General features: G+C 34.1%; 1 protein-coding gene across 2 annotated transcripts; it reads left to right on the plus strand.

Moving 5' to 3' along the window:
- The first annotated feature begins 23,189 nt into the window (after positions 1–23,189).
- On the plus strand, positions 23,190–51,613 carry LOH2 (LAG1 homolog 2). 2 transcript variants are annotated; one of them, XM_086440979.1, is made up of 6 exons: positions 23,203–23,624; positions 31,385–31,593; positions 47,744–47,899; positions 50,042–50,227; positions 50,320–50,498; positions 51,128–51,613. In XM_086440979.1, the coding sequence occupies exons 1-6, from the start codon at positions 23,508–23,510 to the stop codon at positions 51,148–51,150; spliced, it is 870 nt and encodes a 289-aa protein (XP_086297105.1). In that variant the 5' UTR covers positions 23,203–23,507; the 3' UTR covers positions 51,151–51,613. The 2 variants fall into 2 exon arrangements, with proteins under 2 accessions (XP_086297106.1, XP_086297105.1); XM_086440980.1 differs by lacking the exon at positions 31,385–31,593 and having other exon boundaries at positions 23,190–23,624.
- Positions 51,614–72,089: the final 20,476 nt, after the last annotated feature.

Genomic DNA, 72,089 nt, shown 5'->3' on the forward strand with positions numbered 1-72,089 from the left:
TTGATTTCAGGTCATGGAGCTAATTAGGGCTTTTTCAAACCTTTCCATATTTTGTGGAATTCAAAGAAGGACCATGTGACAGTTGGGACAATTTTTAGCCATGGGATTTGATTAGAAAATCCAACATAAATTGATGATGATGATTGGACTGTGACCTTGACTGTAATTTTTGTATGTTGACCATAAGATGATCTTGGATTGTAATAGAGACCGATCATCTTGATTGGGTGGGTTCGGTGCCTAACACCTTCCGAAACCCGTAATCTGACCCCTTACCCAATTCTCTAATCCGTGGACCGACCCATATCCATTTGGATTCATTTATGGTTCCTAGACCTAAACTAGGTGGCGACTCCCTTTTTTCAAAAGTCTCCCATTTAATAAATAAGACCTCTATCCACTATTTAGTGAAAAAGGGTCGAGGCGATTTCACTAAAAAGACCTAAATAATAATAAAAAAATTATACCTTTATGAACGTAACGGTTTTGTTCCCTCAGATCTGATAGAACAGCTCTTCATGCAGCACTCCTCGCTTCTTTCTGTTACCGGATTCACTTCAGATCCCGAAGACGAAGTACCTACTTCTTAGATCTAAATTTTTCTGATTTGTTTATAGATTTCTAGGTGTTTTTGAAGGGTTTCTAAATGTTTTTTGAGCTAAAGTTGGGGTATAGATGTTAGGTAAGGAGTTAGGACTTCAAAATTAGGGTTTTGGAAAGGTTGGGGAGGCTCATTGACGTACTTTTTCTAGGATTTTCTCTTAGATACGAAAATAGATTATAGAGACCTTTATTTATAGATTTTTTTAAGTGTTTTTTAGATAGAGTTAGTGTTTAATTAGAATCATTTTTAAATAGAGTTAGTATTTAATTATAATTACATTAGATAATTTTAAATTTAATTAGAATTCTATTAGATAGTTTTAGAGTTTAATTAGGTTTCTTTTAGATAGTTTTAGAGTTTAATTAGAATTCTTTTACATGATTTTAGAGTTTAATTAGAATTCTATTACGATTTTTACTTTGGTCTTACCAGATTGATTAGGATTTTGACTTAAGTCTCACTTGATTGACTAGAATTTATGATTTTAACTTAAGTCTTACTTCGTTGACTAAATTTTAGGATTTTGACTTAAGTCTTACTTGATTGACTTGACTTTAGAATTTTGATTTAAGTCTTACTTGATTGACTTGATTTTAGGATTTTGACTTGAGTCTTACTTGATTGACTTGATTTAAAATTTTAATTTTAATTAGGATTTCACTTTACATTAATGTTTTAATTAAAATTTTTAGAATTTTTAATTATTAAAATTGTAAAATTATCGTTTTATCCTCATAGAGGACTTTTTGTGTTTTAAGTCATTTTTTAATGTTTCAAGATGTTTTGGAATCAATTTTTCGTAAAGAATTCAATGGGAATATTGGTTTTTATGAAATTTTTTGTGTGAAATGGTCATGAACTTTATGAAGGGTATTTTTTTAGTTTTATCAAATTTTATGAAAATTGACGAAATGGTTTATTTGATTTCGATTTATTGTGTTATGTGTTTGAAAGAGTTTTCTTAAGCATAATGTAGGCTCTAGGAATGTTTTGAGATTAGGGGTATTTTGGTAATTTGATCATTTTTTAGTGATTTTTATCGTAAAATTTCTTTTTGTCTGCAAGATAATGATTTCTATGTTTTTAGAGTTATATTTTCCAAGCGTAGCGCGGTTTCTATAGTTTTGTAAATTTGAGATACTTCATCCGAATTTCTAAAACATATCTAGCAACAAAATATAGCATTGGAATAATCATCTATCATTGGGAATCGTCGCAATCGAATTGACGAGTTGATTAATCAGGCGAATGCAAAAATGGGGTGTCTACATAGAATTTCCTAAATAGATCACTTCGTCTCCCACAGGATTGTACGAGGTAAACATCTCCATATTTCCATATACATGCCTCGTAGCATCAGTGTCAACAACCCACTTTTTAGATTTTTCGACAAGGCTGATGATTTCTAAGAGAATTACAACTATTGTGTCTTCATTTATTTTTGTCAGATTCACATGGTTCCCTTTTAATTTTTCCTTGATCTTCATGAATTTGCATCTAACTGCATGATGACCAGGTTTACTACACACGAAACCACTACATTTTGACTTCTTAAAGCTAGCAGTGTTCTATTTATCCCTGGTCCCTCTTTTTTGAACACCTTCTTGGGTTTGAACCATGATAGTTGAGAGTTTCATTCTACGAGATTGGCTTTAATGACAAATTGTTTCACCTTACCTAATGTCTTCTATGTTGATGTGGACAATAAGGTCTTCAAAGGATTTATCTTTCTTCTTCTGCCTCAAATTAGTTTTATATTCATTCCAACTTTCGGGAAGTTTCTCAATTAAAGATGACATTAAAAATTATTTTGACGATTTAACGCCTTCATAAGTCAACTCATGAATAATGTTCTGAAACTCATTCACTTGGTCCATAATCGACTTCCCATCGACAAGTAAAAACTCTATAAATGTTTTAACTACACATTTTTTGACACCTGCATTTTCTATTACATACTTCTTCTTTAATGCCCCTCCACAATTATATAGAAGTCTCATACACAGTAAATATCATACAAAGTATTTACAAGACAAGATAAAATGTAATTCTTAAAAATCCCATCTATTTTGATCCAATTTTGTAAATTAAGAAATGTTTCTACAAGTTTTTCTACATTGATTAGGAACATTGCATTAAGGGCTTCAAGGAAGAAGAGCATCTTTTGGCTCCATCTTTGATAAAATTTCCTATTAAAGGGTTCTAGTTTCAACAAATCAGGTTTCACATGTTTGGGTTTGAAATCTATGTTTCAAAATGTAAAAACAAAAATAAAATACAAAAAAATTGGTTTTAAGGTTGTTGTAAATTCTGGTTCTGGTTTTGTGTTGTTGAAACAATAGATTATAACCAACAAAATAATATAAAGATCATGAAGAAATTGGAAGAACTTATCAGTGACTGAGGCACAGAGAAACCACTATCCTTAAAACCAATTTTGCCCCCTTAAAAATGAATCCTCAATGTAGTCAGTCTCAAGTGTCTGGTTTTCAAGATTCAATAGTCACTATCTGCTAACCGTGCACTCGAAAATAATAGATCTACAACGAACTTGATCAGATCTAACATTGTATAAGCAACCATAGAACAAGAGAGTGCATTCAAGATGTTATCTCTAAGAGAACAGTAGAGTGGAAAAGAAGAAAAAGATTAGAAAGATTTTTTCTATATCTCAAAGATTAGGACATGAAATAATTTTATAGGCATTAAGCCCAATGGTCTAAAAGCCCAACGGTCCACAATAGTAATTGTAGATACGTTAGGAGCTTAATTAGCTCATTTCTGAACGTTAGATAAATCAAACAGACAACATATTAACTCTAACGGATTAGGCAAATCAACAGTTGAGTTGAAATAAATGTGCACACCCATGTACGACTTAAAATTTTGAGATTTGCACCCCCATGCATGCACACACGCACTCTCCTGCATGCACACACACACACACACACTCACACACACACACAAGTTTTCCTACAGATTGGCCCAAATATAATAGGTTATAGTCCCACGGTGCCTTGGGCTCCCATGTGCCCGCGCGACCTACTCTTTTTCTCACTTACATTCAAGCAAGATAGAGAGAGAGAGAGAGAGAGAGATCATTTATAAGTTGAAAACTATTCTTGTATTTATCCAATGTGGAACTAAAGATTTGAAGAGTTGTTTCTATAACTCTCATAACTAAGAAAGCAAAGAGAATCTTTGACTTTCAACTTATACAAAAAGGGGAAAAAATTTTTAATTTATATTCCACTAATTAAGGAAATCTTTACACTTTACAAACAACACTCAAGAGGTCTTGAGTTCAAATATTGTCCTCAACAAAATAGATGAATAAAATTATGAATTTTACAATATTATTTGTTGCTGACAAGGTCCCTTTGATCTAGAACCCACTTAGCATTTGAAGTTTCCATTGAAGTCAAAATCTGAAGTTTTTGAAAAAAAAAATTCTATTTAAGAATATAGTTTCCAGTGTTTTCTCTTCTAAAATTGTGCATTTCAAATTCTAACAACCCAACTCCAACCATTTCTATTTTCTCTTTTTGTTCTCAATCATATCCAATCTCTTTTCACATACTCACATCCTTAACCAATTTCTTTATGTGTTCCTTTTAACTAGTTTTTACCTTTTTGATATGCCCGCATCTTTAACTAAATGGTTTCAACTCCCAACTCCATCTTCCAACGAACCAACCCACGGGATTCCTACTTATCTCCTTCCACACAACAATCTCCTATTTTGCACATAAGTAATTCTTAGACCACTTCTAATCTTGTACCTACTTCTCATCCATTGATCACTCACATCCCAACTCCCCCCGAACCTCTACACGTCATATGACTGTGACATAATCTATGGTTGTTGTAGACAACCCAAAATTTCACAACCTTAGAGTTTGGGGACCCAAATTTGGATCGAAGAAATCCAATCCCCATTCTTTTCTCAATTCCATCTCTCTTAAACCCCCAACACAGTCATATGCTTCTTTCAATCTATCTCATTTCTCACTTTCAATCCATCAAACCTCTCTTACCCATCAAATTCCTTTCAATTTCTTTCATCACATCTGATCATTATAACAAACGAGGAATCATCAAAGAAAAAAAAAACTCTAGGCATCATAACTTTACATAACAATCAACAACAAAAAAAGAATAAAAAAGAAAATGAGGGGAGTGTTAAGGTTGTGAGGTGCAGTAGTTGTGGAGGCTGTATATGGGTTATTGTTGCCGAGATAAATCTCTCTCTCTTTAGTGTGTGGTTGCTTCTATTTGAATCTGTATAAGAAGAAAAAAAATATTTTTATAACCCTTTTCGTCTCTCCCTCTTCTAGATTTTAAGAAGGATAGAAAGCTGGCAAGTTCCTATTGATCTCTGTATCAAGAAAGGGAAGAAGATTTCAAAGTTTTTATTTTAGAAGCCACCACTAGGTAAGATTTTATTATTGATTTGAATCACTTTTTTTTACCTACAAAACATGTTTTATTTGGATTGAAATGAAGAAGATGATGCCATATATGTTAGTGTGTGGCCAATGCACTCAGGTTGGGTGCGGTAACATTAAATGACAAAAAATAAATGCTTAGGATGGGTTAGTGTGTGTCTAATACATATAGGTTAGGTGTGATAACATTAAAAGATAAAAATACATGCCTAAGATGTGTTAGTGTGTGAACAATAGACACAAGTCTTAGTGCGGTAGCATAAAGCGATAACAAAATCTATAGAAACATTTTGTTGAGATGAATGCATAGGATTTGACTCGGTACATGAATCAAGTCGTTATAGTTGGCAACTCCACTGGGGATCTAGTGGGTTCGAACAGAAGATAACGTCACTCAGTTTTTTACCTCAAAAAATAAATTCAACAATTACAAAAAAAATCATCTTTGTACATTTTTTTTAAAAGTTTGTTTGTATATGTAAATGTTTTTTTTTAGAAAACTGTAATTTGATTGATCACCAAATATTTTGAGCATGGAACTCTGTCTGTCTGAAAATGAGTTTAGAATTAATCATTACGCACTGATGCTTGCATCATTACACATAACACTGGTTCATCCCAGAACCTATTAAGAGGGGCCCCTACCAAAGTCACCAATCAAATACCCAGACCAATAATGGTTAGGTGAAGTTTTAAGAGAGGGAAAACCTAAGTATGTAAAAATAAAGGCCAAGTCATTCATTTTTTAGCTCAATGATAGGACACATATCCATGGATATTTTGTATGACAGTAAAATATAAATTGATTAAGCCCTAATGAGAATCCATTCTCGAGGAAAATCTCAAGTGTGGACCTAGCAAAATTAGGGGTCAAAAATCATCAAATCCATCAAAATTAATCAAATCTCAAGTTTGTACTTGGCAAGGTGAAGGTCCAAAACTTTCAAATCCATCAAAATTAATCAAGTCCAATGGAAATCCATTCCTGGGACAAATCACAAGTATGGACCTAGCACAGTAAGAGTCCAAAATCATCAAATCTCAAGTATGGACCTAGCAAGGTAAAGGGTCCAAGACTATCAAATCCATCAATTCAAGTTCAAACTAGAGGAATCCATCTTTGGGCAAGTCCTGATGTGGACCCAATAAGGGTTCAAACATTCTAATTCATAATCTTGATCATGAATTGGAACACCATCAACCTTTGATTGACTTTAACAAAAAGAGGTCGATTATCAAATCTTTGGTAACCTTACCAAAAGGAGGCACACCCTAAATCTTTGATGTCTTACTGAAAGAAGGTCAATTATCAAATCATGGATAGCTTTATTGAAAGGAAGCACACCCTCAATATTTATTGACCTTACCAAAAGGAGGTCGATCATCCAACCTTAAGTGAATTTACTGAAAAGAGGCACACCCCCAATCTCTATTGGCCTTACCAAAAATAGATCATCAAAATATTGGTAACCTTACTAAAGAAGGTAGACCCTCAATCTCTATTGGCCTTACTAAAAGGAGGTCGATCATCTAATTCTTTGGTGAATTATCGAAATGAGGCACACCATCAATCTCTATTCGCCTTATTGAATGGAAGTGGATCATTAAAATCTTGGGTAACCTTACCGAAATGAGGCACATCCTCAATCCTTGGATAACCTTACTAAAATGAGATATGGCCTCAATCCTTTTTGGCCTTACCAAAATGAGATTAATCAGCAAAATGTTTGTTAACATTACTAAAATGATGCACATCATCAATCATTGATTGATTTTATCAAAGTGACGTTAACCGTCAACTTGTCAACCTATTTGAAAGATAGTATACTTCTAACTCTCTTTTTCAATGATTCAACCTTATCAAAAGGAGGTTACCTTATTAAATTTCGAGTAACCTGTCCGAACAAAGTTTTTTTGTACTTGCGTTAGTTCATTATATTTGTTACTAAAAACTCTTAAGATCCTGTTGCAAGTACTAATGGTAAATCAAGTTTATTCACCATAACTTCCTTCAGAAGTTTGTACCTTTTAGGCTCAAACGCATAAATGAGTTCTTCATATGATTAGAGTCAGCAAGCCCAAGACGTTGATGAAATTGTCATCCACTTGAAAAAATGAGTTCATACTATGTTAGAGCAAATGAAGGATATAATGAAAGTTAGAAATAATGTTAAGTGCGTAAAAGTGTTTATTTTCTCCTTATTTTATAGAATACATAATCGTATTTTTTAACCTAAGAGGTACAATTTCTTAATAAAATTATACATAATAATTAATTCATCATAAGTTATATTTTACTGACTAAATTGCATGTATTTTCTCGAATTTTGAAAGTTTAATTATATGTCCATTTCTTATAGGCAAAATAAATGGGAATTGAAGAATCAAAGAGTGGAAAATTACAAAAATCAAAAGTCAAAGCATGGTTTAAGAGATTCGATGGTTCCAGATTAACATGATCAAGATCTAAATCTACCATGTCATACTATTTTTTCCATAACTTTTGACTCACTTATCAAAATAAGGCGAGATTTTAGGGTTAGAAAATTAATTCAGATGAGAAAAAAATTTGTATTTCATGTAATAAAGCTAATTCAAACTATGAATTAGTCAAAAACATGTAACAAGTCAGAGACTCTAAGTCTATCATGTTTCACTATTTTGGACATAATTTTGTATTCAGTTATCAAAATTTAACAAGGTCAGTGGGGGTTAGAAAGAAGTTCAGAGGGAATGATAATTTTATTTCATATAGAAGATTAAATTCAGACAAAAAATAACAAAAAGCAACCTTAATTTTATCAATAAAAAGACATTATCTCTCTAGATTTTAAGGTTCTCTCCTGGCTTACTCTCTTTCTTCTCCTAATTTCTTCTTCTCTTTTAGATTTTGGTTTTAGTTATTATTTCCTATAAAATTTAAAGGCAAGTATTCGTTCAAGAATTATTTCAAAGATCAATAAATGATAAATTATTTTTCATATGTTTATTTGTTGATTTTATAAAATGAGTCTTAACTAATCTCACAATTTAAAGAGATTGATGAAGCCAAGATGTTTAATTAATGTCAATTGTTATTTTAAAAATTCTTACGTGTTTTTCAAAATATTTAATAAATTTCTCTTCAACAAATTTTGTTTCTAAAATTCTGTTATTTATTTCTCCTTATCCCTTATCTTGAACATGATATGTTATCATTTGGGAGAACTCATTACATAGGATACTCACTACGATATAAGATCATTGAACGATTAAAAATTTTAAGGGAAAATTTTTTTAGCCAATTCTTAGATTAATAAAAAAAAGGTTTTTAATGTTAAAATTTCTTAATAAAAAACCTTTGTTAGTTTCTTGATTTAAATAATTTAAAAATAAATTAAAAATAAATTGATTTAATTTAATTATCTAATGTGGATTCAGTCACCTTAGATGTTTTTTAATTTAGAGTTTTAGTTAATTTAATTAATTTTTAGTTTTTCTCCAAAAAGCATATCCTTTTTTCCTTTGGATTTCTAAAATCTAGAATTTTAGTCCCCTAACCCTCAGTGGAATGATCCTACTTGTCAATCTAAAGTAGGTTTTTAATTTTATATTTTATATTTTTTTCTTTTTAAAGACATCTTTACACGACAAACAAATAACATAATTGTACACCAGAATCAATGACCTACAACTCAACCAACCCCACCAATTGCACCAGATCCAATAATGAAACGACAAGCACCTCCAGTCATGGTAGCCCTAACAACCCAACCTCAAGCTACCTCGATGCAATGAATCTATATTTCGATTCACACCCTCCAACAAAAAATTACTTAAGAAAAAAAAAGAAATCAAGAAACAATCAAGGGGAGATAGTTAACGATGAAGTTGTAAACAACAAATTGGAAGGTCTTTAAGAGGAGATTAAACAAGTGAAGGGCCTTGACACTTATCGAGGTGTCAGTTTTGAAGATCTATATTTGTACCTAGATGTTGAGCTACCAACCAAGTTTAAGTAGCCAGAATTCAAAAAATACAATGGAATCGATTGCCCAATAGCCCATCTGAGGTTATATTGTGGGACCCTAAAGGTTATCGACAAATAAAAAAAAATATTGGCTTACTTGTTTCAAAGAAACTTAATTGGTCCAATGATGAAGTGGTTTTCAACACTGGAGAAAACCACTGGATCACTTCTGTATCAAGAGTTGGAAGGATTTGGCGAAGAAATCCTTTTTAACTATTGATTCTACACAGACATCATACACAACAAATATGATCTTATGGGAGTTAAAAAGGAGTTGGGTGAGTTTGTCCTAGAATTTGTTCAACGAAGGAGAAAGACAACATTTTTAGTAAAGCCACCTATATTAAAAAAATGAAATGACAAAAACTTTCATTACCACCTTAGGATCTCCATTATATACTCATTTAGTCGGCAAACCACCACTAGTTTTGTTGCCCTTGTGCAAGTTACCGATAGGATTGAGGATGACATAAAGAAAGGGCTGATTATGGACATTTCTGTTGTGTAGCCAATTAGCCAACAAGACTCATCAAGGTATGATTAGAAAAAATAAAGAATGTCTTATACAAAGGTATGAGGGAAAAAAAAGATCTCCAAGTTCACTACATACAACCAACCCAATCTTTTATCTTTCAAAGTGTAAGGTCCAACTATTAGGCACAACTCACTCCTCCAAATTATCATAACAATGGATTAGATTGAACAATGGAAGCAAGGAACATAGTTTTCACAACACTCCAATGAGATTAACAGAGTTGCTCCCCCATCTCCTAGAAATGGGTCATGTTATACTGTTGAAGCCAAACGTTGATATTCCCAAATGGTCTAACTATGATCCAAGTATGACTTGTGATTCCACATGGACACTCCACCCCGGAACACTCTTTAGAGCGATATTTGACCTTAAAGTATCAAGTTCAGAATCTTATTGATAGTAGGGAAGCTCATCTTCAATATTGCACCACCCCCACTAGCACAAAAAAATATCAACAAGAACCCCTTGTCAGCACAAAATGTTGCATAGGCAAGCTAACAAAATGTTATCAATATTTCTTATGAGGGTGACCTTAACTTCAACTCTATTCAGCTTGCAACTCCACTTCAGATTAAAGTTAGGGTTTTTTTTATATTCAGAAATCCACACCTTCAATTCTTGTAAATGTCAATGGAAGATGAAGCTAGGAAACTTGTGTCAACAAGAATAGTGATCATTTCAAAACCCTCTACCCCATTTCATGAAATTAGGGCATTTTAAGGAAAACATTAAGGAGAACAGCATACCCCTATTGAAGATATTTGCAGAACCTTCATCTCCAAGAAAGGTGTAAATTTTAAGGGTTCATTCGCACCTTTCCTAGGAAAATTTAAAAGGTTTCTTCATTGGGAAGGTTACTGATTTAAAATTTCATTAAAAAAAAAAAAAAAAAAAAAAAAAAACTACATGCATCGTTTTCATCATCCTATTCAATAATTTCCACACAAAAAAATTTTTGCAAATTATTTTTCAAATGTTTTAAGAATCATCCTAAAAACATGAGCACAATGATTTAAATAAAGAATTTGATCTAATAAGATAGTAGGATAAGGTAACTTGTCCAATAGTGGGGATTTCAACTTAATTCAATCCAAGGAAAAAAGATAACTCAAGAATCATGATGATCGATACCTATTTTCTCTTTCATTTCTTCTTTGGACTTTTCTTTGCCCACATGAGTATAAACTATGAATGACAAGAAAAAAATCAAATCCACTCTTGGTTAGTATGAGTATAAATTGTGAATGGGAAAAAAAAAAAGTCAAACTCACTCCTACCCCGCACAAGTATATATTGTGAATGGAAAATCAAAAATCAAATGGGGGCATCCCCCACTATCCCATTTCAAAAGCCAAACTAGGGCAAGCTCTTTTTCTACTTTTCCTTGGCCTATAGTCTAAATCTTTTGAAATCGTGTAACATACTAAACTATAATCTTCATTTAGACAATAAAAAATCATTCATGCAAGTAGTCAATCAAATAACAATAAATCTTCTAAGCAAACGTCATTCAAAGAATGATTCCTAAGAATCAAATCTCGAAATGAAGATAGGCATTTTTTCTACTACCTTGTCAAATAATAATCCTTACTTAGTCCATTTGAGCATTTATCATTTTATTTATAACCTAGAACCAAGGAATGCCACCCCAAATTGAGACAAGAAATTTGAAATCAAGAAGATAAATATAATGGGCATCTTAGACAATATTTGAAGAATTTTGAAAAAAATAAAAAAATAGAAACAAGTGAAAAAAAGGTCATCAAAGGTAACATAGCTAGATTTATTTAACAATCTATGAACAATGTAAAAAAGAGAAAAAATAAGTTTTAATCTCTAAAATCAAAAAGCATACCTAGGTTCAACCCATCATGGACATATCTTTGAATATTTGAGCATACTACCCTTTCATTTATAAACCCATTCAAGCCCATGTTTCGCCTTATGATTAAGTCCTCTCTAATTGAGAAATGATTTGAAGGAATACCATTCACCATGAAATGATCATTGCTTAAAAAAAATATTGATGTATGAAAAGAATATGGAGCTAAGGGCAAAAAAGCTACTCGGTTGAAAATCCGAAAATGTGATCTAGGCAACAATTAAGGAAAACATAAAAATCAAAATCAAAAGCCTGCAAGGTTGAAACCCGGATGGGCAATCTAGGCAAAAGTCAAGGCAATTAAAAGAAGAAATGAAGATTTTGACTATGTCAAATATGACTTGCAAAAAGGTTGGACTTATCTCATCACCGATCCATTATTTGTACAATTATCTCAATTCATCACTGAAAAATAAGAAGTGAAGTCATTGTTTGTACCAAGTATGACTCTTGCAGAAAGATTGTACTCATCTCATCACCAATCCATCATTCATACAATCATTTTGACCCATCACCATCAATTTTTCTTTATAATTTAATGCAAATCCCAAAATGAATTTTTAACGGTGAGGATGATGACACTAATGGACTTTGGAAATAACTTAAGAAAAATTATTTTTTATTTGCCAAGTAACTCTGATAATTTCTAATCAAGTCAAGTTTTCAATCTAATCTTGATGTTCATACTCAAATGATGATTTTCAAAATATCTTAGATGTATATAAATAGTAATTACATTTTTGCATTTGCATTTACAATCTTTTTCCTAAAACATTTTGTTTTGAAGAAAAATGGTCGAGGTAAAGAAAGACGACACATCAATAATCAAACAGAGCTTAAATCAAGTTTATGAAAACATTTCAAAGTGAGTATAAACTACTAGATAGTCTCAAAATGAAATATCAAAGACTTCCAAAAATGCATAATTCGATCAAGATTGTCAAATTATTAAAAAAATCTCTAAGATCCTAAAAGTGCATGAAATTTTGAGTTTATCATAAGGCTTTAAAAAAATGTATAAACTACATGCTCTGAGATGAGCTTAAACTACTGTACACTACAAGATTAGTATAAACTACCACATACTCTGAAATGAGTTTAAACTACATGTAACACTTGATCAAGTCAAGAGTTAGAAAGAGGGAGAGCTACACAATTTTGGATTGCATATAGTCTTTGCAATTCATTGCAAGCAACTCTTGCAAATAGGGGCAGTTATAGACATCCAAAATTTGCACAATGTTAGAGTTTGGGGACTCAAATTTTGATCAAAGAAATCCAATCCCCACTCTTCTTTCAATTCCATCTTTTTCAAACCCCCCACACAGCCATACACTTTTTTCAATCTATCTCATTTCTCACTTTCAATCCATCAACCTCTCTTACCCATCAAACTCATTCCAGTTTCTTCCATCACATGTGAGCATTATAACAAGAGATGAATCATTAAAGAAAAAATAAACTATGAGCATCTTTACTTACATAGCAATCAACAAAAAAAATTGTTGGTCCTATTTGAATTTCTATAAGAAGAAAAAATGGATTTTTGTAAATCTTTCTCTCTCTCTACTCTTCTAGATTTTTAGAAGGATAGAAAATTGACAAGTTCCTATTGATCTCTATATCAAAAAAGAAAAGAAATTTCAAATTTTCAATTTAATAAGCCAACGCTAGGTAAGGTTTTATTATTGATTTGAATCATTAATTTTTTTATTCACAGAACGTGTTTTATTTGGATTGAAATGAAGAAGATGATGCCAGATATGTTAGTGTGTACACAGTGACAAAAATGACATTTTTTTAAGAAAAAAAATGTCTTATATCTTTGACGATTAAAAAACATGACCTTTTCATTTGTAATGAAAAAACGTTATTTTTTTTTATACATTTTTTCACAAGAAAAAATATTAAACACTTTTTTTAAAGTAGGATTGGATACAAAATAGAATTTGGTTATTCATAAAGGTAAAAATATGGGATTTGATGATAATAACTTGATTTTATGAATTTTCATTAGATACATATATTTTTCCATAACTTTTAATATATTTTTATCATATTTTTCCCCGTTTTCAACTTTTTTTTCAAAGTTTCCCTTGCCATTTGAAACATGTGCTCTGACTTTGACACTATGAGTGGGTGGCCAATACACTCAGGTTAGGTGTGGTAACATTAAATGACAGAAAATAAATACTTAATTAGGATGGGTTAGTGCGTATCCAATATACATAACTTAGGTGTGGTAACATTAGATGACAGAAAATAAATACTTAGGATGGGTTAGTGCGTATCAAATATACATAAGTTAGGTGTGATAACATTAAAAAACAAAAATGCATGCCTAGGATGTGTTAGCGTACAAGCAATAAACACAAGTCAAGTATGATAGCATAAAGTGCCAAAAATATTCATAGAAACATTTTGTTGAGATGAATGCATAGGATTTGAGTCTGTACATAAATTTGATTTCTATAGTTGGAACATATAGATCAAGAATTTTACCTTTCATGCTACTTCTTCTATATCACCACAAGAACTGGCTTGTTTTAGTCAAGCTAGCAAAGACTCCAATTGCCAAACAACCATGGCCAATGAATACAATGCCCTTATGGCTAATAATACTTGGGTTCTCATTCTACTAGCTTCAACAATGAATTTAATCAATTATAAATGAATTTTTAAAGGCAAACAATGATATGATGGCACCTTTGATCATTACAAAACATGTCTAGTCGTCCAAAGCTTCAAACAACAATATAGGCTCGACTATGATGAGACTTTTAGCGCATTCGTTAAAACCACTATAATTTGTATTGTTTTATCAGATCATGGCCAATTCGATAGCTTGATGTGAAGAATGTATTTTTTTACAAAAATTTAGATGAAGAGGTGTACATGCAACAGCTACCGAGATTTTTTCATCTTGACTATACCTCTTATATCTATAAGTTGCAATGTGATTTATATAGATTGAAACAAGCTCCTTGAGCATGCTATCAAAGGTTCACTAGTTTTTATTAAACATGATTTTTACTCTAGCAAAGTTGATTTTTGTATGGTTGTCTATTCCGCTCACAAGAATATGATTATCTTATTACTTTATGTTGATGACATAATTTTGACGGACTCCTTTATGTCACTGTTGTCTTCTTTAATATATCATTTACAACAACATTTGTTATGAAAGATTTTTACTAGTTAGACTATTTTCTTGGTAAGTTACACTATAAATGGAGAAAAAAAAAAAAACTCAACTTAAGAGTGAAGCTAGCAAGACATTAGAGCAGAGAGTAGAGAACAAGAGCAAAAAGAAGAGAATAGAATTTTAATCCCATAAAAATGACTACAAACATCAATTGTTTGAAAAACCAATGTTTTATATAAATAAATAAATGTTGATTTTGTATAAAATTGACTTCTTAAGGTCACAAAAAAGAAAAAAAAAATTTGATTTTAAAACCTCTATTTTAGTGTAATTGACGTTTATTTCTTTACATATAGATGTTAGTTTTTTTTTTTTAAATCGACGTGTGTAGTCCCTTATAGTTTTTCGCAAAATAATCCCACAAAATTTTTTCTTTAGATGGTGGTTTTGTTAAAAACTGCTATCTCTCACAAAAAAATCAATGAAGTTTTTTGTAGTTAGTGTAATAGTGCTCAATATTGAATAAAGCCATCAAAAAATAGAATTTGAACTCTTTCAAATTAGGTGTTGGTAAACGTACTAAGATTAGTCTTTATGGTTCTTTTACGCATGTAATCACTATTTCCTTGCTCAAAAATAGAGAAAATTAACTAGTTTTTTTTATTATGTGCAGGCATATTATAATATTTGGAGGGTAACAACAAAAGCTTTAGGAGGATCCCCTCTGCTATAAGTTCATATGAAATCTTAATGGTGATTTCAACATGCCCCTTATCTTTTGCTAAATATTAGAGATACACCCCTATATTTTGAAACTGATGACATGCATCTCCTAACCTCACAGTCTTCTAAATAAGCTAAGGGAAAAAGACTTAAATGCCCTCATCTTCAACCTTTAGCTAGAAACCTAGATTTTTCTTCTCAAAACCATTCATCTTCAAGCTCTCCAACTTCCATGATATAACTACTCAACCTTATCTTCTTTTTTTGATAGGTTACTCTACTTTATTTTCAATTCATCATTTTCAACCTAGAACTAATCATTTACATAAAATCCTAAATTTTCTACCCAAAATTCCATCATTTTTCAATTTTCCCAAAAATATTGTGTTTCTTCAAGCTCTTAAACCTCGAGAATAACTTTACTCCATTCAACCTTATTTTCATCCATCATTTTCTATTTTGCCTCCTTTGTAGGAAACCCTAGATTTTTCTACCCAAAATTTCATTATTTGACACATCTTAAAGAACTGTAATTAAAAAATTTATCCAAAGATGTTAGAGATGAATGGTTTTGAGAAGAAAAGTTTGGGCTTTTGACTAGAGGTTGAACATAAGGGCATTTAAGTATTTTCCCCTTAGTCTATTTTGAATACTTGGGTCAAGGGATGCATGTCGTCAATTTTAAAACATAGGGGGTATCTCTAATTTTCAACAAAATACAGTGGGCATGTCTAAATCTCCAAAATCTTCATGTTTAAAAGAATTTTCATTTCATATTAAGGTATACAATTACAAATAATTATAGTATACGACTAAAATAAAAGTTAGTTTACTCATTCTTTCATTGCTAAAGGTAGAATCCATTGAGATCTTATATTTTTTGTTATTTTGTTGGAAGATTGTAGAGAGAGAAATGCAACTCTTAGAAGATAAGATAGGAGCATCAGTGATATCATTATGTATAGGAAAGCCAGTTTGTTAATCAGGCACAAAGTATTTCAAGAATCCATCATGACCATTTTTGCTAATTTGCTTCTTTATGGTATTTGTTAATCTCATGATTGATGTTTTGATTTGGAAAATGTTATGACTAGGAGTTGGAATCTTCTAGTTGTTTTCTTCTTGAATGGTATCTCTACTACCTTTGAATCTTTTTTATATTTTTGTAATTAATTTATTTAGGTGAAACTTTCTTTATTTATAAATAAAATCCTAAAACAATCGAAAAATATGTGAATGCTCATTTGAGTTTATGAGTTAGTTCATAGAAGAAACATATAGACGAAGATAAATATAGAGGGGAGCAACATTAGAGATGGATAGGGGGCAAGTGAAAGATTTGATCATTTGTTATAATAATAAAGACATTTTTTGTCATTTTAAATAATGAGTGTGTTTCAATTTCAAGTTATCCAGCTAGTATGTTTTAAACATTATTATTTATAGTGCTAGTCAATGACGCTTACTTTCACCAATGGAATTTATCGTTTTTCATTTTCCTTATTATTATTATTATTATTAATTTTTTTTTGGGGGGGGGGGGGGGGCGTTGGGGTAGCAAACAAAGGTAGATTAACTATTTGAATGATGGTAAGCCTAAAAAGACAAAGTAATAATAGTTAGAAGTAAATAATAACTTTTGCAACAAAACTATCAAAAAAATTAAGGGTTTGAAATATGGAATAAAAAAAATTATGTATTTAAAAACAATGGTATTATGTTAGAAGAGCATTTTTAATTATAAAGTATTAGAATGGTGTTTTAACAAAATTATTTATGATCACTATAGCTATACGATTTTCGAGTCCAAAAGTTGACCCCCATGGATTTCGAGTCACCACCATTTTTTTTTAAGAAAAAGGGTATAAATGGGCAACCAGAAGATAGTTTGGCAAAATTATTTTTTATAGTGACTCACGTACGGATAAGGTACTAATCTACCTAAGATCTAAGTAAGTAAGGAGTCCGTTTAGAAAATAAGAAAAGTGTTAGGCACTCTATTTTCTCCATCTTAGGTGGTAACGTTAGAACATGATTATTTTTCGAAAATAAAAGGAAAAAAAGAATAAATCGAGAAAATACTATTTTGTACCCTCGAACGCGAGGGATTTTGATTTTGGCCTAGATCATGAGAGTTTTTTTTATTGAAGAAGGGGCCCCATTCATGTTCATGCATTGAAACACAAGTTTTGAAAATATGGGCTTTGGTGATTAAGGGTCCATTCTCATAGAATGAGAGAGACCAATTACTTTTAGCCTTGAAAATAGTTTTGTGGTCGGTGCAAAGTGTGTAAGAATTTTTTAAGAAAAGATTTTGAAAATAATCTTCAACCCCTACCCTTTTGACCGAGCCAAGACCCAATCTACCAGGTATCTAATATATCTTAGGGTCGATCTAAACTATAAAAAAAAAATAGGGGGAGAAGATAAAAGAAGGAAAGATGGAAGGAAGAGAAATAAAAATTTTATGTTATTTTTGTCACCATCCTATCTCGTTCTTGGAATATTCTTTTCTTGATCTTCGAATTTGGCTTCTTGATATTGTATTTGAACTTAATGATGAAGGTTGATGGAACTTTGGTATAGGGATTAGAGGTTGAGATTTTTAGAGGGTTTGATTAAGATGAAAGATTGAGAAAGATGAGACTTGAAGATTCTGAAGCTTGAAAAAGGAAGTTCAAACATATGAGCTTTTATAGATTTTTTAGATGACTTTTAGGGCTATGATGGGAAAAAAGGTAAAAGTTGAGGGGAAATGACATGGATTTTAGGTATGAGAGGCTTTGAGTTTTGGAGTTTAAGATGGATAATTTTGAAAAAGGGATTAAGTGATTATCTTTGACTCATACCAATGGATATGATCCAAATGGGCTAGTTAAGAAACCCATTCTTAGTTGGAGTGTGGGTTAAGTTAGGGGTGTAGGTATTTGGCTAAAAGAATGGTTTGTGTAAGGGGATAAGTGATGATATCTTGGGAGGTGGGTTGTGGTGAGGACATGTGGCAAATGGTATGAAGATGAGTATGTTAGATGAGTCAATTAAGGAGAAGGGGTGTGGGTTGACTTGTGATGAAAATTTAAAGAACATGCTGGTGTTTAGTGATGACATGTGATGTGGGTTAATGTTTGAGTTGTATAGCTTTTGAGGGTGATGATGGGGTTAGGTAGATTGATTTTGGGAGGTTGATTTTGGTGGTGACAAGTGGTAATCCTTTATAAGCATGGATTTTTTAGGGTTTGTGGGCTTTGATATTGGTTCATAGACCTTGATTGGGCTCTTAGAATAGTGTTGGGCTTGGGTTTGGTCATAGGTAGGGTATTGGGTTTATGATGGATTTGAGTATAGATAGGTTGTGGTTTAGGTTTGGATTGGTTAGGGGATGGAAATTGGACTTGGTTTGTTGGGTTTAGGGATTTGGTGGGCTTTAGAGTTTCGGCTTTAGGTGAACCCATAGGTCCATTTAAGTCTTAGGGCTTTTATTTAAAATGAAGAGCAATCTTTTTAACGGCTTGGGACCTTTTTTATTTTAAAAAAGATTTTTGAGCCATTTTTACATGAGGCATGTGAAAGCGCCCTCGATCCGCGGGGTTTGCGGATCCGCTTTTGACCCTTGAGGTTTGGGAGTCGCCACCTAGTTATTATGGTCTAGGAACCAAACTGACTCTAAAACGAATAATGAACTAATCTACTACAGAAAATCTGAATCCGGGGATCATATTACGGGGTTGGAAGGTATTAGGCACCAACCCTGCCCGGCCATTGCCGGTCTCTACTTATCCCAAATAAATCTACATCGCTAATGACAAACCTAGATTAAAAAATAATGAAGAATCTTACCTTTGATCTGCAAAAGTGTTATTCCCTCAGATCTGGTGAAAACGGCTCCTTGTACTGTATTCCTTATTTCGTTCTATCTCTGGATCTGATTTCTGATCTCCGAGGTAAGATATCTCCTTCTTGGATCTGGGTGCTTCAAATTTATTGTGGATTTTTGGGTGTTTTTTAGGCTAAAATCGAAGCAGGGGTGTTAGGTAAGGAGTTGAGGCTCCAAAATTAGGGTTTTGGAGAGGTTGTGAAGGTTTCTTCACCTACTTTTCTTAGAGTTTTTTCTTTGATACGAAAATAGGGTGTGGAGACTCCTATTTATAAAGTTTTTAGAAGCATTAGGGTTTGATTAGGGTTTCTTTTAGAGTTTTAATTAGGGTTTTGACTTTGGTCTCATAAGATGGACTTAGTCTTTAGGGCTTTGACTTAGGGTTTTGACTTTAGTCTTATGAGATTGACTTGATTAGTTTAAATTAGGGTTTTGATTTAGGGTTTTGAATTTAGTCTTAGTCTTATGAGATTGACTTGATTAATTTAGATTAGGGGTTTTGACTTTAGTCTTATGAGATTGACTTTAATACTTGACTTTACTCTTACTTAATTGACTTTAATTTTGATTTTACTCTTATTTGATTGACTTTAATATCTTGACTTTAGTCTTGCTTGATTGACTTTAAATTTTTGGAGAACCCCTCTCTATTATATCTTTAATTCTTTGGACCCCCAAATGGAGGGGTCCTTAAAGAAATATCTTGCAAACCATCAATAATTTTGCCTGAAAGCCTGATTGATCGATTTTTTGTTCACATTTTAAAATAATTTTATTAATGTTTCACTTTGCATTATTTAATGATTTATTTATTAATTTCGAAAATTTTAATTATTAAAATTGTGAAATTACCATTTTGTCCTCGGAGAGGATTTTTTACGTTTTAAGTCGTTTTTCCATGTTCCAGGATGTTTTGGAATCATTTTTTCGTAAGGAATTCAATGGGAATGTTGGTTTTTGTCATTTATGAAGTTTTTTGTATGAAATGGTCGTGAACTTTATGAGGGGTATTTTCATAATTTTGTCAAATTTTGTGAAAATTGGCGAAGTGGTTTACTTGGTTTCGATTTGTTGTTTTATGTGTTTGAGTGGATTTTCCTAAGCGTAATGCAGGCTCTAGGGTTATTTTGATGTTAGGGGTATTTTGGTAATTTAGTCATTTTTAGTGATTTTTATCGTGAAGCTTCTTTTTGATTTACAAGATGATGATTTCTATGTTTCTGGGGTCGTATTTTCCTAGTGTAGCGTGTTTTTTAAGTTTTGTCAGTTCGAGATACCTCATCCGGATTTCTAAAACATATCTGGTAACAAAATAAAGCATTGGAATAGACATCCATCATTGGGAACCTTTGCGATCGGGTTGACGACTTGATTAATCAGGCGAATGCAAAAAATGGGGTGTCTACAACATGTTCAAATTTGGGTGTCTAAAATCACTTTATCATTTAATAAAGACTTCATTTTTATTAGTTGTTTTACCATTCTTGAATATACTGAATATATATGATCATTTATTACATGCATTCTATACAGGTACATTGCCTTTATTTGTTGGTCATACAATGATCAATGGGGTATGAGAAACCTTAAAGCTCTTAGGATATATTGTAGGTATGCTAAGTAATTGGTTTCGGGTTGACACATAAGAACTACCCTACAAGTTCCATATATTTGAAATGATCATATTTATATATGAAGTTGTTTACTTCATTTATATGGCTGTCACAATATTCTTTAATCTCAAAGATGAGAAGTAACTAGGTCTCAAGCTAGTATAGGGAGATCGCATACTCGACACATGTTTACATTGATTGATTGCATGTGGAAAACGTCTTGTTGAAACCTACTATTAGAAAGAATGTTATTCACAAACCTAGATCAAGTAATTCTTTAAACCTTAGGGACTTACTGACTACTAAATAACTATTTGGTTAGTTTAATTGTACTTAAATATTGGGCGCAAATAGCTAGTTCATGAAATGTACATTGGGTAACTAGTGATATGCTCGAGTAAAAGTAAGTTTTTGTCTCGAATCCATAAATGTGCATGAAAATCAGGATTTCAGAATCTAATCCTTTTTTGTTTACTTTTTATGGGCAAGATCTATTTACATTCTAACCCCTTATCTTTTTTTATTATTATTATAACAAGAGCAGGCAAAGTAGAAGGGCTTTGACACCAAAATTTGGATCTCATAAATGCTCTAACCTTTATATTTACTTAATATAATGAAGGTCCTTTTGATAAAAACCCAAGAATTCCCATGACCTTATAATTAGGGGTGCAACTTGGTTTGGTTCAAACCGAGAACTAAACCTTACCAATAGCTTTGGCGTGGTTTGGTTAGGTTTGGAACAAATTGCAATTCGATTCTGGGTTACGAAAATGGAGAACCGATCAATTTGGTTCGGTTCTTGGATCAAGCTTGTATAGAATCAATCCAAATCGAGAACTGAATCTTTATGCAATAAATAAATATATAAATAAATAATAATTACTATGAATTATTTTAGGAGTTAAAACATAGGAGTTAAGACATGTATTAGTATTTTTTTTTATAGATAAACTAATGACATTTTATGGATAGATTAATGATTATTGTATGAAATTTCATGTTTATTATTTGTTTGTTTTTTCGGTAAGAACTATTACTTACAATTTATGGAATATTGGAAATCCGTAAAATTGAACCGAACCAAACTGACTTTAGTTTAGTTTGGTTTCAATGGAATTTGGTTTGATTATAATTCTTATTTAGTGGAAGCGACCTATGTTGGTTCGATTCCAATTTGACCTCAAACCGAACCAAGTTGCACCCCACTTATAATTACTTTGGTTAGTTTTCAAAATTATATATATATATATATATATTTTTTTTTCTATGTAATCTTCAAAAATCATTTTATATTTTAAATTACTAATGCGTCCTTTTGATACATGTGCATTTGCACATGCCACCTTTTAGTTACAATCATAATGAAATAAGGTGGAGAAGAAGTGGTTCCACACCAAAATTTGAATGGATAAAATTGCTCTCACTCTTGCATTTATACTTAATTCTATTAAAAATATTTTTGTTAAAAATCAACTTGAGTGTAGCATGTGTAAACACATATGTATCAGAAGGACTTATATGTAATTTAAAATATTAATTAAAGGAATTTTTTGAATGTTACATAGTAAAAAAATGATACTTACCCAAATGACCGCAATTATGTTTGATTTTAATACAAAAGTAAGCGCATTTATTGCCACTCAAATTTTGGTGTCCAACTACTTCTCTTCTGCATTCTCTCATTATAAGGGTATTTATTGCCACTCAATTTTTGGTGTCCAACCACTTCTACTCTGCATTCTCTCATTATAAGGGCATTTATTGCCACTCAATTTTTGGTGTCCAACCACTTCTACTCTGCATTCTCTCATTATAATAGTACGTAAGATTAAAATATTGATTAAAGGATTTTTTGAATATTATATAGTAAAAAGGGATATTTTTATAATTTTAAAAATTAACCAACATGATGTGCTGCAATTTTCTTGATTTTTTACAAAAATAACCCTGATTATATTAAATTTAAATACAAAAGTGAGGGCATGTATGACCATTCAAATTTTGGTGTCAAACCACTTCTACTCCATCTTCTCTTATTATAATTTAATTTATAATAGTAAAGATAAAATTAAAAACTCACGACGCCATGACGTGTTTGTTAATTTTTAAAATTACAAAAATATTCCTATTAGATTTAATATTCAAAATCCATTTATTTAATGATTTTAATTACATTAAGACCATTATAATACATGTGCATCTGCACATGCCACCTACCTTCTAGTTGCCTTTGAAAATTCAATTCATTCATATTAATCCGGTCTTTGATTTTGACTCATAGCTTTGAAGGAACGGTCCCCAAAAGATTGCTCAAATGCCACTAACCAGATAGATAGAGTCATAGGGCCCACATAGAAATGGTGATTGAAATTGAAGTCTCACTTAAAAAAAGATAGATTGACAAATCACATTCCCCTCTTTCTCTCATTTCCGTTGTGGTTTCTCTCAATTTCCAAACCCTCTCTTTCTCGTTAGCTTTCACTGAAATTCTATTTAGGGCAAACAACTGGATCTCATTATCTTCTTATACATGCGAATGAGAGATATTGGAATCAATATCTTTCATTTTCTTTGTAATTCATCGATTGTTGGAGAAGATCGAACTCAAAGATCGATTGATTCATCCACTGATTGATGCTTTCTTTCCCAATTATCTTTCGCGAGCCTTCTCATGGACTCAATCTGGAATCACAATGGCGTACCGGATACTCGCCATTTCTTTATCTCTGTTTACTTTGCTTTCGGTTTCTTCGTGGCCAGATTCTTATTGGACAGTCTCATCTATAAGGTTAGGATCTCGCTCTGTTTTGTTCTTTTATTTGATTTGGTCTGCATTTTAGATCTTGTTGATTTATCAATGGATGAGATTTAGAATCAATAATTTTAGGGTTATGGAACCTCAAACTGGTACATTCTTGGAAGTTATTTAATGTATCATTTGGCACCTCAAATTGTTTCGTTGACCGGAAAAGAATGTATTTTAGTTTTGAAATCTATGACGAAATCCTTGGATTTTCATCGTAAGGTGATCAATGAGCTCAGCTAAAAAAATTGTATTCAGATTGTTTTGTTGACCGGAAAAAAATGTATTTTAATCTTGAAATCTTTGACGAAATCCTTTGATTTTCATCGTAAGGTGATCAATGAGCTCAGCTAAAAAAATCGTATTGGGGAAGCAATTCCTTATCATCATCTACTATTGAATCAAGAATACAATATAAGTAATAATAATAAAAAAAGAGAGATTCTTTTGCCACACCAACTTTTGCTAAGGGCATCCCAATTCAAATGTAAATCATCAAAGAATTGTGGCACACATCTTGGGGCGGCGTTAGTAAAAGTTGGTGTGGCAATAGAAGCTCTCTTCAAAATGCAAGCATTCATGCACACTATAAGACCACAGTTTTTATGTGAAAAACCATCTTGTAACATGGGGCATAATTCAAATCCATTATGATTTGAAGAACGTTACAAGTCCTAAAGCATGAGGGTTTACAACAAGAAGAATATCTTTGTTATGCTCGAATTAAGCACACAAAAGAAACTGTTTTTTCACCTTGTAACACTAATGAAGCAAACCCTTTTTGGTGGCAATTTTTATTTTTGGAGAAAATCATCTTTGCAAGCTCTCTAAAGCTCAACTTGGACAAACAAAACTTCTCTTCTCATGAAGTAAAGGAGACGATGAGATAAAATCCTCAAATTCCTTTTTGTCGACTTTCTCAAAAATAGATGTGTAACCACCACAAAAAAGAGATAAAGTAGCCAATGGATGGCAAGTGAAAGCTTTAAGTATTTTACCCTCTCCCCTTCCCAAAGAGAGTGGTTGGAAATTCATGTGCTATGGGGCCAACCTCATAAGTTGGGTCTACACATCTGATAAACTGCGTGGCCAAGAAAAATAGAACTTTTCTTGTGTAGCGGTTAAGGGACTTCGTATATTTAATTTGAATTGTATGTGTTCTTGATCCTTGACTCATGATCAATGGTTTTGGTACCAAGAGTACCTTCTAAGGTGGGTTTTTTATTATCTAGATGGCTATCTTGGATAGGATTCAAACGTTAGACTTCCTGATGAAGAGGGGCTTTTGTATTGCTAACTGTTGTGTGATGTGCTACAAGGATGCGGAGTTTGTAAATCATCTATTAGCATTATAAACTAGTGCAAGAGGTTTTGTCCCATTTTTTAGTGTTAGTTGGGGTTTCAATATGCTCTCCGGCTACTACGCAAGATATTTTTACTTCTTGGTTACATGTTGGGTGCTCATTCAGAGGTATGGAGAAGGCGCTTTGGAGCATTACCCACTTCGCCATTTGTTGGTGTTTGTGGAAAGAGCGCAATGGCAAGATCTTTGAGTAGTCCTGATAGTATTCTTGATGTTTTTGGTGTCATTTTCTTGTGGTCAAAAGTGTATGATGAGTTTAAAGAGGTGTTTTTGTGCAAATTTTATAGGGGAGGTGGGAATGGGTTTGTAGCATTACGAGAGAGTAACGTTTGTACTGATTTCACTTGAATGGCCACCTCGTCCGGTCTCGCTCCTCTTTTTAATGAAATTGTTTACTTATAAAAAAAAAAAATCAATGTTTTTGGTACAAGAGGCTCAATCCTTTGGAGAATTCCTTTTTTTCCCCACTTTTTTTTTTCTACACCAGTCCCCTCTACTTGAAAAGAACTTGTCCTCAAGTTAACTAACGGTAACTAGTGAGAATTTGGTGCGTAATACTTAAAATTTTTTTATATGTTGAAAGTCTTCGAGATAGCCATGTCATTAGGAAGATCAATGACATAAGCATTATCGTTAATTTTCCACAGGATCTTGAATGGTATAATTTTCTTCTACTTTTGCCTACTGGGAATCTCTCGTTGCGCAGATGAACCGTAATCATATCACCCTCTTTGAAAATCTTTAGCCAACGGTGTTTGTTAGCGGTAGCTTTATACTTGCTAGTTGATTCCTCCAATTGCTTCTTAGCATTAGCATGAATTGAAGTCATCTTTTCAACCATGTGATCTGCAATAATGCACATACTAGGTAACTTTGGTAGTGAAACAAAATCCAATGTGTGTGGGAAGTGAACTCTACACAATCTCAAATGGTGGTTTTCCAGTATAGCGATTAACCACATTATTGTATGCAAACTCAGCTTAGGCAAGAGCACTGTTTAGGCTTCTCACTAGACAAACTTCGCAAAATATTGCCCAAGCTTTAGTTGATCACCTCTGTTTGACAATATGTCTAGATGATACATACTACTATCTTGCAATGATGTATCTAATCGTTTCTACAAAGTACATCAAAAGTGACTTAAGAACTTACTGTCTCGATCAAACACAGAACTTCTTTAAAGAACAAGTTGACAATGTTGGTAGCATCCGATGTTTTCTTGCATGGAATGAAATGTTTTATCTTTGAAAACTTATTGACTACAACAAAAATATAATCCACACCTCATTGAATCTTTAGAAGAGCCAACACGAAGTCCATAGAAAGATCTTCCCATAGTGCATTAGGTATCGACAATAGGGTGTAAAGACCTATGTTTTGTGTGTGACCTTTGGATATTTGGCAAGTATAACATCGTTGTACATATCGTCCAACATCTCTATTCAATTGTGGCAAAAAATATTTTTCTTCAACTAGAGCTATGCTTTTGTCATGTCCCATATTACCTCCAAGTCCTCCACCATACTTTTTTCGAATGATGTGTTCTTGCAATGAGCTCTTGGGAATACATGGCCGTGTTCCTTGAACCAAAAAACCATCTTTAATTTGGTTGTTTTGATACACATCTGACCCATTCATCCTTAAAGTCATCATCATCAACTCATAAATCTTTTGAATAATCAAACCCGATTATCTCACTTTTGATTTAGTAAGGCCACTCGTTGACTTAAAGCATCTGCTACCTTATTCTGTTCCATAGACTTGTATTTCAATATGAATGTGCACTTCTGGAATGTTGCAATCCACCTAGCATGCATGCATGAGATTTGGAGTTGTCGAATTATTGATGAACTTTAAGGCTTGATGATTAGTATGTAATATAAACTCTCTCTGTGCTAGGTAATGCATCCAATGTTGTAAAGATTGAACCATGGCATACAACTCTAACTTGTACGTGGACCACCTCTTTTTAGCATCACTCAACTTCTCACTATAGAAGGCAATTGGCTTATCTTCTTGGGAAATGACAGCTCCAATGCCTACATAGGAGGCATCACAATCCACCTCGAACAACTTCTCAAAACTTGGCAAAACCAAAACAGGGGTAGAAGTCAACTTCTCCTTTATCAATGCAAAACTATGCTAAGCCTTTTCTGTCCACTGGAACTGTTTTTGTTTCATTCAATTTGTGAGCGGTTTTGTTATGCGGTTGAAGTTCTTCACAAAATGTCTATAGAATGTTGCCAACCCGTGGAAACTACACTCCTCGCTAATTTTGGTGTTGGCCATTCCTGAATAGCTCTTACTTTATCTTCATCAATTTTAATTCTTGAAGCACTTACCATGTACCCCAAAAATATTAGACTATCAGTCATAAATCCACACTTTTTGAGATTGATGTATAAGTTATTCTTTTGAAGTACAGTGAACATATCCCATAAGTGTTGAACATGTTCTTCCTCATTATGACTATAAATTAATACATCATCAAAATAAACAACCATAAACCATCCAATGAAGTGTTTGAGTACCTGATTCATCACCCTCCTAAATGTACTTGGTGCATTGGACAACTCGAATGGTGTCACCAACCATTCATACAAACCTTATTTGGTTTTGAAAGCTGTTTTCCATTCATCACCCGTCCGATGCGTATTTGGTGGTACACCTTAGACCCCTCTAGCATATCAAGCATGTCATCTAGTCGTGGTATAGGAAACCTATTCTTCACGGTTATTTTGTTGATGACTTTACTATTTATGCACATCCTCCAACTCTCATTTTTCTTTAGAGTCAACAAAGCGGGATAACACATGGGCTCATGCTTTCCCTGATCAATCCCTTACGAATCAAATTGAAGAATTGATTCTTCAACTTGATTTTACAGGATTCCAAACTCTTTTGGACTCATCCTATAATGTGGCAGATTAAGCTAGCTTGCACCATGAACAAATCAATATGGTGCTGAATATCTCTCATAGGGAGAAACGCATCTGGAAGGTCTTTAGGTACAATCTTCTCAAATTCAACTAGTAAAGGTCTTAATCTTTTAGGGACTTCTAGAACCTTATCTTCTTCACTTGTCACTACTAAGGCATACATCTCTCCCATTTTCTTGGACTCTTGTAGGATATCACTAACGATTATAAAGGATTGCCCGTTCACTTTAGTACTTTTGGGATGATTCTCTCCTTTCATAAGGGCAAGGATAATTTTAATCTCATCCTTATAGAATATGAAAGTCCTGTCCTTCCCCCTATGGGTAGAATCTACATCATACTGCCAAGGTCTACTAATTAGCAGATGGCATGCATCCATATCATACGGTGAAGGTCTTGGACACAATGTTTTCACTGCTGCCATCATCTATATGATCAAATAACAAACCCTTTGGTTGACAGTACACTCAGTCCTGAAGATGCTGTTTTTGTGGATCAATTTCTTGTCTTGGTGCATATATCAGTTTACAACGAGAGAAACTCCTTTGTCTTCGTGAGTCCAGGTCTTTTGTTCTACTTCATCTTCTCCTACTTCAGCATGAGTTGTTAGATTGGGCACTGGATGTTGTGTGCACTCGTTAGAACAATGTCCTCGATTCAGTTTTGGCTCTGATATTGTTATAGTGGTCACAATCTTCCCAGAGGATTGATTCCGTTAGCCTAGACGATCCAATTGGGTGTCAACTCTTGTTGGTAACTAAATTGCATCATTCAGAGATAAATAGGTTGTAACGAAATCCTTTCTTGGATGGCCACGTACAATCCACCCAAAAACCTAGCTACTTCTTGTAATTTTGTCTCAACAAGATCATTTTGGGTTGACAGTTGAAAGAATTCAGCAACATAGTCTCGGATTGAGCGATTTCCTTGGCGACAATTTTGGTACTGTTGGAAGAGTACTTGATCGTAATCTATAGGGAGGAAGCGTGCTCTCAATAGTTGCTTCATTCTCTGCCAAGTTCGGATTTGGGTTTTGGCTTGTCGTGTTCGTGACAAATGCAATAGCTACCACCAAGCCAAAGTTCATCTTTTAAGCTTGTAAGCTTAATTTTATTTTCTTCCTCAATATCCATGTAATCAAAAAAATTTTCCACCTCCAAAAGCTAGTCGATGGAATCCTCCATATGAAGTTGACCGTTGAAAGAAGGAAGATCAACCTTAATATGGAATCTCGATCTTGCATTGCACCCCTTCCTTCATCATGTTGAAGTACTATATTATCATTTTCTTCATCACTAGACTCACCTTCATGGGGCCTACGAATGTTTATAACCTTAGGTCCTTGGAGCATTCTGATCTCTATCATTACGTATGATTCGTTCATTACCTTGGATTAGGTTCTTATGCAAAGCTTGAGTCAACTGCTCAATTGCGGTATGCATAGTTTGCAATGATTGTTCAGTCTCTCGTTGGAAGGATTTGAAGGTTGCTATGGTTACAACTTGATGATCTGGAGCATCATCCATGAGATTTGTCGGACTTGATCCGTCTTTAGTTACCATAGGAACGAGGAACTCTCTTTCTCTGATGCTAATTGACATAGCAAGCATGAAGTAAATCACGGTTATGAACAAGGAAGAAGATCACCGTTTTAAACCGGTCGATTTACTAGAATCCACTAGAGGAAAAGGTCTGAAACCTTTAAAAAAATCAGAATTTATTTATTGATGATTGTTCTAGCCATCCCACTACACCCTTGTATAGAAAAAAAATAAAGAAGTCCTACTACAACTAGAAATACTATTAAAACTAATAATTCCTACTAGAACTGGAAATACTACTAGTCATAGAAGTATTCTCTTAAAAAAATCTAAATCCTATAGTTATTGAAATTCTTATTGTAATTAAACTCTAATCAAACTCTAATTCTTATTCTAATAAAAAACCATCCTTTGGCTTGCATGAATCTTCTACACCACATACGCGGTGTAGAATCGTTGTTTACATTTGCACAAGTGTTAGGTTGTAAAGTGGGTAGTCTACTCACGTTTTATCTAGGCCAAACGTTGGGGCTGGGTATGGGGTAAAATGAAAATGGGATCAGGTGGTTGGAAAGATTGACAAAAAGGTTTACCTTTTGGTAAAGCAGGTATTTATCCAAAGGTAGGAGGCTAACTCTTGCCAAAAGTGTCCTATACAGCATACCAGTGCACCAATGTATTTAATCTCTGTTCTTGTAAGGGTGTGTGATCATTGAAGGGTGGCTAACAACATTATTACACATGCTGCCAAATTGAATTGACCCCCTGTTATTCTTGACTGGGACTGGCAATGTAGTGTAAAAGGAGCACCACACAAGTTGGAGTTTCGATTCTACCAAGTGTTTCCCTAGAGATCAGAAATTGTTGATGTGATCACTCCAACAATGTAGCACATCATTGTTGGAAGTGTATATGATTGAAAAATGAGAGAGCCTATGTTTAAATTTGATCATTATGGGGAGTGTGAGTGTATATGATTTAAACATGAGTGGAGCATGATAAGAATTCCCTTGGAATGTAAGTTAAATCTCTAACTCTGATAAATATCTTCTTCTTTAGTTTTTTGTTAACTAATGGTGGTCCTCTGATTAGTAAGAGTATTTTAGATAAAATTAGTTGAACTTTTTTAAGAAGAGTAATATGTAGGTAGAATAATAATATTTGTAAACATTACTGTTGGTCATAGAACTCAAGCTTTTTTTGGTTTTATAGGAAAATTTCATATTAATATAAATAACAAATTATATTTAAATAAAAAATAACGTGTATCCTTGTAAAAGATCTTGGTGAGAGCTTTTGAATGGTGCTTTTTATCACAAACCAACTTAGGGAGTGGCACAATGGGTCAGTTGCGATAAAGTAGCTAGGCGGTATTGTAATGTGCAAATTTAGACAGCTATATGGATGGTTATACATGGCCCTTACTAAATTACAAAAACTGCCCTGAATAATAATAACAATATAAGCACGAGTTGTCTTCCTATGTCCAATCAACCAGTTATGATTGGTCCCCCCCTTACCATCAAACTGGGGTGTCTGCTGCAACGGCTGCTCCATAGGTGTATTTTTGGAAAAAGTGGTCACCTATTAAATGTCACAAAAGATATGCTTTCATTAATATTTTGTAGAGATGAAGAATGATTCTTGTTCCTGTTCTCGCAATTTTTCTCCCTTGCCAAATGCATTTGAAGTGTTTTCTCATCAACTTTCCTTTAGGCATAATCCTTTTCCACACCGCTTTGGAGAGTAATATAATGATTTTATTGAAGCTTCTTGTGCCACTTAGCAAAACCTGTTTGGTTCTATGACTTCTATGCTGTTGCCTTTTGTTTGTGATGCTTCTTCAGACACTAATCCCTCTCCTGATAAAACTTTAATAATAGAAATTTTCTTAATTTACAGAGGCTGGCCATCTGGCTGTTGAGCGACGGAGCTGGTCCAGTAAAGATTAGGGAAGTTAAACGTGCAAAGGTTGTGAAATGCTCCGAGTCTATGTGGAAGCTTACATACTATGCCACTATTCAAGTATGCATTCTTACAATTACCTACCATGAACCCTGGTTGAGAGATACAAAAGGATACTTTAGAGGCTGGCCAAATCAAGAACTGAAGTGAGTATTGTGCTGTCTTGATACTTTTGTCTAACTAATTGATGGATGCATCCTATTTCTTAAGCCCTTGAGTAATTTATAGACAAGTCTGTATTATTTTTCTTATAAAAAATTGCTCTATATAATTGGAATTGAATAATTAAAAACCGTTGTCTTCAACCACACCCTATCCCAATTAATGGGATTGGCAACATGAGTCCCTAATTCACCATTTTACTCTTATCATTGAACCTTATCTTCTTTTAAGATATGTTTTTTTTCTTCAAATCTTTTCATACCACCTCCATCCATGTCATTTTAGATCTTTCTTGCCTTATGGAGCCTTCGACTCGTACCAAAGGTCTCCTTCTCACAATTACATTATTGGCCTTCTTTGCACATAACTAGAATATCTAAAATGATTTTTCTTTATTTGTTTATTCTAGTAGGTATATTTTTAAATTTCCTCAAATACATCCACTTAATTCTATCATTAATCGTATCTTCTGTGAAGGCATTTTCCTTCATATCTCCTTATTGCCTCCATTTATGCCATTTTCGGCCTTTAGTTTGATTGGTAAATGTCAATCGCGTAACACTTCAGAAGCAATAATCCTCTTTATCCACCAAACGCTAATACTATGGGTCTAATCCTCACCAATTTCTCGATCTTTATGTGTAGTTGAACCTATGTAATAGAAGTAGTCTCATTGGGGTATTGTTTGTCCATCAATATTAAATAGTGCCCATCCTTAGAACTATCCTAACTAAAGTTTCATTGCATGTGTTCTATCAATCCTTATTTTTACCCATTAAACCCTTGTTTTTTAGTGTATCCCTCATTAGCTCTACTTTTGAATTTAACTTCCTCTTTAGTTTCATCTGCTTACACTACATCCTCTGCAAATAACATACTCCAAGGAACTTCTCATTGAATATTATTTTTTAATTCATCCACAGCTAGTGCATTCAATTTTTTAAAACAGATAAAAACATCTTTTGTTTTAAATTAATACACTGTGTCTACCACAGTTTTTACCACATTTGCTATGGCATATTTTCTGGTTTAGATTAAGTGATTAACCTTCAAAGTTTGTGTGACTTGTGGTAATTTTTTGGTGTTAGAAGGCATGCCAAACATATTAGTAGGAAAAAGAGAAGAAGCTAGTATTGACCAAGACCATGCCAGAAGGTGAAGCTAATGTACAATTCTTTTATTGTCTTGAAACAATGGAATTGAGTAGTGAACTTCTTGAGATTCTGAATAGTATTTAGTGGCCCTAAATCTGGGTGTTTGATTTTGCACTTTTCCAATCAAATTATTCCAATTCTATGACAGTTGAATATCAGTCTCAGTTGCAACCTTGTAACTAGTCACTGAAGTTTATTATTGTAGGCATCTAACTGAACTTTCATTTGCCTTATTCTCCAAAACGAAGGGAGAAGGTGGGCATGGGTTGGGTGTCAGAATTTCTTTACCCATTCATTGCTGAGGTGTGTCTTTAAGGTCTTAACCAAAGTGTTTACTTGAGACTTAAAGGTAAGGTGATGGACTGTAATGTTGTCTTCCATTTTAAGGAGTATTTTGAGTAAAAGGAAAATTGAGGATGTAGTCTTCTCGCATCTTCTCGCATTATAGGATGTGGATATGAGAATTCATTTTAAGGAGATGGATGCTCTTTGTAATGTTGAGATGGAGAAAGGCATTCAAGTTACAACCATGTTTTGGATTACTTGATGGAAATGAAACCAGTTTTTCCTACAACTACCATGTTCAACTGGTCTCCTACTATCTTTTAAGTCTGGGAAGCGTGAGGGGTTTGGCAAGGCAATGACTTTTTCTCTTTTCCTCTTCATGATTGTATAGGAAAAAAACAGTAATCTATTTGAGCAAGTGACCCTACACGTGTCCAGATCCTGTTAAGAAGGTATAGCTGATTAGAGGAGCTTCCTCCCCAAATAAGTGTTACTTGGAAGAGATCAACATCCCAACGCTGCCCAGTTGTAGATCAGGGCAAAGTCAAACGCCTGCCCAGATAACAGAGCACAACAAAACTGGCAAGTGGGTGTATATCTCGGCCTCTTAGGGAACTTCCTAATTTGGAGGGTAAATCCCAGGAATCTAGGAGCTGTTAATGACATAAGGAATTTTTCTTATGTCGCAATTGAGTTTACTTTTGGATAAGGGATTTCCCATGAACAGATCCCGAGTTTGAAGGGATCTAGGAGATAATTCTATTAAGGGGGATCTAGGAGATAATTCTTTTGAGGGGGAAACCCTATAAAAGGGAGAGAGATCAAAGGAAAAATGATATTTTTCCCTTTTGAAAAACAAGAGAATCAATCTACCTTTTCTTCGGATAATCTAACTTGGGCATTGGAGGTTTCTTGGCAGTTACCACACTGGTGCTACTAGACGATGGAGGGAGCAAGGAGCATTCAATGGAGTTGTAGAACAGAATTGATAAAGGTAGCCCGGAATCACCTCTACAATGATTATGATGGATGCTCTTAAAGAAAATTATTTAATATGATAAACATCAGAAGTTATTTATTGAAAATAAATAAAAATCTGATAAACATTAGAATTATAGTCTATATGCCACTTACAAATATCTATAGGGACACCAATATATGAAAGGGGGTACAACTTCATTTATGTAAATCTTTTACACAGATACCGGTAGGTATCCCATCCTATAATTTTATACCATGTGTCAATGTTTCATTAGCCTGAGTGTTGGTTATTATTTTTTCTAGAGTTAGATCGTGCCTTTGACACGGTCATCCTCTTTCTGGTTAAGGTGGTAAAAGAGGAAAAACAATAAAGATGTAGGGCTATTATTGGAAAAGAGTGGGAGAGGAAAGGTAATAAAGCATGACTAGGAAAAGAATGGTGGAGGATTGGGCATCATGGGCTTTTGAATGTCTAATATTGTTTTGCTTGGAAATTGGTTGTGGTGGTTTGGAGTAGAAAATTCAAGTTTGTGGAGGAAAGTAATCGGGGAGATCGGGGAGAAATTCGGGGAGAAAAGATTCGCTCGGTGGAGGGGGGGGGGGGGGAGAGAGAGAGAGAGGAAGTGAGAACATCCTTTGGGTACGGAGTGTGGAAAGGTATTGTGAAGATTAGCCAAGAGTATAGGAGGTGGATCACACCTAGAGTTGGCATAAGTGAGAGATTTCGTTTATGGAAAGACAAGTGGTGTGGTGAGACTCCTTTATCACTGCAATATCCTGTTCTCTTTGAGCTTTCCTCCAAAAAGGAGATGCTTATTTCTGCCTTTATTACTCATAATGGAATTGAAACCTCGTGGGACTTGGATTTTAGAAGGGTCTTCAACGATTGGGAGATTCAAGAACTTGTGGGTCAATCCTCCAATATGGACCAAGTGCGTTGTGAGTATTATGGGAACAATCGTTGTGAATGGACTCGGAACAAGGAGATATGTTTTTCGGTTATCGTTTAGGAACGCCTTATCACCACAAGGTTTTGGGTCCTTTCTTGTAAACCCCATTTGAAGGGCAAAGGTGCCTTCAAAAAGTTCTTTCTTTGTGTGGCTATGATCTATGGTAGGTTACCAACTCTTGATCACCTGATTAGGAGGGGTTTTATCTTGCCCATTTTCTACGTTTTGCACTATGCAAATGGAGAATTTGTTGGCTGCATTCTCTTACATTGTCCTTTTGCGATTGAAATTTGGTCCCATTTCTTGCAATTATTCAATATATCTTGGGTTTTGCCTTCCTCAACCTTATCCCTATACCAAGGTTGGAATCATAATTTTTTCTTGTGTGTGTAGGAAAAAAAGTCTTTGGGCTTTACTCCCCTTTGCAATGTGTTGGGGTGTGTGGAAGGAGAGAAATAGGGGAATCTTCTTGGGGGTAGAAAATTCTCTCTTGACTTGGTTTTGTTAATCCTTAGATTATTATTTCACCGGTCCAAGTTGGACGAGGCATTAAAAGGGGTTTTCTTTGAGGATTTCGTGTTTAGATGGGATTCCCTTGTAATAAGTATAGCTTTCCTTTTGTGTTGTTTTGTACTTTCGGCCGATCCCCTCAATTGCCTTTATTAATCAAATCTGTTTTGCTTCTCAAATAAAAAAAAATGTGGGACATAAACATTGGGATGAGGACCATTGTGTTTTATTATATAGATGTCATGCTATTTGCCATGGAACTTTTTCATATTACAAAGTTTATTACATTAAGGTTTGTTGAAGTATTATTATTTTTGTACATAGGTCTATAAATTAATGATGAAATTGTTTGAAATTAGTAGAATTACCAATTATAAAATTATGGAACAAGAAAATTGCATGGTAGAAATAAGTTTTTGTGGAGTATGGGCATAGGTATCTTGTCACATGGACACAAATACACTGAGAGTGTGTTGATAAGAATATGATGGTTAATTGATATAAGGTTTCAAAGTACACAAATCCCCAATTCATTTAGACAAAGATTGAGCCCCTGTCGAAAGACTTGGATACCTGGAAGGAAGAGTAACTTTGTTACATGCCAAATGATGGGGACATCAGAGATCACGGGACTTTCTTATTTGGGCTATTGTTTGGTTTAAGTGTTTTATTTTATTTTAGGAGTCCGATTTGAGTTTGAGTAGTATTCATGTGACTAGTTACCCTTTAAAATATAGCCAATTGGTTTTGTTGGAACCCTCAAAACCCTTTGAGCCACTTGTTTTGAGGTGGAAAAAACGTTTTTTTCTGAATAAACAAGTGGTTCAAGTGTAGAAGCGCTTTTTCCACCTTTTAATCCAAGCCTCTTATCTAGAAGTGTCTAAGAGAATTGCATTGTTTGAATACTACCGATGGGAAACTTATCCAAAAACAAAAACAAAAAAAATACTGTAGTTGGGAAACAACCAAACCCTCTTGACCAGTCTTAAAATTAGAAATCTTTCCCAAACTCATCATAAAGCAATTTTCTAGGAGATTCATCTACTATGATATATAGGAGGGGATAATGGGTATTCTCGCCAGACCTATCTAATTTTGAAAAAACCATGTGGAGAACGCTTCACTATTCAGAAAGATGCAACAAGGAACACACTATAATCTATTCTTTTTCTTAGCTCCAAAACCCACTATTCTCGTATTGTAGTCTACAAATCTCTATTCCACATGGTTGTGAGCTTTTTTAGTATCAATCTTGCATGCTTTCCCCCTTCCCCTCCCTTCTCCTTGAGTTAATAGATTTACTAGCCACTATTATCCCATACAAATCTGCCTCTGATGAGGATATCGGGACATAACGTATAAAATATATTAAAGGAGGAGAGCCCTTGTACGATCATTGTGGATGGATGATCTCTATTTGGGATTGGTTTGAGATTTCGTGGAGCATTAGGGGCAGAAGACTTGACATGTATGCATCAAGAAGACTCCGCACCAGAAAGATGCATGTGGTTTGTGAAGGGAGTACGAGTGTGGGAGGTCAAGTGAACAGTTATTCATTCTAATCGATCGCATGTTGCATCTGATTGATCAGATACTTCTCACACATTAATCAGTTGCTTCATCCGATCGTTACGGAATGGCTGGCATAGTTTAGATCTTATTTTATCATTATTCGGATATTTTGGAAACTCCTTTTGTTTTATGAGTTAATTACATTATTGTTTTGACCATTGATGTCACGACCCATTTTTATACTCGCATTCCTATTAGAATCCCGATATAAAATCTGGTTGTGAATTAACTCAATATTCATTTCTTTGCGAAAGCTATAACTTTCATGAAACATTTTCATAAATGGATTGAAACACAGCGACTGTTACAATCATCCCTCTCGGCTACGAGAGTTGAGGTTACGAAACACAATAAAATAATGAGGTTCATTCCTTCTATTTCCCCCACCAATGTTAGCTCTTGTATCCGGTCTGCTTTCTATTCTCTTCCCCTTGTCCCCATTGAACCTTTGAAACTCTTCATGCTTCAGGGCTCAATCAAGGATGTCAGTTAACAAAATAAATCGTTGAACTGCCTAGTTCCCTTTAATATGGCTGGTTTTAATCATTCTTCAAACTTATCGACCTTCCACTACTCAACTTCTACTAGTTTGGAGGCGATCTGGCATAGTTCATTGCATTTTTGTTCGTAAAGAGTAACAATCATGTTACCCTATCTAAGTTGGAGGAAATCGATCTTCTTCCTCTTTTTAAATCATTGCCAAGAAATATTTGTTGTAGAACGATTCAATGAACTTGGCCCAGGAAATGAGCTTTTGTTCTTTGGGAATTGTTTGCTCCAAGGTTAACCACCAATGCTAAGCTTCCCCGGTCAACATAAAAATAGCATTTTTGTTTGTTTGTGATTTTCACACCTCATTACCCAGAATATCTTTTCTAGGCTTCAGATCAACTCTCAGCTATTAAAGGGTTGGGGGTTCTTGAGAAGGGATTTGACCTTAATATTTTAAACTTTTCAATGGTGCTACCCTTGTCCACGGTTGAGACTCGAAGGGCCTGATTGCATTGTTGTTGTTATTGCATTAAGTTGGCTAAATCTGTAACAACTTCGAAGGCTTCGCTTAATGGGTTGACTGGTATCCTTCTTGGAGAAGTCTTGTCCTATAATTCAAGAAGATAATTAGTGAATACAAAATTATTTATAATTTTCTTGGTTACATCTAAAAATTCCTATTACACCATGTTCTTAAGACTCTAGTCGCGTCTTCGTTCCTTATTAACTATTTAATTATGAAGACCTTACAACTATTTTTAAGTTTTCAATAGACTTGACGGAACTTCTTCACATTTTCAAGAAACCGATTTCACTCTTCATTTTCAAGAACTTAGTTCATTCAACAACTCTGATGCAGTGCATGAGCTTGTTGTCTTCTACACTTAGCCTTGTGTGCTCATTTCTATTTGTTAGTTATTTCTGTTAGTAACAATTTGTAGTAAGAGTAGTTGTTAGCATATAAATCGAGGTGTAACCTTCATTGTAATTCATTTTTTTTTCAAATAACAGAAATCAAAGCCGTAGCTCAATTCTTTTCTCAATCCTAGTTTTCAAAATAAAGCTTAGGATTTATTTCATTTTCTCACTAATTTGCAATCAGATGTCATTGTTTGGTATCAGAGCCCTAGATCTTTGATTTGTACAGGGTGGTTCAATGAATTTGTGATCAGATGTCATCGTTTGAGTCTACCTTTTATTCTTCTTCGAGTCATCAATTTGATTATGACTTAGCGTCTTCACGTCAGGGGGAATTGGTTTTACCTATTGTTCCTCTTCCTATGTCATTGGCTCCTCTTTTGAAGGTTTATGAACAGTCTAAACATCGCCTAGTTGTCTCATATGGTCCTGCAGCCCAATCACTTGATTCGCCTGCGACCCTTCCTCCCATTACCATTGTAACTCCTGCGTTGCCTATTGCATTATGGAAAGGTACTCATTCTTGTATTAACCATCCTATCTCCAATTTTGTTTCATTCCAACGCCTTTCACCTACATTTCACTCCTTTGCCTATTCCTTGTCTACCGTGTCTATTCCTAGTTCTTATCGATAGACATTGATTTCTTCTGGATGGAAACTTGCTATAGATGAAGAAATGCATGCTTTTCACCAGAATCAGATTTGGGAGCTCACTTCTCTTTTCTCTGGGAAAACCACAGTTGGTTGCCATTGGGTATGTATTGTCAAATATCAACCTGATGGCTCTGTTGATCGTCTTGTGGCTAAGGGGTATACCCAGACCCATGGTGTGGATTATTGAGATAACTTCTCCCCAGTAGCTTGACTTGAGTTTTGTTAAAGTTCTCTCAGTGGCAGTAAGTTCTAATTGGCCTCTATATCCATTAGATATAAAAAATGGCTTTTTTCATGGAGATTTACATGAAGTATATATGGATCAGCCACTGGGGTATGTTCACTGGCAAGAGCTTATCATGTCGGGTGAAAAAGGCCCTGTATATAGTGAAACAGTCTCCATGTGTGTGTTTTGACAAATTTAGCTTTGTTGTGATTCAGTGCTCCACCTCTAATTACTCACCATTCTACTTCTGGTACTATCATTCTAATTGTGTATGTGGATGATATCATTATTATAGGGAGTGGCTCAGTTGGCATTGTGCAATTGAAGGCTTACTTGGGAACTTGTTTTTGCATTAAGGACTTACGCATTCTTTGTTACTTTCTTGGAATTGAGGTGGCTTGCTCCAAGGAAGGACTTACTCTCTACCAATAGAAGTATGTGTTCGATTTACTATCTGAAATGAGAACTTTGTGTTCTCGTCCAATTGACACACCTATGGATTCTTTTGTCAAGCTTGATGCCGAACAAGGGACATTTTTGAGGACATCGGAAGATACAAGTGGTTCGTTGGTAAGCTTATCTCTCTCGTGGTCACTCGCCCAGACATTACACATGTTGTGGGAGTTGTTAGTCAATTTATGCATGCTCCTTGGTAGCCTCATTGGAAAGCTATATGGCGTATTTTGTGTTATCTGAAGGGCGCCTTCGGAGAGGATCTTTTGTATCGTCCCACATCCTCACTATCTATTTTTGATTTTTCTGATGCTGATTGGGCGGGTAGCCGTATTGATAGATGGTCTACATCTGGTTATTGTACATTTGTTGGAGGAAATCTTGTTACTTGGTGTAACAAGAAACAAAATGTTGGGCGGGTAGCCATACTGATAGATGGTCTACATCTAGTTATTGTACATTTGTTGGAGGCAATCTTATTACTTGGTGTAACAAGAAACAAACTGTGGTATCTTGTTCTAGTGTTGAGGCTGAATATTGTTTGATGGCACCACTACATCTTGGGATATTATGGGTTTGTTCTCTTCTTTGAGACATGAGTGTTGAGGTTCCTTTACCAATGGAGATGTACTGTGATAATACGACAACCATTTTCTTTGCGAGTAATCTTGTGTTTCATGAGCATACGAAGCATATTGAAGTGGATTGTCACTTTGTTTGGGATCTACTCATGTGCAAACAAATTGTTACACCTTATGTGAAATCTAATGATCAACTTGTTGACATCTTGACTAAACCCTCATCTTGGCCATCTTTTACTTATTTATATGGCAAGATGGATATCTTTGATATTTATGCTCCAGCTTGAGGGGGAATGTTGTACGTCGGTTCTATTTGGGCTGTTAAGAGTCGTGTGGGTTGTTTATGTCATGTCTTAAAATCCTAATGCACATCCCCATGATTAAGTGTTAGAATCTCAAGGGGAGATATTTCTCATACAGTGATAATCGCATATAACTCAAATAATTTCAAACAATGATATCATATATTGCAACGTAAGCATAACTAAATACGATACATAAACAAAGGAAACAATACTCTCTCAACTCCCTTTATTTATATTTATAACAAAAAGAAATAATGGCACATATTACCAATAATATACTAGGCTATTCTCTCAACATAAACTCACCTATTATCTACTGACACTTACAACACACAAACCTATTGATCTCGAAACTGCAACAATCATAAAGTTGATTCTCGATCTCTAGAATTTCCTGAAATTAAGATCATTGGTAGGTTGAGTAACAGGGGAGTTACTTAGTAAGAAACGTATGTTTCAAAATCATAGTCCTAATATGCAGATTAATCACACTAAATGAAATTCTAAAAATATGCAGGTTTTATTACAAATACTATCAACTATGAAAACAATCTAATTAACATAATGAAATATTTTTATTTAAATAATTTAACTGAAATACTGTAAACGTAAATATTCGTAAATCAACTTGGTGTCAACATAATATACAATCAATGATAGTGTGTTAAAATAGAGGTTGAGGATCATGGATGTTGTGAACATTTCAGTCAAGATACATATATGCTTCAATAGTTCATCGGTGTGGAATCCCATTGTTAGTTCTTGATTTTGTAGTCAGCAAAGTAAACTAATAGGAGGTAGTTGTTTATTTGGCTTAGGTTGGCCGTTTGACTAGGCAATAGTGAAACAGCCTTCATAACGTGGGTCAAATCTGTTCTACTACTCTAGACTGCTAATAATCATTGGAGGTAGTTGTTTGTTTGGCTTAGGTTGGCCGTTTGACTAGGCAATAGTGAAACAACCTTCATAACGTGGGTCAAATCTATTCTACTACTCTAGACTGCTAATGATCATTGGCTGGCCATCTTTGTCTATACCTATCAGTCGTGCGTGCGAACCTTAAATGTCACACCCTAAAAATTTCTAGCCTTGATCTAACCCATGATTCGATTCAAGATCCTAATTTAAGGGTATGAGAAAAAACAGGTATCATTGAATCATATCAACTAAATATCTAAAAGGAAAGAATTAAAACAAATAGAAATTAATGTTTATCAAAATGGAGACAATCATTTTAGAATCTGATCAAAATTTCAAATGTAGTAGTACTCTTTGAATACTTATTACATTCAAACCAAATATAACAAAATAAAATAAAATTATTCTAAATTTGAATCCTAAAGAGACTAAACAACTAAATATATATATATATATATATATTTATAAATAAACTATCTCCGTTGATGATTCTGCATCGCCCAATTCTAATCTCAATGCTCATTATCAGAAAAGTTTTTTCGATCGAGTCGGTAAGCTAAAGCTTGTAGGAAAGTCAACGCTATACTACCATTTATGTATACATACATACAAATAAAAAAAAAATATGATCATGTTATCATCAAGTAACCAAGTCATTCCAAAACAATCAATGCATGCAATGATGACCTATTTTCTCACTGGCTTGGTCATAATCATCATCGATTTTTCAATAGTTTGCTCAAACTCTCTGCTCCAAAATAATCAATGTATGCAATGATAACCAAATTTTCCTTCGGCTTCGTCATTACCATCATTATCGATTTTCCCAATAACTCGGTCAAACTCTCTGTTCTAAAACATAGAACCTTCCTTGGGTCTTTTACCCAAGGACTTAAGTCCTACATGCTCAATTTATCATTCCAAAGCGTGTTCATGATTATGCAATTTCACATTCATCTTCTAAAAGAACATTTTATACAGTTTCAATACAAATATTATCACAACAATTAAAGATTTATCACCAAAATTTACCAGACATTCATATATAACATTATTCATCGATAAGCACATAAGAATAAATAACTATGTTATATACTTAATTTTTATTTGTTACGTATATATAAACAGATATGTCGTGAGAACATGCCTTAATCGATGTTGGAATCTGCTAATGAAATTCGATTCCTTCTCTGTTTTACGTCTTCTCGATTTTTTACACCAAATAATTATATAAATAAAAATTACATGACTATTAATAGTGTTCAAACTATCCTAATATAATTTTTAGTTTTCTCATCCCAAGGATCTTATTTTCTCTTTAAAAAAAATATAAAAATAAAATAATACAACATTCAAGAACCAAAAAAGACTAAATGACAGTCTTGCATTGCAAGTTGATTTCTCTACATATACAAATTTATTTAAATTTTTTTGATAATTTTTTTTTTCTGTAAAGGGGACTTCCAGATTTTTCCAACAATATATAGATCGTCATAATTTGATAAGTAACGAGTTTTCGATAGATTTTACAAATTAACCCTATAAATCTGCTTCGAGTGACAAGAATAATAGATTCTTCAAAGCGAAGGGTTTTTATTTTTAATTTTTTTTTTACAATAAAATAATAGATTTTTAATTTAAGACTACAATGCATAGAAATCTAAGATTATTAGAAGATCTAGATGTTCCCTACCTTAAATTTACATTGAAAAATATCCGAAGAGCGTGGAAAATTGAGTTGGGTCGAAGGTTTAGTATCGGATGCGATCGGAAACGTTATTTCTTTGATTCCCCTTGAACCTTGTGATGAACTGAGTGATTTTCTCTTCTACACCGAAGCCTAACGGGTCCTCTAAGTAGATGAAAACTTAGGTTGAAAAGGGGAGGGAGGGTAGGGTTTCTCTAGGGCTTTGTTTTAGAAGAAGAGATTGTGGAAAATAGAGGATTAATTCTAAAATTTTTGTGGGTTTTAATATTTATAGTGTTAAAAGGACGTAACGATCATTATTTAATTTAATTTGTTTTAATTAAAAAGTTTATATCCCGAACTCTAATTTTTGTGATCTTATAGTCTATTTAGATTAATTTTTCGGTGCGGATCTAATGGTGTAATTGGTTTTGAAAAATTCCAACTTTAAAAAAATTCTTCTATTTATTGACCTACAAATTTCCTTGAGATACGTGTTTACAAATATGAGACGTTACATCAAATAACTCTAGTCTTGCATAGACATTACCTTTACACCTTGCCCTATTAAAGGTAGAGGAGAATTTCCTAGATATGGAGAGGTGCTGATCTCCAAAGCATCCCATACTACTAATTTTTTTTTTTTTTTGATTAGTATAATCTATTGATAAAGTGGAAAAGAGTACAAGGAGGCTGAGGAGGCCTCACAAAGAGCAACAAAACAAAAAAAGAAAAGAAAAAGATAAAACTTTAAGAGTTACATAAAGAGTTCCATCTAAAAACAAAGTCATCAAAAGAAGTTCCCCCAAAGTCGATGTTTTGTTTAGACCAAAGATACAAATACCCCAAAATCTCCAAAAAACTGTCGTGTGGACTTCTCATCTTATTGTTGAACACCCTGTTATTTCTCTCATTCCACACCCCCCAAGCAATAGCCGAGGGAAGTATAGTCCAAAGGAATCTTTTTCTGGATGAGAAAGCATTGTTGGCCCACTCTACTAATAACGAGGAAAACTTACAAGGAAAGACCCAATGAATCCGGAACAGATCAAGGAAATTTGACCAGATATTGTGAGAAAAGGAACAATGAATTAAAAGATGATCTACAGATTCTCCATCCCTCAAACAAAGTGGACAACAATTTGGAATGATCCACCCCCGAACAATCAAATTATCTAACGTAAGAATCCTCCCGAGGGAGGCCAACCAAACAAAAAAAGATATTTTAGAAGGAACTGACTTAGACCAAATGATGGATCCCAAGACGGATCTCTCGGCAAGGGGGGTAAGACACTTGTAAAAGGAACTAACAGAGAATCTCGAATCCTTAGCCCTCGACCATTCCCACCTGTCCTGTTCACTTTCGTTGAGATGAGTTGAATGCAGGAAATCTAGGAAAGATGCCAATTCTATTAGCTCCCAATCATTAAAGTTTCTCCTGAACCCCAAATCCCAAGAAGAGCTGGAATCGTTGTGAATCAAACACTGTTGTATTAACTGGTTCTTTTTTAGAGAACAGGCATACAATGACGGAAATTGAACTGCTAGAGGCGAAGTACCGCACCAACTATCCTCCCAAAATCTCACCTTGTCCCCCTTCCCCGCTTTAAATCTAATCCATTTTTCGAACTCCTCACCAACATTGAGAATCCCCTTCCACACACTACACCCGTAGGAACCTTTAGCCTCACCACTAAACCAACCTAACCTCCTATCTCCGTACTTTGCCATAATGACCCTCCTCCACAGACTCTCCCTCTCCTCACCAAACCTCCAAAGCCATTTTCCTAGAAGCGCTCTATTAGCCAATCTAAGACCTCTAATCCCTAATCCCCCATTCTTCTTGGGTAAGCAAACAACCTTCCATCTAACCAGGTGATATCTCCTCTTCCCATTCTTGTCATTCCACAAAAAGTTTCTCATAAGTCTTTCCAATCTATTTTCGACGGATCTTGGAAGCGTGAACAAGGAGAGAAAGTAAACCGGAATACTCGTCAAGGTACTTTTAATCAAAGTTACTTTCCCTCCTTTAGACAGATATTTGGCCTTCCACGTGCTTAATCTTTTTTCCAATCTCTCGATCACCCCATCCCAAATTTTGATACTATTGTAGGGTGCTCCTAACGGTAATCCCAAATAAGACGTGGGTAAAAAATCGTGCCCACAACCCAAGGTCGCGGCCATCAAATGAATATCATTGACCTCCCCAACCCCAAAAAGCTTACTCTTCTGCAAATTAATATGTAACCCAGAAATAGCCTCAAAACAACTCAATAAAACTCGTAACACCCTCACCTGATCTCTCGAATGATCGAGGAAAACTAGTGTATCGTCTGCAAATTGAAGGTGAGAAATCCATGGACCATTATTCACCCTAAATCCTGAGAGTTTTCCTAGATCAACTGCTCTCCTAAACAGCCTACCTAAAGCTTCTGCTACAATAAGGAACAAGAACGGAGAAAGCGGGTCCCCTTGCCTCAATCCTCTCGACCCCCTAAAAAATCCAGCTGGACTCTCATTGACAAGAATCGAAAAAGACACCGTTGTAACACATTTCATGATCCAACTGATCCACTTAACTCCAAAGCCCATTCTCCCCATCATATATTCTAGAAAGTCCCAACTTACATGATCATAAGCCTTTTGAAGGTCTATTTTCCCAATTATCCCTTTATTTTTATCCTTAATCCTTGAGTCGAGACATGCATTGGCCATCAAAACTCCATCGAGAATTTGTCTACCTTTAATGAAGGCCCCTTGTTCATCTTTGATAAGCTTAGGTAAGACTACTTTCAAGCGCGATGCTAGTACTTTGGAAATAATTTTGTACACTGAGCTTACTAGGCTAATGGGTCTAAATTCACCTAACTTATCCGCCCCGACTCTCTTGGGTATCAAGGCCACAAATGTGTTGTTAAGGCTATAATCGAGGCAATTCTTCTCCTGCAACTCTTTAACCACTTTCATGAAGTCACTCATAACGATATCCCAACAGTGTTTGAAGAATTTCATAGTAAATCCATCAGGTCCCGGTGCCTTGTCCCCACTCATCGAAAAGAGAACCGATGGGCATCTCACTCAATGGATTGGGGTTGGGAAGAAATCTTTGATCTTGGAAAGATTCTCAGTGAGTGATTGGGAAGAAACCTTGGATTTTGGAAAGAATAGACCTGACAATTTCTGGGCGAGATTTTTTATTTTTAAGAGACAATTAATTTGTATTAAGAAAAAACTGTATCAGATTTTTATTGGATCTGTTTGAGACTAATGCGAAACCGATTCGAAATTTCATCATTTCTTTAAATATTAATCCAAATCCGATCCAAGAACCCAAATTTCTGATCCAAATCCTATTTTTTCAGATCGGGTGTCAGATAAAAATCGGATTATTGCCAGCCCTAGTAATGGGAAATGGGGAAAACATGAGAAAATTAACTAAATCGCAAACTACCATAAAGCCACAAAAATTAACCAGAAGCCTACAAAATAGGGGTTATTTTAATTTTTTGAAAAAATATGTTTCAAATGCAAAAGACACGTTTAAAACATAAATAACTGGTTTAAAACATAAAAAAAACGTAATTTCTTTTTTAAAATTGTGTTTTTATCATTTTAATTGTTACATGTACAAAACGCGTTTTAAATTTGACATTTTAAAAAATGGAGTTATTTGCAACTGTGGTTCTGGCTATATAGTAGATTCTGAGTTCTAACTTCTAACAAAAAAATTATGTTTCTCACTTTCCAGTTTCTAACTAAAAAATAAAATAAATCTAATTATATAAATACCTTTAGAGCTTGTAGTTGTAGAGACTAGAGAGTAAAGATAAGAGTGTACAGAATGAGCTTCTGATGTTTAGAAAGGCACCCAGTAGAGAACAGAAGATGATTTGATTATGGAAGTGGAGGGAAGAAGGGGTAGGGGAGGGGAGGGGAGATGGGCTACTTATAACCAAAATAGATTTTAGAAAAAATGTTGCTGTCCAACGGTTAATTTTTTTTACCATTGGACAGATATGTGACTGCATATACACTGCAACAGGTGTATTTTGAAATGCTACTATAGCATAAGTGAAAATGAAATTAACCGGATATGGGCTTTACTTCCGAGTGATAGGTTGCCTACAAGTTGGCTAAGCAGGCTTTTCTTGTTGATGACTTCCTTCCTGGGGCTTTGATAGCTAGTCATTTCTATATCTTTTAGGATTTGGGTGGTTCTGAAATGATTTCTCTTTGCTTGGTTCAACAAATTGTTGCATTTACTTATTCCTGCCATCCTCTCTGGTTGACTTTTTCAATGCATGTTTAATGTTTACAAAATCTACACCTAGTTATGTCAAATAAAAGCATTTATACGTAGTTCAGTGTTCATATTATCTTGTTTTTACCGCTCTAGATTGAATTTCATCTTCAAGGCTGACCGAATTCTGACTTATTTACTTTTTAGGTTACCGTTGACGCTTGTCTACATGTGCCAATGTGGATTTTATATCTACAGCATTGCTGCCCTCCTTACATGGGAGACTCGAAGGAAAGATTTCTCTATAATGATGTCTCATCATGTTGTCACTGTCATCTTGATTGGCTTGTCCTACGTTACAAGGTATGGTTTAGTCTGTCAATGAGGTTTTGTTTTTTTGAGTAGTGTAAGAGTTTCATTAGTCATGAAAATAAGATAGAAAAGATCCAACCCAAGAGATGTCACTGTTATCTTGATTTGGGGTTCCTACATTACAAGGTATGGTTTTAGTGTGTCAATTAATACGCTGAGCCAACCTAGGAAATTGAGGAGCGTTTCCATCATCCCTAATTACAATCTTTTCAATTACTTTGTGCAGTTCTATTGTTTATTTATCTATTTCACTCGGGCTTTAAATGCTTCTGGATAATAATCTTTGCTGGATGCATGTAGTGAATTTGTTTTGCCAATAACTTTTGGTATGAATGATAGCACTGTGTTCAATTTCCATAATTCTGGATGCAGTACAAAGCTTAAACTCTACTTTTAAAAACAGTGAGGCTTTTTGTTTGATACATACTTTTGTTTTGCTTCAAGAAATCGAAGTCTTAAACCCTTGCAACCTGGCTAATATAATGCTTATTATTGGTTAAAGATGTCACATAACTAGCTTGGAATATTTGACACAAGGAAATCTGACATGCCATTTTGAGGTTTACATGATGATGAATTGATTGATGAACTTTGGTCAGAATGATCTCCTTAACATGGAGAAACACCAACTCACACACACACAAAAGAAGAAGAAGAAGAAAAGAAATCACTCTATTTGGACATTTTTAGCTCTATTTAAAGTGTATAGTTTCTGGATCATTTATTTCGCACAGAAAAATGAGAGGAAGAGGTATACATGTGGTATATATCCATCCATATTGAATTGCGGATACATCAATGATAGAATCAAGTCCATACTGGGGATAAACAATTTTCGAATGGCTGATTTTTGTGAGACTTCCTAAGTGGGTCATTGGCCTATCCTATTTGGGACATAGTTTAGTTTTAGTGTTTTATTTTTTGTTAGTTGGTTACTTTAGTTTTGGGCCTGTTTTATGGGTTTTTTTTAATGTTTCATATTAGTTATGAATTTGTGGGCCTTAGAGTTTATGTTTTATTTAATTATTAGTGGCCATCAACTTAATTAGATTTCTATTATTATTGTCGGCCTCACAAGCCAATATTAGTTTGTTTTAATTAGGATACGTGGTGGATAAGTTTAGGTTTAAGTCCTTTACAATAGAGTTTCTTTCACTTTAGTATTGTTGGGTTCTTTGTTGATTTTTTATATCATGTCCTTAATTGCAAAATTTTGTGTTTATTCCTTCAATATATAGCCAATCGGGATTGGTGAAACCTTCACAATGCCCAATTAGAACCTTTTGAATCTAATTAATCATTGACATCCTTGAAAGGATCAATAGAATCCAAATTGGCTACTAAATTGAAATCATAGGCTAGTGGAATTACAGAATTTTCTTTCAAACCCTTCTTTCCATACTTTAGGGATTAGCCTTTGTAGGACTGTACTTTGCCTAGAACTGTTTGTTTTGTGAAGGGTAAATACTTGATTAGTGGTTAGTGGTTAGCATAAGAAGTATGGGTTCAAGGGGGTTTCAACCTAGAGGACGTGGGAACAACTCTCAACATGTCTTGCCACTTAGCTCAGTGGCACCTCTTAACGTTTTTTTAGTTACTTATTCGATTTTCTCTTCAATTTATGGTGAATTTAGCTTCTTTTATAATTTTCTTTGCTCTTAATAATTTAATATGATCCCATATTCATCATTCTAGGGTTGTTGCATCATTTTACATCATGGTGTATGGTAGATTATTTAGTTGTAGGCTGGTAGGACTATTATGTACAAATGTCTTAACTTGCATTATCTTGGAAAAGATCTTTAGTTGTTATGAGCATTTTACAACTGGAGCAATGGAAGCCCTTTCAATGTCCTCAAAATATTTATATCCAGGAATCGCTCCTTTTTTTTTCTCTCTATTTTTTTTCTCGCTCTTTGTAGGATGAGCTATTGCGTTGTTTGACACCTATGATTAACTTTCATGTCAATTTTCTTAGACATTGGGATTTTCCTATATTTTTCATTGCAAATTGTGTGGACTTGGCGACTAATCCATAACCATAAAACACATTATGTGGGCTGTACAAGTTATTAATTTTATGGGATATCTGGTAACAGTAACATAACTGATCCAAAGTTTCCCATCTTGTAGTTTTTTCCGGATCGGCTCAATTGTTCTTGCTCTACATGATGCAAGTGATGTTTTCATGGAAACTGCTAAAGTCTTCAAATATTCTGAAAAGGAACTTTGTGCTAGCATTTTCTTTGGGTTCTTCGCTCTTTCATGGCTCATACTAAGGCTAATATTCTTTCCATTTTGGGTGATCAAGAGCTCAAGGTTTGTCCTCCCCGCAAGTTCTGATCTCAATACATTGTGCTGACTCATAAATGTCTTGAACTTTTTTGTTTTCTTTTTTTGGCATTTTCCAGCTATGATATGTGTGAGTTCTTGAAGTGTTCAGAGGCATACCCTGGCTTCCTGTACTATGTTTTCAACACAATGCTGTTGACTTTGTTCATATTCCACATATACTGGTGGATTCTTATTTGGTCAATGATTACGCGACAGCTGAAAAATAGTGGAAAAGTGGGAGAAGATATCAGATCTGGTAATACAATTGTGGACTCGTCAAAATTTAAATTTGGTCTACTAACATTCTCAAGAAAACTAGTAGTCTCCTTTAATGTTTTAAGAGCTAAACCAATTTTAGACCGAAAAGTTCTCAAATTGGTCAGACCCCAGCAGTCAGACCTTGATTCAGTTTGGCTGGACCGATTTACATTTAGAGATTTTAAAATATATAATGTGTTTAGATTGGTTAAAGAATTTTCTTCCAAATTAGAAATTGTAGGTTTTTTTTTTCCAAAAATCTTAATAGTGAAAAGTATACATTTTAAAATTTCTTACTTAAAAAAAAAAAAAAAACAATTGTTCACAATTCAGTTTTTCCAACCAGTTTGAAGGTGGACTACTGGTTCTGTTAAAACCTACTGTTCTTTCATAGCTCTCCAGTTTACTTTATTACGAGATTCCTTTGAAATGTTTTGGAGTCTGCCAAATAAAGTGATTTTGGTCCCAGGTCTGTGGTTTTATCACTCTTAAGGCTTTACCAACTTCACGATAGAAAATAATATTCCAAGACCTGTCAAGACTTTGTTATTACTCAGCAATAATTTCCCAAACTATTGAAGACTGGTATAATTCAGTAATTAATTGCATCTATAATTTCATATACAGATTCAGAAGATGAGAATAGTTAAAGCTACAAGTTTTTGGTTTGAATTGGTTCCCTGACAAGGTACTACTTCTTGGTGGATATAACATATCATCGTTGGTGTGATGGCAGCCATATTCAACTTGTTTCTAGTGGAAATTATTCAGGGTTGGAAGCTTTCCTGATTTTCTCTATATTTTCTATCCTTCACTTTTTGAGAAAAAGATCTTGGTCAGTCCAGCAAGTATAGTTTTACTTGAATAGGTTTTATGTATATTTAGTTATCCTGTATTTTCTTTTGTTCAGTTGAAATGACAGTTGTAGTTGTTTAGTAGATTAATCTTTCCAGGAAATGAAATAGCAGAATTTTATTCTCAGCCTTCATTTGCTGACCTATTGACCAACTTAATTTTTTGTTGTTGTAATAAGTGAGTTTGTAAGATTAAGCCGTTTGAATTGGCTGTGATGGGATGAGAAATAAAGGTTTCCTAGGGATCCGTTTTACTAGAGATTATCTTCCCATTTTTTTCTTGTTTGATGTCGTAGGAGAATTTTTATTTATTAATTTTTTTTTTTAAACATACTCATGAATTTTAGGGTCAAGTTAATGTTTAATATGGTGAGTGAGCATTGCACGTGCTTCCACATGTTACAGAGTAAGAGGTCGTTGATCTGATAATTAGATCAACTCTGAGTATATCCTCGGGTGGGGAAATGTCCCATCTCAGGTACCATGGTTCGTTTCTAATTTGGTTCATCCATCTGACAATCAACATAATATTAAACCCGAACTAAAGACAAAATATAATTTAACTAAAAAAAATTCTCCCTACCAAAAAAATACCTCACCTTATGCTCTCATCACAAAATCATAGATCAATAGCCTCGGGATACATAGAAAAGATTTATTATTATGCATATCCCGAGGCAATTGATTTATAGTTTTGTGATGGGGGCGTTTGTTAGAACGGCATCAAAATATCATTATACCATATTATATTGTATGTACATACCTCCACTCTGTATATACTTATATATACAAGGGTGGAGTTGGGATTTTGCTTATGTGGGGGTAATCAAGAGTGAAATATTTTTTTGTGGGGACAATAAGGAGTGAAGAAAAAAAGATTTATGATTATGCATATCGTGAGGCAATTGATTTATAGTTTTGTGATGGGGGTGTTTGTTAGAACGGCGTCAAAATATCATTATACTATATTATATTGTATGTACATACCTCACCCTTTATATACCTTATATATACAAGTAAAAAAGAGTTTAGGATTTTGCTCATGTGGGGTAATCAAGAGTGAAATTTTTTTTTTGAGGATAACAAAGAGTGAAGAAAACATGTTGAGAGGGGGGGTAGATGTTTTCAAATATGCATAAATGAGTTCTTTCTGACTCATGTAAAAGAGAGAGTTTTCTTCTCATAAAAAAGAGTGAATAAAATACAAATTCTCAATCTAACTTATCCATTATATCAAAAGAGAGAGTTTTCTTCTCATAAAAAAGAGTGAATAAAATACAAATTCTCAATTTAACTTATCCATTATATCAAATTTCATATTTAAATTTATATCATTTCTTTGTGAATCTCAATCATATTTGAATGTAGTTTAAATTACATGTTATTCCTTATCGTATGAGTATAAGTTGCACAATATTCTTAATTTATAAAAAAAAATTAAAATTTAAAAATTGAGGAAAAAAAGAATTTTGATCTTTTTTAAATTTCACAGGTTCGTCGTTTAAAACAAAAAATGTTAGATCATTCTCATGGAAATACACTTAGATTGCAAATCCCATCTCCACTTTTCACAAATGGTTCAATCCTTATTAGACTCCTAGCATGTGAGACTATCTTATTTATAACAGATTTCATCACTGTTAGACTCAAAGCTTGGGAGGATTATGTTCTTGTTTTGGGAGCGGTTCAGCAGCCCTAAAGTTTGCCAAGTTTGGTGCCAAACATTTTTTGTAAATCACTTTTGATGGGGTTAGAAGTTTTGGAATGGACTGATTTTTTGTGAGGATGATTTCTACGGTGAAGAGATCATCCTCACAAAAAATCAGCTTATTTTGAAGCTTCTAACTCTAGTTTACAAGTTGAAGAATCGTGGACCGTCCAATTTTTGTAAATCACTTTTGATGGGGTTGGAAGTTTTGGAATAGGCTGATTTTTGGTGAGGATGATCTCCTCATCATAGAGATCATCCTCACAAAAAATCAGCTCATTCCAAAGCTTCTAACCCATATTTTGAAAAATGTTTGGCACCAAACTTGGCAAACTTTAGGGCTGCTGAACGGTCCCCCTCTTGTTATATATATATATATGGGTGACATTCCTACGACCCTTATTACGACGCACATTGCCACACCGTTTTTGTCTTATATGGGCCAAAATGTTTGGAATGGGCTGATTTTTTGTGAGGATGATCTTTGTGATGAGGGGATCATCCTTGCAAAAAATCATCCCATCCCATATATATATATGGGAAATGTTCAGCACCAAACATTTTGGCAAAACATTTTTCAAAACATGGGTTAGAAGTTTTGGAATTGGCTGCTTTTTGGTGAGGATGATCTCTATAGTGAGGAGATCATCATCACCAAAAATCAGCACATTCCAAAACTTCTAACTCCATCAAAAATGATTTACAAAAAATGGACGGTTCATGATTTTTCAACTTGTAAACATGGAGCTAGAAGTTTTGGAATGAGCTGATTTTTGGTGAGGATGATCTCCTCACCGTAGAGATCATCCTCACCAAAAATCAGCTCATTCCAAAACTTCTAACCCATGTAGGACAAAAATGGTTGGCTAAAATGTTGGCCCAAATGTTTAGTGTTGAGTGGGACGCTATATATATAGGGAGCGGTTCAACAACCCTAAAGTTTGCCAAGTTTTGTGACAAACATTTTTTGTGAATCACTTTTGATGGGGTTAGAAGTTTTGGAGAGATCATCCTCACAAAAAATCAGCTCATTTTGAAACTTCTAACCCTAGTTTACAAGTTGAAAAATCGTGGACCATCCAATTTTTGTAAATCACTTTTGATGGGGTTAGAAGTTTTGGAATATGCTGATTTTTGGTGAGGATGATCTCCTCATCATAGAGTTCATCCTGACAAAAACTCAGTTCATTCCAAAGCTTCTAACCCATATTTTGAAAAATGTTTGGCACCAAACTTGGCAAACTTTAGGGCTGCTGAACCGTCCCCATATATATATTGTTTAACTATTACAATCAAAAAGTGTTACGGTGAGTTTGAAAGACTCTTCTCTGTATACTTATTAAATGATCATCACAAGCCCCTTAGTTCGTCTATAAAGTTTATTATTTGAATGTATCTCTTTTTTTTAGATCAATAAAAAATAAATAAAAAAAATTAAGAATTTCAAAACATCCTTTTTGAGTTACATTCAATTCAAATTTGTCGAAACATGATAAAAAATATCAGAATTTCAAAATTCATCAAATTCGAGATCTCAAATGAGTTTCGTGCCATGAGATCGAAGAATTCCAAGGCCAATTCTGTCAGACCCCGTACTTAGGTAACCATTTTTAATTTTACTTCTTGGTCAAACCCTATGCTCAGATTTAAAGCTTAAATGTGTCAAATTGTTCAATCCTTAAGTCCATCAATTTGCGATTCTCCAATTAAGTGATGAGACCCTTGTTTTCATTCGATGTATCGAAATGAACTTCAGAAAAGAGAGAAGTTTCAAAACTCTCAAGTACCTACGTCTTAGGGAACCCAAACTAAAAAGTTATCAACAATTTTTTGCTAATGGGCCTCAATTGGGCCCGTTCACTATTTTCCACCGATTCAGCTCCACCACCTTTCTTTAAGGGTGAGACACTTTCTCCTACTAACAATGATGATTCTTTAAATGAGATTTTATTAATCAATGTTAATATGAAAGAATAACCAATTTGGCATCGACATTGTTTATAATTGATCACTCGGTCTTAATCGGACATATTCTTATTTACTCTTGATTTGCCATTCACTTTTTAGGCTCACATTTTCACGAAGTGCCTACTAATCGTTATGTCCACTTGTTATCTCTAACTCATCGTGAGGTCTAGATTGGTCCATCTCATGCTCAACCTTAATTGGGTCCAACATCATCCAATCAATCTTCATCAATCAAAGTTACTACCCTTCATTCGACCCCAAGTGGGTCCACTACCCATACACGATCATAATCAGACCCATCATCTATGATTGATCCAAATCGGGTCCATGATTCAAATTCGATCAAAATCGAGTCTACAATCCAAATTCGATTTGAACTGGGTCCACGATTGACCCCAACCAGGTCCACGATCCAAACTCAACTCAAACAGGGTTCATAATCCAAATTCGATACGATCTACCCCAACCGAGTCCACAATCAATATTCGACTCGAATCGGATCCACGATTGATCTTAATGGGGTCCACAATCCAAATTTGACCCGAATCGGATCCACGATCCAAATTCGGTCAGAATCGAGTCCATGATTCAAATTCAACTTGAATCGGATCCACAATTAATCCCAACTGAGTCTACAATCCATATTGACTTGAAACGGGTTCACAATCCAAATTTGACTCTAACCAGGTTTACGATCCATATTCGACTTCCATCGAGTCCATAATCAGCCAATCCACCCTAATTGAATCCATTATTTATCAATCCAAATTGAAACCACTACTCACAATGGACCCCAATGAGATCAATCATAATCCAATCGACCTTAATCGGTCAACTACCTTACAATCGATTTCAATCGGGTTTACTACTAACAATTGATCCAAATCGGGTCAACAATCATCTGATCGACCCAATCGAGACTTTATCCACGAACGACCCAATTAGATCGACTATCAACGATCAACCCAATCGGGTCCACAACCATCTCTAATCGGGTTCATTATCATTTGATCAAACCCTAATCAAGTCTAGTATTATTAGATTAACCTTAACAAGTTCAACTATTTTTCAATGGACCCTAACAAGGTCAATTATCTCTCAATCGATCCTAATCGATTATGCTAATCACAATCGAGTTCGTCATCATCCGATCAATCTTAATAAAGTCCACTATCATTCATTAACCCCAATCAGGTCCATCATTCTTAATAACCTTTCTTTAAAAAAAAAATGTAAAGTTTGAAAATTCAAGGAACTACTTGTAAGGGTCACAAAAACCCAAACGCCTCATCTTTTTAAGTTTCGTGCTGATGCCAGCTTTGCGTTGATGAACTTTTTTACAAAATCTTTTCTTTTAAAAAACTTTTCCCATCTTTAGTTTATGCTAGTTCCGTAATGATGAAGTTTCTTACCAAACCTCTAAGATTTTTTCGATTTCATACTGATGTCAGTTCTATGCTAATGAAATATTTCAAATTTAAAAAAGAAAAAGTAATGCCTAGTCTTATGCTAATGCTAGTCTCACATTAATGAAATATCTTATAGGACAATATCTAGCTCTATGGTTATGCTAGCTCCTTGCATTCCAGCTTTGTGTTGATGTACTTAAGCCAATTTTGTGCTGATGCCAGCTCCGTGCTGATGTACCTAACCCAGCTTCACGTTAATGCCAACTCCGTGCTGATATGCCTAACCCAGCTTCGTGCTGATGCTAGCTCTGCACAGAAGGACCTTTTCTTTAATTTTATGCCAGTTTCGTGTTGGTCATTTTATGATTTTTTCATAAATTTCTCTGATTTCATCGATTTGGGTCCTATTAGACTCAAAATCCCATTCTAAGTACAATGGATGTACTTTCGAGACTTTTCGGAGGTCTGAAATTCATGAGTGATATTTTCATCATTTTATCAATTTTTGTCTATTTTGGTGAATTTTAACGTGAAGTTTCTTTTAGTTCCAATGAGATTATTTCTAAGTCTCGAGGTTATATTTTCTTAGCATAGTAAATTTCTAAGTTATCCAAATGTATAGCGAACCTAAGTGTACGTGCTTGGTAAGTTGGGTGGAAAGTGTAACGATCCTAATCGTGCGTAATTCTATGTCATGTGACCAAGAGAAAGAAGAGAGTAGAATTAGAAGATAGAGGGAATTGGAATGAGGCTTCTTACAAGTTTTCGAGTTCTTTGCGCTCATCATTAAAAATCCACAGCAATCGAGTGACGAATCGCCAAGTCAAGCAAATGCAAAAATGGGGTGTGTACACAATGATCCTAACCAATCAGGATTCATATAACCATTGATCATCAAGGTGGACACATGTTACTCCCATAACCAACCTTCCAAAAGAAGTCATTCTCGTCATCCCATCACCATTCTCACATCACATCACATACCACCACGTAACCCTATCACATTATCCTTAAAATACTCCAAAAACTATTTCCATATCCCACACACCCTTTCTATTTAATCAACTCACTTAACCCACACCTCATACCTCTTTTACCATGTGTCATCATTCTTTCCATCCTCCAAAAATATTAACACTTACCTTCCTTACATAACTATTCTTCTAACCAAGACTCACACCTGCTAACCTCACCTAACACTTAACCCATATGGGTTGAAAGATCAAACCCATTTGGGTAAACAATAATCTATTTGCACCATTTACCACTTTTACCCTCCACTAACCTTCAATTACAATCAAAATCCTCTAAATCCCATGTCATTATCTTTTACCTTCTATCTTGGACCATCCACCCCTAAAAGTAGTACTTACTCCCTATAAAAACCCTTTCATCCATTGAAAAATACATGCTTGAACACCCCCCCTCAAGTCATCTCTCACAAACCCCAAAGACTTGAACCTCCTATCAAACCTCAATTCTCTCATTACCCAACTCCCATCTCACTCAACTCTCATTTTTCCCAACTTTTAAAAGAAACTCCTCAACTAACTACTTCAATCCACTCACTCCTAACAAAAAAGTCCATAAACCTTCAAGCTCTACATTACAAGTTACTCAAGTCAAGACAAAAAAAAATACTTCAAAAATACAAATAATAAGATACAAAAACAAAAATAATAAATCAAAGTCCCTCGCATTTGAAGGCACCAACTAGACTTTGTCGACTTTTATTTTCATTTTCAAAAAATGATCAAGCTAAAGGTTACCACATATGGGGGAAAGAATATGGTGCCTAACACTTTCCTTATCTCTTAATATGGATCCCTTTACCTAGATCTTTGGTGGCCTAACACCTTTATCTATACAGAAGTTACTACAAACAAAAATGAGTTTTCGAAATCATTTTCCAGGTGTCTATTCACTCTCCTTTCAAAAAAAGAATGGCAGCGACTCAAAATCCAAGTAGTAGAGATCTTCGGACTAAAAAAATCTTAAATGTCTACACATTGAATCCTTTAGAGTTGTGGCGTGGGGTGTTTGTCTCTCTTGTTCTTAGTGACATTTGACGCAACCAATTTGAGGGACAATTGTAGGAAGATAGTATATGAGTCCTTTTCGCCTTGTTCCCATTATAAGGATAATGGATAAAAAAATCCAACCTCACAAGTAGTGGTGTAGTTCCTTGAATTTTTCTTGAAAAGTATCAAAAGAGACCTTTTAACCTAATTCCTATGGATTTAGCTCCTTTAACTTGCTGAAAATAAAAAGAAAAAAAAGAAGCAAAATTAAATAATTTCTTACTAAGAATAGACGATTAGAAGCAAAGAAAGAGAAAATTCCAATAATCTTGAGCTTGAGATATAAATTTGAGAGAGTTTCTCCTGAACCATTTTTTTTATCTTCATGAACCCCCCATTTATGGGTTCATAAGGTGGATTGGTTACAACAAAATTACAAAAATGGCTTAGAAAACATAAATTTTTTTTTTTCTGTCAATCGCTCTAAATGTGGAGCGATTGCTTTAATTAGAATGACTAGAAATCACTCTTCATCATAGTTTTTATAATTTCTCTTGGAAAATTCTTCTTTTGTTCTCTAGATCCTTTTTGGTTTGCTCATGCATCCCCCCAATGGAAAAAAATGTGCTCTTTTTAGGCACAAAACATCTTTGGGACAAAAAGATTGTACAACATAAAGTCTTCTTGATGCTTGCCCGCTAGAGAGAAGCTCAAGGATGAGCATCAGATTCTCTCAAGTGGGCAAGCATCAAACCCAAAAATTCTCAACACTATTTTTGATCAAAGTGATTGGTATAGAAAATTTTCTAATGAATCAAGAAGAAATGTTGGTCATTCCCATAGTTAGTAAATTCGCGAATTATACGCGAATCGGACATATATTATACTTTCCGATCAAAAATGCCGTTGGATTCAAAGATTCGGATTAATTCGCGGATCTTTGAATCCCAACGACTTGTTCGCGACTTGTTCGTATATCTCTTAATTTTTTTTTATTAAAATACGTAATAGTCTAAAAATATAAATGTATTTTCTACCTTATTGTTCTCACTTCAAAGAGAAGCAAAAAAAAAAAAAAACCCTAAATCGAAAATCGCCCCCATCGTGGAATTTACTTGTTGCCGTCCGGTGAAATTTCCGTCGTCTATGCGTTATCACTGCAAGTAATTTCTTCTCTCTCTCTCTCTCTTTATATAATTTGTCCGTCTGTTAGTGTGGTTCTGCACTTTTGCGTGTTAATGGTGGAAAGTGGAGAGAGTGGAGAGTGGAAGGAGATAACAAATTAAATAAGTCTTTAGTTAAAAGTAAAAATAAAACTCTCTCTCTCTCTCTCTCTGCATAAGTTAATGCTTGTGTCAGATTTGTAATAAGTATTTAGTTAAAAATAAAAATAAAACTCTCTCTCTCTCTCTCATAGTTAGCAATTCAGTGGACGGAAAAAATACGGTACGGAAATAAATCGGGTACCATTCGGAATAGTAGTGCATTAACTTATGCACACATACTTATTACAAATCTGACACAAGCATTAACTTATGCACACATAGAGAGAGAGAGAGAGAGAGAGGAGAGAGAGAGAGAGAGAGAGAGAGTTTTATTTTTATTTTTAACTAAATACTTATTACAAATCTGACACAAGCATTAACTTATGCACAGAGAGAGAGAGAGAGAGAGAGAGAGAGATCAACTACAGGGTACTTGTATGAAGCGATGGAAAGGGCGAAGGAGTCATTAAAACGTCTATGTGATAATAATCAATCAAGATACATCAAACTGTGGGAATTATTTAATTTAAGAAGAGATACAAATATTCTTCATAATGTTCATGCGGTTGCTGCATTTCTGAATCCGTTGTTAATGTCAAGTGGAAAGATCATATATGATAGTCCAGAAGTTAGAAAAGGGTACTTTTTGTTGTTGAGAAAATGTTTGACACAAGTGATGAGAGTAGGGCATTTGGTACACAAATAACAGAGTACAATACTCAAAGTTCAGATATTTTTACGACTCTTGCAAGAGATCAGATGGAAACAATTCACCCTCGTAAGTATTTTATTATGTTATTTTTAAGTTATTTATTAATTATTACTCCAAAATAATGTATTTTTCATTTTTTTTAAACTTATGTATAGGTATATGGTGGTTACAAAACGGTGGACCGATTCCTATAGTTCAAAAAATTGCAATTCGTATCTTAAGTCAACCATGTAGCTCTTCATCATGTGAGCGAAATTGGAGTGCATTTGAAGCTGCACAAACGAAGAGGAGAAATAGATTGACACCTTCTATGCTAGAAGATTTAATTTACATAAGAATGAATTCAAAGATGAAGACTAATTGTGGTGATCTTGAAAAACGTGATACAAAAATAATTGATCTTGAACAACTTGGGGAGCTTCCAGACTACGTTGATGATGGTCGTGAAGAGTTTGAAAAGGAAGACGAAATTACACCTAATCGTGAAGATATTCTTTTTGATGAGCTATTTGGTCCATCTACTTCGCACTAATACGATAATAAATTTCTTTTTGAATTTAATTAGGTTATAGGATATGATGATTTTGACATTAACTAGCATATCATGTTCTATACTTTTCATTTACATTTTTTATTAGATGGATTAAAATTAAATCTTTAATTGCGAATATATATTTTATTGGATGAATGTTTGTTTACTTAAGATAATTTTAATTTAAGTATTAATAATTTGATTAGTAGATTAGAATTGTTAGGTTATATCATATGTTTTATGAGTTAGGTTCAAGGGACATATGAGAAAACATATGTAAAAACAATGTAACATTAATAAAATTTTAAAATATGGGTTAGAAATTTCGGATTGAGCTGATTTTTTGTAAGGATGATCTCTATGATGGGAAGATCATCTAAAAAAAAATCAGTCCAATCTGAAATTTCTAGCCCCATTAAAAATGAATTAGAATGTGGACCGTCGATTTTTTGTCAATTTTTGTCACTAATTTGTAAATCACTTTTGATGGATTTAGAAGTTTCTAATTGAGCTGATTTTTTGTGAGGATGATCTTCTTATCATAGTGACCATCCTTGCAAAAAATCAATTCAATCCAAAATCTCTAACCCATATTTTGAAAAACCATTGTTTTTTCATATGTTTTTACATATGGCCCTTGAACCGCCCCCATGTTTTATATATATATATATATATATATATATATCCGAATTTTTGAACGTTTTAAAAATTGGTATATCCGAATCATTCTCGAACTATTTCCGTGTCATATTTTTACCGTCCTGCGTTTTTTTCGTCGAATTTTCGAAAGAACCTATGCACTACTATTCCGAATGGTACCCGATTTATTTCCGTACCGTATTTTTTCCGTCCACCGAATTGCTAACTATGACTCATTCCTATCTACTATCCATTAGAAGCTCTTGAACTTAGATCAATCCAACCAAAGTCTGCCCATTTTAATTTGTTGAAGCCCAGAGTAACAAACCCATTTCAAGAAGCATAATTAGGACTTTTCCCAAGCCCAAATCAAAAAACCCAAAACAATCCAACAAAACTCTTTATCAAACTATGTGTATCTTGAAGATTTTTTCAAAATTTGTTTAAAAGTGGGAAACCCCTAATTAAAATGATCTTTTCATCTTCAAGCTTTTTGCCTCTCATTTTCTCTACATTAATCTTCTTAATTGCTTGAAATGTGTTCTTCAACCTTTCTGTTTCCATTATATTGACTTTTCCCTATTTTCAACATCCATTAGTTCAAATTGTGCACAACTTACACCAAAATTTATCAGACTAGAGATATTTAGTTGTTTCTCAAGGTAAACCATGGTGGAAGGCATTTGTAGTGTGTAAGGGGACCCCCTGCCCCCCTACCTGTTTGTTCTGATAATGGAAGTATTGAATATGTTGTTCTAAGAACAGGTTAAGTGTGGTAAGTTTGAGTATCACCCTAGGTGTAAAAATCAGGGTATTTCCCACCTCTATTTTGTTCATGATCTTCTAATCTTTTCTAAAGGGATTCATAAGAATGCTTCTACTATCTAGACTATTCTTGAAGACTTCAGAGAGCTTACTGGCCTAGAGGTTAACTCAAAATAAAAGTGCCATCTTTTTGGCTGGTAGTGATAGAGGGTTGGAAGAAGCCTTTTCCACTACTCTTAGAATTATGAAGGGAAATTTGCCAGTCAAAAACTTGGGTCTTCCTCTTATTTCCTTAAGACTCTCTTTTAGAGATTGCACACTGTTGGTTGAAAAGATGGCTGAGAGGATGAACTCTTGGAAGGGGAGGTTTCTATCATATGCAGGAATATTGGAGCTACTTAAGCATGTCCTACTTAGCATCAAAGTCTATTAGTAAAATTATTTTGTTCTTTCCTCTAAGGCTGTCAAAGAACTAAAAACGCCTTCAATCCGTAGGTTGCGGATATGCTTTTTTAGGGGTTTGAGATTTAGGAGTTGCCACCTAGTTATTATGGTCTAGGAACCGAATATTGACTCTGAATAGAAAAAACACAGATCTTCAAAAAATAATGTGTCCGGGGATCATGTTACGAGGTTGGAAGATGTTAGGCACCAACCCCGCCTGGTAATCGCCGGTCTCTACTTTTTCCCAAAAAAAATCACATAGCTAAACAGACCTAAAAAAAAATATATAAAAATAATACCTGGTTGATTGTAATAACTGGTTCCCTCAGAGTTGGCGGAGAGCGTCATCGTGTGAGTTTTCCTACTTTTTCTCCGTCACTGAATCTGCTTTCGATCTCCAAGTTGAGGTACCCTCCTCATAGATTTGAGTATTTTCTAATCTTTTGGATGTTGTTTGAAAGGTTTCTAGGTGTTTTTGGAGGGTTTTTGAGTATTTTTTGAGTAGAATTAAGGTTTTGATGTTGGATAGGGAGTTAAGACTTCAAATTTAGGATTTTGGGATGGTTGGGGGAAGTTTGACCTCTCTTTCCTACGGTATATTTTGACCTGCGAGATTAGGTTGTAGAGGCTCCTATTTATAGATTTTTTTGAAAGAGTTGGTGTTTGATTAAGTTTCTTTTAGATAAGGTGAATTAGGATTTTAATTCTTACGTACAATGAAAGAATATTTTTTAATATTTTTTAGAGAACCCCCCTAATTATCTTTAATTGTTTGGACCCCCAGATGGAGGGGTCTTTTAATAAATGTTAGGTGGGTTACATTTGAACAAGTGGGCTACCACTTAATATTTGGCTCGTGTGCTTAATTCATTGATTTTATTTGTTTAAAATTTTAAATTTAATTTATTAAGTTTTCACTTTACGTTAATTAATATCTTAATTATTAATTTTAAAATTTTAAATTTTTAGGGTTGGAAAATTATCGTTTTGCCCTCGAAGATGATTTTTGGGTTTTGAGGTCGTTTTTCAACGTTTTGGGATATTTTGGAATTTATTTTTTGTAAGGAATTCAATGGGAGTATCAATTTGAGTTATTTATGGATTTTCAACGTGAAATGATTGTGGGTCCTATGAAAGGTATTTTTGTAATTTTATCAAATTTTGTGAAAATTGGCAAAAATGATTATTTGATTTTAGTTTGTTGTTTTATGGGTTTGTTTCCTAAACGTAATGTAGGCTCTAGGGATGTTTTGATGTTAGGGGTATTTTGGTAATTTGGCCATTTTTAGTGATTTTTCTCGTAAATGTTCTTTTTGTCTGAAAAATGATGATTTCTACGTTTTAGGTCATATTTTCCTAGCGTAGTGTGGTTTTTAAGTTTTTTTTTGTTTTAGATACCTCATCTGAATTTCTGAAACATATCAAGTAACAAATAAAAAACATTGGAATACTCATCAATTATTATGAACCGTTATAATCGGGTTGGCAAATTGATTAATCAGGTGAGTGCAAAAATGAGGTGTCTACAGATGCCCCTCTTTAGCAGAGGGTTGAAGCAAACTAGATAGCAAATCTATTTCGGTAGATAGTATGATATCCGAATGCCAAAGCTAGTGACAGTTTATTTTGCAGCTTGATTTAGCAATTCGTCGGGGCATTCGGATCCTTAAGGGTAAAACTCTCCCTGAACTAAAAATTGTCAGGCCCTTGAATGAGATTTCTCACTGATGGCATCAGATCCTTGAATTTTAGAAAATCTTCCCTCATTAAAGAACAAATGTGCACTTGAAATCTAAGATAAATCTCAAAGGGTCTGAACAAAATCTGAGTAAAAACTAAGCAAAATCTGAGCATAACTGAGCATAATTGAGCATAATCTGAGTATAAAATAAGCATAATCTGCACAAAAATTGAATATATTACTCTACATACCCTGGGTGAAAGAGTAATGAATAATTTTTTTTAGGAGTCTTATTCTACCTACTCGGGGTGAAAGAGTAATGAACTATTTTTCTTGGAGTTCTACTCTACTTACTCGGGGTGAAAGAGTAATAAAATATTTTTTTAGGAGTCCTACTCTACCTACTCGGGGTGAAAGAGTATTGAACTATTTTTCTGGGAGTCCTACTCTACTTACTCGGGGTAAAAGAGTAATATACTATATGAGTAAAATCTGAGCAAAATCCGAAAATACCCTCGGCCGTATCTGGCTGAGCAAAATCCGAAAAAATCCTCAGTAGTATTGGCTGAGCATAATTCGAGGGTATCTGGCTGAGCAAAATCCGAGAAAACCCTTGATGATATCTAGCTGAGCATAATCTGAGAAAATTCTCGGTAATGTCTGGCTAAACATAATCTGAGAAAACCGTCGGTGGTATTTGAGAAAAATCTTAGAAAACTCTCGGTGGTATTTGGTTGAGTAAAATCCGAGAAAACCCTCGATGGTATGAATCTGAGAAAAAATGAATAAATCTAGGGAAGAATGAACGGATCTGGGAAAGAAATGATGCCTTATTTACTGTTCTAGGTAGAAGCGTAATGAGTTATTCTCTGGGCAAAAGTAAATATGAGATTAGAAATGCTTCAGTTTGAACCTCAAGGTTTTTTCAAAATTTTTTATGAATTTTCGCTTCCTTTGAACCTTAGGGGTTTTTTCAAAAAATTGCTTCAAGAAAGTAATCTTAAATTCGGGGTTTCCATTATCCTTTTAGGATTAACATTGATCAAGCTTGAGAACAAAATGCCCCTAGTTTAATAGGAAACATTGCACCGGAGATAATTGAACATATTTTGAAAAAAATGCCCTTAGTGTAAGGACGAAAACTATACACTATAAAAAAAAAGAAGTGCCCCTATTATGAAGGTTTGAAATATTTGATTACCACAAGCACAATAAAGGTTTAACTTTTAATTTTGACTTTTTATATTAAAATTTTTGATTTAGGCTCAAAAAAATTGGAACAAAATATTTCTTTATAAAATTCATCATAGAATCTGTTCTTTCTCCCCGTCGGTTCACTTAGGGACTTGAAGCTCTTCAAATCAATCATAGACGAGATACTTGTATCCACTAAGTTTATATTTGGTTCAAATTTGATCGTTCGAATTTTTGATGTTTCGACTCGAACCGCATTTTTTTAACTTTTCAACTCAATGGAGATTTTTTTTCTTTTATTGCTTTAATTTTTTCCTAGATTGCCTTTCAGGTTTTCAATCTAGTGAGCTTGCTCTAGCTTTTGCCTAGGTCACCTTTTCAGATTTTTGATCTAGCGAGCTTACAATTTTTTCTTTTTTCTTTGCTCTGATTGTTGCCAAGGCTGTCCTTTCGGATTTTCAACTTTGCGAGCTTGCCTTAATTTTTACCTAAGTTGCCCTTTCGGGTTTTCAACCTAACAGGTTTTTTTCTTCTTTTTTTCCCTTTGAACTTTTGGGGTTACTGTCTGATCATGCTTTACTACCTTCCTTGACTTTTTCGCATAGTGCTTAGGAGGACTTTTATGGGTAAATTTAGGATTGGGCATAAAAAGAAAGGAATTTTGAAGCTCAAAAATCCAAATGCCCTTTGTGTGGTATTATTTTCTTTTTCTTCAAATTTTCTTCCCCATTCTGACAATATTTCTTTTTTGGAATTTTTTTGAAGAGGAATATATTTTTTTTATTTTAATGTGGTTGGGCCTGAAACAACTTCTCAGGTTGCCTATGTATTCTAGAATTTTGGGATCAGACCAAAACGTAGTTCTAATGTTTCCTCCCTTAGGTTGGATGATTGGGTTGAGAAAGAAAAATGCATTTTTTTTTATTTTTTAGAAAAAAACTGCAAAGGATTGAGAAATGAGATGTTGAACTAGGTAGTAGGAAAATTGATTCAACCGAAGATGACCTCCTTAAATGTAATATCGCTTAATCTGGTCAAGGTTTGTTAATTTTAGTACTTCAATTCCATCATGATCTTGAAGTTTGATGGCTTTTCCAAGAATATGTGCTTAATCAATGAATTTTTCCAATTGGGTTAAGACTTCCTCCTATAGTAAAAAAGGGATGCTCAATTTTCTTTGAAGTCTGATGGTTAAATCTTCTACTTGTAAGTGGCGAACTTTGACTGAGTGATTTTTCTCTAATAAGTTTGCACGTGATACAAAACTCTAAGTTGTTTTTCTTCAATCAAGTTTAGTTCTTCGTATCGATAACGGATCCAGTCTATTTCTAACAATTGACTTTCCATCAAGACCTTGAGATACGAGATTTCTATTTCAACTGGTAAGATTACTTCCGTATCATACACTAAAGAATAGGGAATGACTCTAGTGGAAGACTACATTGAAGTAAGATGTGCCCAAAGTGTGAATAGTAACTTCTCTGACCAATCCCGATGCGATTGACATATTTTCATGGTGATTATTTTGAGACTCTTATTAACCGCTTGCTTCAACCGTTCCATTAATTTGAGGACGGTAGGGAGATGATGGCAGATCTTGAACTTTGAACACAGAGTAATAGTCTTGACTTTGAAGTGTGACCTGTTATCAGATATCAATTCCAAAGGTACCTTATATTGATTTATGATAGATGTAGTGAGAATAACATTGATACGTTTTGTAACATTTTCTTTGATCTCATTGGTATTTCCATTTCATCGAGTGAGTATCTATTCCATTTTGAACAACACTCAAGCTTACATCTAACGTATCTTCATAGGATCACGCGAATAAGTTTTTTGAAATTTTTGAGTAAATTCATTATCCCCTCGTGCTCTTCTAGGGATAGGATGGTTTCTATTTGAATTTCTTGGGAATTATTTTTTCGAGGTCAATGACCTTTGCTTTCTCGATTAAAAGTTGAACCTAACCATTATCTTCTTATTCAGGAGAGAAATCTATCCTTAAAGTCAGATTATCCGTTAATCTATTAATGTGCTTGAGGTATTAAAAAATTTGCTTTATTCAAATGGGATGACAGACGTCGTTCTAGACTTGGCAAACTAACAAATCAACAGAAAAAGTGGGATTGACTCAATCTAAAGAAAACATGACATTGAGGAAAAAAATAGACTCAAGCTAACCCAAATGACTTATGAAAACTCAAGACAAGTACCTATAATGGGTTTGATTATGGACTGACATTTCTAACAACCGGGAGGACTGAGGCACTATAATCCTCAGGGAACAACTAAGTAATTTTAAGAAATTTTGGGGTCATTTCTGATGATTCACTTGGTGTTGGCGTTCGTTCTGATCGGACTTACAAACTTAGCAAAATAGTGAACGATTGAGATTAAAAGCAATAATAATGTTGTAATCCCATCCAAGGTGGATTATCAATTTCAGTGTTACCCCCTTGATAACATCTTAATGAATCCTGTGATTTTATTGAATTCTGTGCACTAATCTATTAAACAATTCATTCATGCAATGATTATTCAAAAGGAAAAATAATTTTATTGAAAATCATTAACAAATAATATTTTCATTGAATAACAACTTTCAACAAATCTAATTTAAACCTTTTTTTGCAAGTTGTTTTTTTTAGAAAGACATTTTAACAATTTTCCAAAGTTCTTGCAAAAAATAGATCTTTTGTAAAAATCCTTCTCTTTTCCTTTTGAAAAATATTTTTCTTTTTTTGAAATGGGTTGAGACCCGAATTAAAAAAATGTTTGAATGTCATTTTGATTTAAATGGTTCCTACCCATTATGATTGTTGGATCGAGATGGACTGGGTCATTATGAATGAATGTCACATTAAAATGGATTCTTTATTGGGTTGGTTCACCCAGCTGTATGATAGCCTTGAGTTAAATTAAACAAAATTTTAACCATCTTGAGGACAAAATCAGAATTTCCTGATCTCAACATTTGTAAAGTCAATTTTCAAAAAAACCACCCGGGAACACCCACGATAAGTTTGAGTCGTGACCTATAAGGAGGTTTCTAAACTCTAGGTTTACTACGTGTAATGCAATTTATCTGACCACTCTTTCCCAAATATACCTATATACCTCTCGAGCGTACTCAATCATATGGTACATGGTGACTTGGTTTGATATACTGTATAGGTGATAATCTACGACTCCAACTCAAATCTTTGAAGTCAAAAGCAGCCAGTTTAATCCCCAGTTGAGAGGTGGCGCACGATGTTGAGCAAGGGCACTCTTAAGTCGCCTCTCGTCTAGAATAGACGTAGTCTATCCCCTTGTAATGTAATATATCGGGATAGGATCTTGTTTGGACACTGATTTTAACTAAGAAGTGCAGTTAGTGAACTTAAATTAACTTTGATATACCATATAGGTACAAGTCTAGGGTTGGCGATCGGGGCATGTGACTTTGCAGCTTATAATAGGACAAAGGCTCAGGTCGCTCTAGCATGGGTACATCGATATACCTTTTAGTGTCACCTGATCGAATGGTACTGATGCCCCAGTTTTATATATCATAAAGGTACGTGATTAGAGTTGTGGTTTTCATGCATGACGTCGCATCTCATGAGGAGATTTGGATATACAATAAAGTAAACGTGTTAGTGGTGTGTGTGAAACAGGGTGGGGTGCACCCAGGGTATTTTTTATATGAATGGGTTTGTGGACCAGATCAAACTATCAAACCATCAACATATGGATGCCACATAAATATTAATGAAAGAATACAAAATCCGTGATATTAACATTATGATCAAGGCAAGCACATAAAAAAAAAAATATATATATATATATATAAAATCATAGAATATTAAATAGGCAATCAATCGAGGTAGTAGAAAGAGAACAACAATGATCGATCAAGATAGCCTATAAATAACTAACCTTTGAGATAGGCACAGAAAACCTTTTTTTTTTTTGGGTCCAATCAAAGATCACTTTTGGACAACCCAAAATGAATCGAGATTTCAATGAATATTGAATTGAGGATATAATGATACTTGTGGAGATAGAGAGATGACTTTTTTTTTTTTATTAAAACAAATTGATTTTTGTTTTACCGAGCAACACAAAAAAAAAACCTCTATTTTATTTTAAAGAAATTGATTTTAAAAAACAGAAAGAACCCTTTAAAATAAAAAAAAAAACTACTAAAAAAACAAAGTCGTAAAAAATTGTGCAACCAACAAGTGATTGCTATTGCCATACCACCTTTTAATAATGCCACACCACTTTTTATGTAAATCAATAAGCAATTGCCCATAGTTGATGTAGCATTAGAAAAAGTTGGTGTGCCAATAGATGCATGGCGCAAGAGAGTCATACACATAACAGTGACATGGATCACAATATTTTTCATGTGAGGTAGTACTGAAAATAAATGTAGCACACATGCTATCTGCCCCTTCTCGCCAACAATTAGCAACTCATCCGAACCATTCCCTGGATTGTCCACAATTGAGACTGGTTTATCAGGATCACTATCCAAGATCAAGCATTCATCATCCAAATCATCTCTAATGATAGCAGATTTTACTACATCCAAGGGTTTACAACTCTGCTTTTGCAACGCTGAACTGCTAGAAACCTCAAGCACAACTACAACGTCATCATATTCATCTGTTATCTTCTCAACCGTCCCAAATAATTGAGAGATCCAATCAAGCGAAGTATCGCTGGGTTCCTCCCAACCAACATCTTCATCCGATCTGGTTGCAAGGATTTTAGTGTTCGGATCCATAATACTAAATATATCCTAAAACTAAGAAATTTGGATTTGTTCCATAAACATTGCAAAAATTTCTTCAAGCAGAAGTGGTTCAATCTGTACTTCAATAAAAATCAGGTGAATGATCCCAAACCCATCCTTAATTTCTTCTCCTAGTTTGAAAATCAAATGGGTATCTTTCAAAATCTGAATTCCTTCCCAATTATGACTATTAGTCTTTGTAATTCAAAAATTTTGGACCCACAAATGGTCTGTTGGAAAGAATGATAGAAACCCATTCGTCTCATTTGGCAATTTTGGAAATTATTGTTAGTAGTTATAGAGATTGTATAGGGATTGAGGGGAGAGAGAGAGAGAGAGATGGAGAGACATTTTATTTACTCTTCTTCTCTATATGGAGAAGAAGATAGAAAAAGAAAAAAATCATGTTTTGCTAATGGCACACGAGCCCAGTGTGTTGTGGATTTTATTTTTTTTTACGATTTTTTTCTTGCAATCCTCTCCCCATCATGCACTACATTAAAAAAATAATTTTTTCTATTTCTTAGCACATCACTTAAAAATAATTTATTTTCATAACTCGCCACTTATGCATAGTAATGTGCTAAAAAAATTTTATCTAAAAATTTTCTAAAAAATCCATAACTCTCATCCCAACCACCATCATTCCATCATCAATTCATAAATCACTTTGAATCTTTCATTGTTTAGGGGTCATCAAAAAGTGACCCTCAATTGGATAAAAAAAAAAAAAACAATACCCAAAATCCAAACAAATGACCCACAATCAAGCTACAAAAAATAAAAATAAAAATAAAAAAATAAAATAAATCAAATTAAATAAAAAACTAAGTCGATTTGGCAATGCCCCAATATTTGGGATTTTTCAAGTTTAATCCTCAAAGTCCTAGTGAAGTCGCCACTGAAAGCGTCATCGATCCATGGGTTACAGATTCACTTTTTTGGGATTTAGAATTTAGGAGTCGCCACCTAGTTATTATGGTATAGGAATCGAATATTGACTCTGAATAGAAAAAACACTGATCTACAAAAAAGAATGGGTCCGGGGATCACATTACGGGGTTAGAAGGTGTTAGGCACCAACCCTGCCCAACAACCGCCAGTCTCTACTTTTTTCTAAAAAAAATCACATTGCTAAATAGACCTAAAAAAAATAAATAAATAAATAAATAAATAAATAAATAAATACTTGGTTGGTTGCGATAACTGGTTCCTTCAAAACTGGCGAAGAGCATTCTCGTGTGAGTTTTTCTATTTTTTCTTCATCACTAGATCTGCTTTCGATCTCCAAGTTGATGTATCCTCCTCTTAGATCTGAGTATTTTTTAATTTTTTGGATATTTTTTGGAAGGTTTTTAGGTTTTTTGGAGGCTTTCTGGGAGTTTTTTGAGCATAAACTAGGGTTTGGATGTTGGGTAGGGAGTGAGGACTTCAAATTTAGGGTTTTGGGAAGGTTGGAGGAAGTTTCTGACCTCTCTTTCTTAGGATTTATTTTGACCAGCGAGATTAGGTTGTGAAGACTCCTATTTATAGATTTTTTGAAAGAGTTGGTGTTTGATTAAGTTTCTTTTAGATAAAGTGAATTAGGGTTTAATTATTGTTTGAAAT

The sequence above is a fragment of the Akebia trifoliata genome, chromosome 4 (assembly GCF_017979445.1).
Source record: "Akebia trifoliata isolate Shusen 1 chromosome 4, ASM1797944v1, whole genome shotgun sequence".
NCBI classification, from domain to species: domain Eukaryota; kingdom Viridiplantae; phylum Streptophyta; class Magnoliopsida; order Ranunculales; family Lardizabalaceae; genus Akebia; species Akebia trifoliata.

What these genes read in the sequence shown, in the direction of transcription:
- LOH2 (XM_086440979.1), top strand. Translation starts at nt 23,508, where the DNA reads ATGGACTCAATCTGGAATCACAATGGCGTACCGGATACTCGCCATTTC. An exon ending in TGGACAGTCTCATCTATAAG is followed by an intron (nt 23,625 to 31,384) that starts GTTAGGATCTCG and finishes CTTAATTTACAG; the next exon opens with AGGCTGGCCATCTGGCTGTT. An exon ending in TGGGTGATCAAGAGCTCAAG is followed by an intron (nt 50,228 to 50,319) that starts GTTTGTCCTCCC and finishes GGCATTTTCCAG; the next exon opens with CTATGATATGTGTGAGTTCT.